At 38.3% G+C, this 72,089-nt stretch overlaps 2 protein-coding genes across 4 annotated transcripts; one reads left to right on the top strand and one right to left on the bottom strand.

Moving 5' to 3' along the window:
• Positions 1-16,406: 16,406 nt before the first annotated feature.
• Positions 16,407-54,714, bottom strand: LOC110605089. 3 transcript variants are annotated; one of them, XM_021743395.2, is made up of 6 exons: positions 54,508-54,714; positions 54,271-54,356; positions 52,949-53,565; positions 26,675-26,764; positions 21,613-21,721; positions 16,407-16,683 (listed from the first exon to the last, which is right to left on the bottom strand). In XM_021743395.2, exons 1-6 carry the CDS (start codon positions 54,577-54,579, stop codon positions 16,644-16,646), a joined length of 1,014 nt encoding a protein of 337 aa, XP_021599087.1. In that variant the 5' UTR covers positions 54,580-54,714; the 3' UTR covers positions 16,407-16,643. The 3 variants fall into 3 exon arrangements, with proteins under 3 accessions (XP_021599087.1, XP_021599086.1, XP_021599088.1); XM_021743394.2 differs by having other exon boundaries at positions 54,271-54,359; positions 54,508-54,712; XM_021743396.2 differs by lacking the exon at positions 26,675-26,764 and having other exon boundaries at positions 54,271-54,359; positions 54,508-54,708.
• On the top strand, positions 42,683-44,421 carry LOC110605086. The gene is made up of 4 exons (XM_021743392.2): positions 42,683-42,844; positions 42,938-43,071; positions 43,194-43,269; positions 43,367-44,421. The coding sequence occupies exons 1-4, from the start codon at positions 42,712-42,714 to the stop codon at positions 44,065-44,067; spliced, it is 1,044 nt and encodes a 347-aa protein (XP_021599084.2). The 5' UTR covers positions 42,683-42,711; the 3' UTR covers positions 44,068-44,421.
• Positions 54,715-72,089: the final 17,375 nt, after the last annotated feature.

The following is a 72,089-nucleotide window of genomic DNA, read 5'->3' as shown; positions in this document are numbered from 1 at the left end:
ATAGGATGTTGAGTCCTGTCTTGTATGATGACGTGAAATGCCATGATTTTGTACATGTGCATTGATGATATGCTATGCTATGTGATGTATGTGATGAGGGTTCATGTGTGCCCACATGAACCATATGATGCTAATGTTTGCTTGTTATGAGCTGTTTTTCAGAGAACAGGATGAGAGGAACTCGTCGATCTACGCGATTGACTGGAGTGCCACCTGAGGATGAGGGCACGAGCGCCCGTCCTCCTACATTGCCTAGGGCAATGTCTTGTAGAGCCAACAGAGAGAGAGTGTCAAGGGACCCTAGAAGGTCTTTTGATGCTAGCAGAAGGGGGACAGACAGAGGAGGAAGTTCTTCCGATGTGAGGGAAGTTACAGGAGAGGATCAGAGGAGGGATGGGAACTTGGATGTGAGCATGGAGGAAGAAGGGACAGGGAAATCTCAGGGAGGCGTTCAGGCCTCGGGGTATGGTTTCCCACCCCATTATCCACCCTTCCCACAGGGTTCAGGGTATCCGATGGGAGGTACATCGGATTACTCCAGCTTTAACCCCTACCCTACCTACATGCCTTATCCACCTTTCTATCCACCTTACCCACAGTACCCAGCTTATCCACCCTCACCCTTCTATCCAAACTCGGCAAACCCCACCTCGGGGAATGCTGCACCTCCACCTCCACCACCTACAGAACCAGCAGCCCCAGTTACTCAACCTCCTAGACCTAGCTCAGTCGATGGGAGCAAAGTGAAAATGACAGATTACCTCAAGCTAGATGCTCCCAAGTACAAGTCAGGGGATGACCCCTTTGAGTATCTGAGGGTAGTGAAGACAATAACTGATGAGCTAGGGGCAAGTGACAGCAGGGCCATTCAGATGGCAGGGTTCACTTTGAAGTGCAAGAAGGCACGGGAATGGTTCAAGTGTTATGTGGACCCGAGACTAGACGGTATGACATGGGAGGAATTTGCGAATGAGTTCGCTGGATGGGCTTTTCCAGACAGTTCTAGAGAACTGAAAATGATTGAGTTTGAGCAACTGAGGCAGTCAGAGCACATGAGTGTAGAGGAGTTCACGGATAAATTCTTGGAGCTATTGCCTTTTTCAGGGCAAGCTCTAGATTCAGATACTAAGAAAGCCAAGAAATATGTTATGAAGTTGCATTCCAGGTACTCCTCGTTGGTTCAGTCAGCTGAGAGAGAAAGTTTCCACACTGTGGTGGATATGGCTCGAAGAATGGAGGCAAGTGCTATAGTTGAGGGGTCAGTGAAGCAATCAGTGACCCAGTCTTCAGGGGTTAAGACCCCAGGCTCTTCTTCTTTTACTGCAGCAGCTTCAGGCAGCAAGAGGAGGAGCAGTACCACCAAGAAGCCAAAGAAGAATAAGTTTTGGAACAAGTTGAAATCCGGTCTGGGATTTGGCGGTGGCTCGAGCTCAGGCTCAGATGGTACAGAATGCCAGAGATGTGGAAGACCACACAGGGGAGTGTGTCGAGCTGGGACTAATGCATGTTTCAGATGTGGACAGGAGGGACACATGGCTCGGGATTGTCCTAGAGCACCTTTTATGGGCCAGCCCCAGCAGACAGCCTCCGGTAGTGTGGCACAGCCAGCAGTTCCAGCCACAACTCAGGGCAGTGGCAGAGGTAGAGGGAGAGGAGTAGCCTCTTCTTCTGGTTCTCGAGGTGAAGGTCCATCAGCTCCAGCCAGGATCTTCACCATGACTCAGCAGGAGGCTAACACATCCAACACCGTGGTGTCAGGTAATCTCGTCATTGGGTGTTCTGATGTGTATGCATTAATGGACCCGGGTGCATCTCATTCATTTATTGCTCCGAGAGCCGTTGAGAGGTTGGGTCTGATAGTCTCTGGGTTAGAGTGTCCCCTATGGGTCAGTGGACCCAAGTGTGACCCGTCAGTGGCAGTGTCATCTGCCAGTACAGTCCAATTTTTATTGAGGGAAGATGCCTCTCCGCCGACCTTGTGGTTCTAGATTTGACAGACTTTGACGTCATTCTAGGGATGGATTGGCTATCTACCCATGGTGCTACCTTGGACTGCAGGGACAAGGTAGTCAGGTTCAGAGATCAGAACGGGTCAGAGGTCGTCTTCAGAGGAGACAAGAGGGGCACGCCTAGAGGTCTGATATCAGCTCTTCAGGCTCGTAGGTTGCTTAGGAAGGGATGTCAGGGGTACTTAGCTCATGTGAGAGAGCTAGATAGTCAGGTCAGGGAGCCGGCCTCGGTGCCAGTTGTCCGAGAGTTTCAGGATGTCTTTCCAGATGAGCTTCCAGGTTTACCACCTGCTAGGGAGATAGAGTTCGAGATAGAGTTGGTGCCTGAAACTAGACTGATCTCTATCCCTCCCTACAGGATGGCCCCAGCCGAATTGAAGGAGTTGAAAGAACAGTTGCAAGAGTTGGTAGAAAAGGGCTTCATCCGACCGAGCACTTCACCGTGGGGTGCACCAGTTTTATTCGTAAGAAAGAAGGATGGATCCCTTAGACTTTGTATCGACTACAGGCATTTGAACAAAGTCACTACCAAGAATAGGTACCCTCTGCCGAGGATCGATGATCTATTCGACCAGCTAGCCGGAGCGGGTTGTTTCTCCAAAATAGATCTGAGATCGGGGTACCATCAGTTAAGGATAAGGGAGGAAGATGTGCCGAAGACAGCCTTCAGGACCAGATATGGGCATTTTGAGTTCCTTGTAATGCCGTTCGGGTTAACCAACGCCCCTGCAGCATTCATGGATCTCATGAACAGGGTGTTTAGTCAATACCTGGATCACTTTGTTATTGTCTTCATAGATGATATCTTGGTGTATTCTAGGAATGCAGAGGAGCATGCCCATCATCTGCGGTTGGTCTTGCAGACTTTGAGGGAACATGGCTTGTATGCCAAGTTCTCTAAATGTGAGTTCTGGCTGAGGAGCATTTCGTTCTTGGGGCATGTAGTGTCAGAGAATGGTATTGAGGTAGACCCCAAGAAGACAGAAACTGTAGCTAACTGGCCTAGACCCACTTCAGTGACAGAGATTAGAAGTTTCTTGGGTTTGGCAGGTTACTACAGGAGGTTCGTTCAGGACTTCTCAAAGATAGCAGCTCCTCTGACCAGACTGACTAGGAAGAATCAGAAGTTTCTGTGGACCGACCAGTGCGAGGAGAGTTTTGAAGAGCTTAAGAAGAGGTTGACTTCAGCACCAGTTCTAGCTCTGCCATCTAGTGATGAGGACTTTACAGTCTTTTGTGATGCGTCCCGTGTGGGACTGGGTTGTGTACTGATGCAGAATGAGAGGGTGATCGCTTATGCTTCTAGGCAGCTGAAGAAGCATGAGTTGAATTACCCCACGCATGACCTAGAGATGGCAGCAGTAATCTTTGCACTCAAGATGTGGAGGCACTACCTCTATGGGGTTAAATGTGAGATCTTCACAGATCATAAAAGCCTGCAGTACATCTTGAGTCAGAAGGATCTGAATCTGAGACAGAGGAGATGGGTAGAGCTGCTGAGTGACTATGATTGCAAGATTCAGTACCATCCGGGTAAGGCGAATGTCGTGGCAGACGCCTTAAGCCGGAAGTCACTAGGCAGTCTATCCCACATCACGGCAGAGAGGAGGCCAGTGGTGAAGGAGTTTTACAAGCTCATTGAGGAAGGTCTACAGATGGAGTTGTCTGGTACAGGTGCCTTAGTGGCCCAGATGAGAGTAGCACCCGTGTTTCTGGAGCAGGTGGCTCAGAAACAGCATGAGGACCCGGAGTTAGTGAAGATTGCCAGGACTGTCCAGTCAGGCAATGACAGTGAGTTCAGATTTGACAGCAAGGGAATCCTCCGCTATGGGAGCAGACTATGTGTACCAGATGACATAGGGCTAAAAGGAGACATTATGAGAGAGGCTCATAATGCAAGATACAACATTCACCCCGGAGCCACCAAGATGTATCAAGATCTAAAGAAGGTTTATTGGTGGCCAGCTATGAAGAAAGAAGTGGCACAGTTCGTGTCAGCCTGCGAAGTGTGTCAGAGGGTGAAGCTGGAACATCAGAAGCCGGCTGGAATGCTTAACCCGCTACCTATCCCATAATGAAAATGGGAGAATATAGCTATGGACTTCGTAGTGGGGTTACCGGCGGCGTCCAACAGAGTGGACTCCATATAGGTGATTGTGGACAGACTCACAAAATCTGCTCACTTCATTCCTGTCAGGAGTGGCTACTCTGTGGACAAGTTGGCGCAGGTGTATGTCGATGAGATCGTCAGGCTGCATGGGGTTCCTGTTTCGATAGTGTCAGATAGAGGGCCCCAGTTCACCTCCAGATTTTGGCGGAGTCTGCAGAATGCCATGGGTACTAGGTTGGATTTCAGTACTGCCTTCCACCCCCAGAGTGATGGACAGTCAGAAAGGACCATCCAGACTATCGAGGATATGCTCAAAATGTGTGTGCTAGACTTTGGCGGTTCTTGGAGGCAGCATCTACCTTTGGTGGAGTTTGCCTACAACAACAGCCATCATGCTAGCATCGGGATGGCTCCATATGAAGCTTTGTATGGAAGGAAGTGCAGATCACCTGTTTGCTGGGAGGAAGTTGGAGAAAAGGCCTTGGCAGGGCCTGAGTTAGTAGAGATCACCAGCAGGGTGATACCCATAATCAGAGAAAGAATCAAGACGGCTGTAAGCAGACAGAAGAGCTATGCAGACGTCCGTAGAAGACAGTTAGAGTTTCAGGAGGGGGACCTGGTATTGCTCAAGGTGTCTCCAATGAAGGGAGTGGTTCGCTTCGGGAAGAAAGGTAAACTAGCCCCACGATACATCGGCCCTTTGAAATCTTGCAAAATATTGGGAATGTGTCGTACAAGCTAGATTTACCTGCTTCAATGGAAAGAATCCATCCGGTTTTCCATGTTTCAATGTTGAGGAAGTTTGTGTCAGATCCGAGCAAGGTTCTTAGTGAGCCTGATGTGGAGGTCCAAGAGGATCTCACCTATGTTGAACAGCCAGTGCGGATCATAGACACCCAGATCAGAAAGTTAAGAAACAAGGAAATTCCGATGGTGAAAGTCCTGTGGAACCACCACAACTTGGAAGAATGCACTTGGGAGACACGGGAGTCTATGCTCCAGCAGTACCCTCATCTCTTTTAAGGTTGGATCTCTTTGTGTTTATGTGCTATATATGTATGTTATGTTTTATGCCATGCTATGTGTGCTAGTTGAGGTACATTCGGGGACGAATGTTCTTAAGGGGGGGAGAATGTAATACCCGGCTAGACTCTGGTATCGGAATTCCTACCGTCCGGTGGAATCTCGGATGTCGGAGATCTCTAGAAGGGTAGAATCATGTTTTATAAAAATGTTTTCATGTTTTAATAGTTTTAAGTATGAAATTAAATGAGTTTTTGCATGAAAAGTCTTTGGAGGAAAACCCAGGTTCGGCCGCCGAAAGTCAAGTTCGGCCGCCGAACATTTCATGGATGCGGAGGCACATTCGGCCCCCGAACGTGGCCTGGCCAGCCGCCTATAAAAGGGGCACTTAGCCGAAATGGGCGAGCTTTCTCCCATTTTCGGCCACAGCAAGCTTCCGACCTTCCCTTTGCAAATCTAGTGTTTTTCCTCCAAATCCCCACCATTTTTCTTGAGTTTTAAGCTTGCATTGAAGGTTTTGAACTGTTGAAACAAGTTTTGGAGCTTTGGGAACTCAGGAGCTCATTTTCGTGGATCTCCAAGTTTAGGTCGTCTTCCTCTCGATCTTCAAGAGGTAAGAGCCGATCTTAAGCTCCTCATGTGTTTTAAGTAAGTTTTAAGTGATTTTATGGGGTAGAATGACATGTATAGGGTTGTATGAGTTTTTAAGCAAATGTTAGGTTTTATGTGATTCTTGAACAATGTGGCATGTTTGAGTATGCTTGAAGTGTTATAGTTGGGGCATTTGTGTGTTTGAGGCCCCTAGGAACTTGTATGCATGATTTAACTGAGGTATATGCATGATTGGTGAGTTTGGAGGCGAAAATGCACAAAGGAGCCAAGTTTCTGCCCTTTGGCAGAAACCAGGTTCGGCAGCCGAAGGCACTTTCGGCCGCCGAACATGGCTGGTGAGGCAGACCTTTCGGCTGCCGAAGTTGCCCCCGAAAAGAGACTTTCGTCTCTGTCTGGGACTTTCGGCCGCCGAAGGTGCCGCCGAACATGCATGAGTTTCGCCTCTGTCTGGGAGTTTCGGCCGCCGAACCTGCCTAACTTTCGGCTCTGGAGGGACTTTCGGCCGCCGAAGCTGCCGCCGAAAGTGCCCTGTCCAGCCATTTCTTGCATGTTTTTATGAAGTTGTTTCTTGATGTTCTAGGGGGGTTTTTGGGGAGTTTATTAGAGTTATGTTTATGTATGATTGGTCCCTCATTGGAGTCCACCTGTGTAGGTTCGGACCCGAGGAACCGAGGACCCCAGCAGTGAGCCAGCTGCTTCAGAGTCTGTAGAGCTTCAGCCAGAGGTGAGTGGAATAACTATTATGCTTTTAAATAAATAAATCAGTTTAGCATGATTCACGCATCATAAATACCATGAGATAATAGGGTGTTGCATTAGACTCACGAATATGTGCATTGCATATTATGTTTGATGATGTGGATGGATGTGGAATGATCCATTAGTCCCCTTATGCTATGATGATGATGATACGATACGGAAGACCAGTGAGGCCCATTCTACGCCCCTGGCACTATGTGAGAGAAAGACCAGCGAGGCCCATTCTACGCCCCTGGCACAGTTGGACCATGTTATGTTATGTTATGTAAGAGAAAGACCAGTGAGGCCCATTCTACGCCCCTGGCACAGTTGGTCCATGTAGGGGACTATTGGTGACAAATCCATCCTTGATGTGATTAGCTGTGATGTGATGCATTTCATGTTATCATATGTTTTAAATGTTTTACTATTCTGCTCACTGGGCTTTGTAGCTCACCCCTCTCCCCTAACCCCAGATGTGCAGGTACAGGGTAGACCAGGAGGTTAGCCAGAGTTTTGAAGCATGTTTTTTGTAATAGTTAGATTGTGGACATGACAATTGTATTATGATGTAATGTAAAAGTGTTTTAAGTTATGTTATGTAAGTTTGAATATTGAGGATAGAGTTGTGCTTGACCAATACAGATTGTTAATCCCACTTGTATGTACATGGTCTTTATGATATGAGATATGAGGTTATGTTTCAGCCAAGCTTATGTATGATGAGATACCCCATTGGAGCATTTTGATGAGGGCTCCAGTGGAGGTTTATGTTATGTTTATGTTTATGTACAGGTTGAGCTTGGTTGTTATATGAGAATGTTTACAGGTTTATAAGTATTGTTGATCATGTATGGGATTAAACAGGATTACAAGTTATGTCAGGCTTGCTACGGTTCCCGGCGGCCTTATGCCGATCTGGATCCTAGCGCCGGTAGCGGTCCGATTTTCGGGTCGTTACAGCCATAATCCGGGTATTAGTCTCGCTAAACAAGGCATCTTACGCTAGGCCACAAGACAGAAACCTGCCAAGCACATATCCGGGTGTTAGGCCCGATCAAAGTTTTAAGGCCAGAAGATGAGAACCCGCCAGGCGAGCCACAAGGTGGGAACTCACCAAGCACATATTCGGGTGTTAGTCCCGATCAACTAAGGCATCTTATGCCAACAAGCCACAAGGCTTGACCAGGTGTTAGTCCCAATAAACAAAAGTTTCAATGCTACAAGGCAGTAATTCACCAGGTGAGCATCAAGGCAGGAACCTGCTAAGCACATATCCGGGTGTTATTCCCGATCAACTAAGGCCTTCCATGCCAACAAGCCACAAAACATGACCAGGTGTTAGTCCCGATGAAAGTTTCAAGGCTAGAAAGTGGGAACCAGCCAGGTGAGCCACGAGGCGAGAATCCACTAGGCACATATCTGGGTGTTAGTCCCAATCAAAGTTTCAAGGCCAAACGACAGGAACCCGTCAGGCGAGCCACAAGGTGGGAACTCGCCAAGCATATATTCAGGTGATAGTCTCGATCAACTAAGGCATCTTATGCCAACAAGCCACAAGGCATGACCGGGTGTTAGACCCAATAAACAAAAGTTTCAAGGCCGCAAGGTGGGAATTTTCTAAGCAAGCCACAAGGCAAAAACCCTCCAGGCATATATCCGGGTGTTTGTCCCGATCAACTAAGGCATTTTATACCAACAAACCATAAGGCATGACCTGGTATTAGTCCCGACAAACAAAAGTTTCAAGGCCATAAGGCGGGATTCTGCCAGGCGAGTCACAAGGCGGGAACCTGCAAGCGCATATCCGGGTGTTAATCCTGATCAACTAAGGCATTTTACGCCAATAACTCACAAGGTATGATCGAGTGTTATTCCCAATAAACAAAAGTTTCAAGGTTAGAAGGTGAGAACCAGCCAGGCAAGCCACAAGGTAGAAATCTGCTAGGCACATGTCCAAGTGTTAATCCCAATTAACTAAGGCATCTTATGCCAAGGCGGCGAGGCGAGTATGGATCTACCGCTAATTGATCACCTAATTGATCTAGGAGTCACATAGAGATGTGATTGATAAATTATGTTATTTATCTAATTTAATTTATAATAATTTGTTGAAAAAATTCAAGGTTATTTAAATTAAATGGGATCCTAGCCTTCTAGGAGATCTACCACTAGATTTTCTGAATTAATAGATAGGGCTATTAATTTAAATAAAATAGTGTGAGGCTAATTAAAATATTAAAGACCTTATCTTATAATTAGGAAAATACATGAGACTAATAATAATTATTTTTACATTTGTAGATCTTTTTCCACTATGAGTAATAATCTATCCATATGTAATAATCTATCCATGTGTAGCATACTTGATGCTAATAAATTAACTAGATCAAACTTCTTAGACTCGTATTGCAATTTGAGAATTTTTCTCAAGCAAGAAAAGAGGTTGTATATTCTCGATCAAGACATACCTGATGTTCCTGATGAGAATACTAGTGATGATATTAAGGAGAAGTACGATCATCATATTGATGATAATGTGCAAACTACATGTGTGATGTTAGTTAGCATGACACTTGAGTTTCAAAAGCAATCTGAGTGCATGGACACTCGCACTATGATCTTCCACCTTAAGGAGCTATTTAGCTCTCATTGGAGAAGAAATTGCAAGGAATGTCTTGATACCGTGAAGGCTAGAAAGCTTGGTGAAGCTTCTACTTCGGATATATTTATGATTGAGATTAATTTTTCTACATATAATTCTTATATTTGGGTATTAGATATCAGATGTGTTTTTCACATCTGCAATAATGCACAGGAACTAAAAGGTAGTAGAAAGTTGAGGAAATGAGAGATTGACCTATGCGTGGCAAGTGGAGCTAGAGTTGCTGCATTAGCTGTAGGAACTTAAAGTTTGCCTTTTCCTTCTGGCTTAGTATTAGAATTAAATAATTGTTATTATGTTCTAACACTTTGCAGAAACATCTTTTCAGTTTTAATTTTAGCCTTGAATGATGGATTCAAGTTTATTATTGAGAATAATACTTGTTTTTTTATAATAAAGAAGTTTATTATGAAACTATAATTTATATAGATGGTCCATATAATATTTATTCTGAAAAGCATATTCTCAATATACAAGAGACTTAATTTAGATAATTAACTTCCATCTCAATTTTGGCATTGTAGACTTGGTCACATATATGAAACAAGAATCACTACGTTACATAAAGATGGATATACCATTATTCATTTTGATTATGAATTATATGGAACTTGTGAAACTTGTTTAATGGATAAAATGTCCAAAACACATTTTAAAGAAAAGGTGAACGGCCAAAAGAATCATTGGGTCTTATACATATGGATGTATGTGGACCAATGACTACCCAAGCCATAGGTGGATACTCGTATTTCATTACACTGATGACTATAATACATATGATTATGAAATACAAATCTGAATAATTTGAAAAGTTCAAAAAATTCAAATTTGAAGTTAAAAAATAGACTAGCAAAAGTATTAAATTGCTTAAATCTAATCGAGGTGATGAATATTTGAGTCAAGAGTTTCGTGATTATCTAACAGAAAATGAGATTTTTTCACAATGGACTCCACCTAGAACACCACAATATAATAGAGTTTTAGAAAGGAAAAATCGTACTTTATTAGATATGGTATGTCCATGATGAGTCTTGCAGACTTATCTCTATCTCTTTGAGAATATGCCTCACAAACTGCAATATACCTTTTAATGGAGTTCCATTCAAATTTGTTGATAAGAACCCATATGAGATATGGACTAACAAAATTTAGTCTTATCACACATTAAGATTTGGAAATGTGATGCTTATGTGAAGCGTCTGGGATTTGATAAGCTGAAAGCTAAGTTAGATAAATGTAAGTTTATGGGATATTCAAAAGAAACTATTGGATATTACTTCTATCAACCCATTGATAAAAATGTGTTTATCTCAAAATCAAATGGAACCAAAATCAGAAACTGTAACATCTGCTGTGGAAACACAAGTTAAAATACTACTGCGAAGATCTGTTAGGACAAACTATGCTCCAATAAGGTTAGACCTTCTTGTGGAGACTCATAATGATAGTTCACTCATGCCTGATGAGCCTAACAACTATGAAGAAGCAATGTCTGACATTGATTCTTCAAATTGGCTTGAAGCAATAAAATTTAAAATAGATTCCATGTACACTAACCGAGTATGGACTTTGGTTGATACACCCGAAAGAACAAAACCCATTGGGTGTAAGTGAGGTTGTAAGAGAAAACTAACATGGAAATCAATATACAAAACGTACAAAGTAAGACTAGTTGTTAAAGGTTACAGACAAAGACAAGGTGTTAACTTTGATGAAACCTTTTCACTAGTAGCTATGCTTAAATCCATAAGGATTTTACTTATAATAACAGTATACCATGATTATGAAATTTAGCAAATAGATGTCAAAATAGCATTCCTGAATTAGAATCTTCTTGAGGATGTGTACATAACATAACCTGAAGGTTTTGAATCCAAGAAATTTCATAATAAGATATGCAAATAACAAAGGTCTATTTATGGACTTAAGTAAACTTTACGAAATTGGAACATTCATTTTAACAAATAGTCAAATAGTTTGATTTTGTTAAATGTATGGATGAACTTTGTGTATACAAGAAGGTTAGTAGGAGTGGAGTTGTATTTTTTATTTTATATGCAGTTAACATATTAATAATAGGAAATGATATTCCATTATAACAGTCTGTACATATTTGATTGTCCAAAAATTTCTTTATGAAGGATTTAGGATAAGTCACTAAGATCTATAAAGATAAATCTAAAAGGTTGCTTGCTTATCCAAAATCCACTCAAATTGACAAAATGCTAAAAATAGTTTAGCATGGAGGATTCCAATAAAGGATTCCTGATTATGTCACTTGAAGGGACTGATGAACTCAAAGTTCATGGATATTCGGATGTGAATTTTCAATCAGATTTTGATGATAACAAATCTCAATTTGATTATAATTTTATTCTAAATGGTAGAGTAGTGAGTTGGATAAATTCCAAACTAGATACCACCGCAGATTCTATAATAAAAGCTAAGTACACTTCTATGTCTTAGGTAGCAAAGGAGATAGTTTTAGATCAAGAAGTTCATTTCTGAACTTGGTGTGGTTCCTAGTAATTTTAATCCATTTACAATAAACTATGATAACAATGGAGCCATTGCATAAGTAAGCAAATCCAGGTCTCATTAGAGATCCAAGTATGTACTTAGGCAATTCCAAAATATTAGAAAGATCATTGAAAGGAAATATATGAAGATAAAACGAGTTTCACTAATAAGAATCTTAAATATTCTCTTACTAAGGCATTGTTCCAGTAGAAACATAATTACTGCATTTATACTTATGTGATAAGTCATATAGGTGATTGGCTTTAGTGTAAGTGGGAGACTATTAGTAATATGCCCTACAGCTAATTTGTTGATTGAATATTATTGTTTATATATTTTAAGTATTTAAATACAATTTTATAAAGACAATTATTTATTTTTAGTGTTAATTTAATTGAATCTCGAGTAAAAATAAAGTCCATGAAACTATATTACTGTGCAAAGAAAATTATAATATGGTTATAATTGTGAGATTCCTATTGCATTTAGAACTGCTGATATTAGTATATATTATGTCATTTCTTTTTAGAGGAAGCAATCGATCTCATAGGTTGAGATATGTGAGATATCTAGAACTAATATGTATGTGTTTATTTTATGAATAAGTGCACTGAACTAACCTGTCTGAGAAATCCATATGGAAATTAACCTGTGTCTATGAATTACTCAAGTGATGATTGTATAAGTGATCCATTAACTTGAAATCAATAAATAATCTTACACAGAGACTTTTGTGTTTTGATTCATCTTACACATTGTTTGGTTCATGAGTAACAAATGGGGATGAACTGGATATATTAGGAACTATATAAAGGTATTTATGTGATTAAGATATGATTTATCACTCTAAATTAAATTAGAGAATGTCCCATTTATTATTTGCTAGCATTGATCATGAACTCCTTGCACAAGGTGGAATGAAATTAGTAAATGAGATTTGAAATTTTATTCAATAGGTCAATGGCTAATAAATGAGAACTAATATGATTTAATATCGCAGATACGTCTCATGCATCAAATGTCAAATCGGGACATTTGTAATGAAGATATATTAATTACACTGACAAACTATGCACTGAAAGATTAAGTCAAACCACTTTTGACATTCTAAATTTTTGGATAGTCTTGACATGTTGCTAGACAATATTCTTAACATTTAAATTAATTAATTAGTTAATTATATTTGTTGCCTACATATTTGAAACCTAATGGGTCACACACATCAAAAGTTGCATGAAAAAATAAAACGAGAAGTTAAATCAAGTAAGACTTGATTGCATATAAATTGACATTAGGATAAAATTATAATTTGAAAAAAATTATGATTTTGATCTAATTAATTAAGTCGTCACTTAATTAAAATTGTCTAAGATTTATATGGCTTGCTTACTAAAGTTCTGGACCATATTTATAATTTATTTATTTAATTAGTTAAATAAATAAATAAATACTAGTATATTGAAATTTTAGGGTTTAAGTATAAAAAGGCATGTTATGAGAATTTGTACCGAGACTTGTGAGTCCCATTAGGTTTTAAATATATTGGTAACAAATATAATTCTTTATATGTGTGACCTATTAGGTTTCAAATATATTGGTAACAAATATAATTAACTAATTAACTAATTTGAATATCAAGAACATTGTTTAGCAACATGTCAAGACTATCCAAATATTTGAAATGCCAAAAGTGGTTTGATTTAACATTTAGTGTATGGTTTGTCAGTGTAATTAATATTCCTTTATCACAAATGTCCCGATTTAACATCTGATGCATGGAACTTGTCTGCAATGTTAAAATATATTTGTTTTAATTTATTAGCCATTAACCTATTGAATAAAATTCTAAATGTCATTTACTAATTTTATTACGCCTTACGCAAGGATTTCATGATCAATGTTAGAAGAGAATAAATATGACATTTTCTAATTTAACTTGGGGTGATGAATCTTATTTAATCACATAAATACCTTTATATAATTCATAATATATTCAATTCATCCCTATTTGTTACTCATGAACCAAGCAATGTGTAAGATAAATCAAAACACAAAAGTCCCTATATAAGATTATTTATTGATTTCAAGTTAAAGGATTACTTACATAAACATCACATAAGTAATCCATAAACACATGTTATTTCATATGGATTTCTCAGACGGGTCAATTCAGTACACTTATTCATAATATAAGCACTTATATATTGGTTCTAGATATTTCACATATCTCAATTTATGAGATCGGTTGCTTCCTCTAAAAGGAAAGGACATAATATATACTAATCTCAGCAACTCTAAATGCAATAGGAATCTCATAATTATAATTTATAATCACATTATAATTTCTTTTACACAATAATATAATTTCATGGATTTTATCTTTACTTCGAGATTCAATTAAATTAACACTAAAGATAAATAATTGTATGCCTTTATAATGTTGTATTTAAATACTTAAAATATATGAACAATAATATTCAATCATATCTCAACCTATGAGATCAGTTGCTTTCTCTAAAAGTAAAGGACATAATATGTACTAGTTTCAGCAGTACTAATTATTGTCCAATCATGATAAGAATATCGACTAGAAACATTTTGAGACGTTATTTAAACGCAATGAAAATCTCACAATTATAACCACATTATATTTCCTTTCCACAGTAGTATAGTCTCATAAACTTTATCTTTACTCAAGATTTAATTAACATTAAAGATAAATAACGGTTTTATGTAGTGTATTTAAACACTTAAAATAGATGAAAAATAATATCCAATTACAACAAACAAATTGACGATATAACATATTACTAATATATATATATATATATATATATATATATATATATATATATATATATATATATATATTAAAGGAAAAAAAGAGAGAAAGAGAAAAGATACTTTTATTATCGAAAATTTTGCAAGTACATATCATTAAGATGAAAAGATATCTTTTATAGAGATGAGCTTGTTCACGAGAAAAATACATGATTATGAATAAGTATAGATATATAGATCAACTCAAATATAAAGAACAGAGATCCAATGGAAGGACATTTGAAATGACTCAATACTGTTACTCGGGTCGATACGAGTTATTCAGTTAGTCACTGTTGCTACTTGTGACTCGAGCTAGATTACCTATAACCCAAATTTGTTATTTCCCAGATTTGATACTCGTAATCCAGACTTGGTATGTATCACTCAAACTCGATACTTTTTTACTCAGGCTCAATAATTGTTACCCAAACTTGATATCTATCACTCAGACTCAATACTTGTCACTCAATTAGTTACTTGGGTTACCTAAGTGAAACACCTTTGAATAACTCACCTAGTCGTATTTGAATAAATAAGAAACTAATCATTATTGACCAAGTCAGTTCTGCATTCATCATGAGACCGAATATTCTATTTATTTCTAAATTTGTAGTAATAGTTATATTTTTATACTATATAAACATAACTTGATATATGTATTTCTCTAGTACAAGCTTTAAATATCTTTATATTCTCTTTGTTTCTTGATCTCTTACTAATTTAAATATCAAGCGACTGCTCTTATGGGTCATCCACCTTATTCTTTCTTTACTGTGCAAATTGATTATTCAACACCACATCACGTAGACATCTTCTTCCTAGACTCCATTAATATCTAATCAAATTTGGATAGTAGGGATGTTACATGGGTTTGGATTTGAACAGTTCAACACTTACTATAACTCTAATAAGGGTAGCAAATTTGGTTTAAACCAAAATAATAGATCAAATTCAATTGATGATAAAATTTGGTTTAAATCAAAATAATAGATTGAATTCAATTGATGCTATTATTTATTAGAAAAATTGATTTAGTTTGCTTTATTAAAATTGGATTCAGTTTGATTTTATTTTTCTTTTTAAAAGCCAATCAGTTCAATTGATTTTAGAATGAAAACAATTAAAACAAACTACAATGAATCAATATAAATTAAATTAATAATAATATTATTCCTAAATTGGTGGTTAATGTCATTTCATACACATTATATGTTCGATTATATGCCTAGAGTGTATATATATATACATATATATATATATATTAGTTATTTCATAAATTAATCCCAACCATCCATTTAAAATAATATCGGCCATCTATTTCATAATATATATTCTTCTCAAATGATTAACCCCAAAAGACTCAAACCCTAGCCTCCTGCAGTCTGTTGTCCTCGTTTCTTTGTTCTTCACTTCCACGTTTCATAGATTCCATCTTTTCCTTTTTTTTCCCTCTTGTTTCATTTAGTTGCCAGATTATTATCCTCGTAGCCTTTTATTTTTCCTTTAATAAGATAGAACTTCATATTTTTTATTTTCCTCTTATTTATTCATGGCTAGGTTTTTGCTTCCCTTTTGTTATTAAATATACTTTTTGTGCCCATGCGCCAGGGAATTTTCAATTTCTGCCTTCGGTTTTTGAAGAATGGGAGATCTTAGCCATTGAGAATGGGAAAATGCTAATGACAACAATAACGGCTAAATGCCTATCATAACAATTTTACTTCAAGTTCTCAGGAAAGATATTAATAAAACAAATAATAAAAAAAAGGCTAAAATGGAGGCTCAGATCAAACTTTTAGAAGTTCAGCCCATTTAGTTTTCTAATAATAATAATAATATCATGGCGTTGGGAATCCTTGCCACACGTGGGAGTAAAATTTAAGCGTTTATAGATTGCAATGTCTTCTAAAGCAATGCAAGCACTTGTATGGTCTTTGTATTAAAATGAATAATCTCTAATATGTGAAGCTCCAAGCCAGTGAAATTAAGAAGAAAAAGAAAACTGGCAACTAATATCGAAGCATATAAAAACCAAAAAGAAAAAGAACCAGTTTGTGAACACTTGCTTTTCAACAAAGTGGATACATAAAAAAATTGCAAATAATTCACTGTACCGCTTCTCCACAGTTCAGTATTTAGCCCATTAGTGCTTTTTCTTCATAATAGATTGCTCTGTAAGGTACCTATGTCAGAATGCCAATCTCACAAGATTAAGAGAGCGTAAGAATGTGTCATATCCAATTTATAATTCTAACACATCCACTCACCAATACCAGAATTCTATGCAATAAGCAAATAAACAAACACATCAAATGAATCTCATCAATTTAACTGAAGCTCATCTCTAAGACTTCATTTGTTCTGTTGGAAATATTTTTTAGAAAAATATTCCTTGCATTTTATAGTGTTTGGAACTTTCAAAAAATAAATCAATAAAAAGTATTTTTCTGATTAAGGAAAATTAAGTCATTTTTAAGAATGAATTTATTTTTTGGACTTCTAGATTTTTATTAATACTGGATTTTTCTAAACATGAAATTTATTAACACTTCTTTTTTAATCTTGCAACAAAAAAATGGAACAAGTTGTTTACTTGTTAAACAATTTTCAAGTACAAGTTATTTTTTGTAAAGCAAATGAACCAGGATTTACAGTATGGTATTTTGCAAGGCCCTGGCTCTATAATGTAAACCCAGCACACGTCCAAAGGGAGAGAAGTTGAGGGTAACTAATGACACAATAATGTCGCAGGTACGATGGGCCATATGGGTGTAAATGAATTAAACTGTTCGTGAGCTTCTCGAGATTCAGCTCAATAAAAGTTTGACCGGACTCTACTCGATTTCTAAATGAGTCGGACTTGAACTTAATTTTTAAACTCGTTTAATAAACGAGCCAATTTTGAGGTCAATAAAAGCTCAATGTGGAAGAACATTTGGTTGCTTGTATGGACCTTTTTCTATCATTTTTTACTTGACTCAAATGGAAAAGCTCAATGTGTAGTCATTAATCACTCAATTTTTACAATTTTACAGACTTACTTATATATATACTTATTTAACAAAAATTATTTAGTTTTAAATTTATTAATTTTAAATTAAAATTTATTATACATATAAATAAATTGAACTGTTTGTGAACTATTCGAGAATAAGCTCAATAAAAGCTCGATTCGTCCAAACTCGTTTGCTTAACAAGCCAAATTTGAACTTATTAATACTCGACTCGAATTCGAAACGAGCAAAGTTCGAGTTCGGCTCAAGCTAGAAAAAACTTTAACAAACCAAACTTAAGTTCTTTAAAGATCGAATTGGCTCGATTTGTTTACACCCCTACCTATGAGGTCTATTTCAGAAAGAATTACAGGAAGAAGAATGTGCCTGAAAAAGGACAGCTGGAAGGGAATCTGCAGGAAGTTGAGCGGTTACAGGAATTCACGGAGAAGGGTCCAAATGGCACCTGATACAGCACATGGTTAATTTTACTAGCTACAAATAAGAACTTTCTGGATTGTAAAGTTCATGAAAATTCCCTCTTGTATTCAGCATTTGCTGGGCTAGCTTGAGCTAGATTTAATTGGTTTCTGTTTTCCTTTTCTTCTTGTAATTGTGAAAGAAACTTGTTGCTGTAATCCCTGATTTCTATCAGTAAAGAGTTCCTTTGATCTCTCCAAATATTTTGTTTCTATTCTCAAACTCCTAACTCTCATTTTTTGTCCGACCTGCCGAATCTCAAGTGATTAATGACTCAAATGGAAGAGCGTGTAGGACAGGTAGAGAGGAGTTTACTTAATGTGGAAGAACATTTGGTTGCTCTGCACCATGAGCAGGATAAAAAAAAAAATGGAAGCATTTCAGCAAGCTCAAGAGCAGTGACTCACCAAATTAGAAAACCTGCTGATGCCATTGTCACGGGAAAATAACCTTCAGGTGAAAGGGGAATCTTCTCAAACACCAACAGCAGGTAATCTTCTTCTCAAGTGGTTGATGATACAAATCCTGCACCAGTATCTACTTCGCCATCAGATCCACACCAAATGATTTTGACCTTCTCATTACTCTTTAGTAAAGATAAAAGCCAACGTAAATTTGCTTACTTTGTTTCCAATTTTATTTTTTATGATTACTTATCTCCCTCTTCTAACTCTCTAATTGCCGCTCTAAACTCTATTTCCATACCTAAAACTGTCAAAGAGGCCCTATCTAATCTTGGTTGGCATGATGCAATGCTTGAAGAGATTAAAGCTTTAGATGATAACCACACATAGGAGCCAATAGCTTTACCCTTAGGAAAGAAAATTGCAGGATGCAAAAGGGGTTTTGCAATCAAAGTCAGTCCAAATGGTTTTGTAGTCCGCCTCAAGGCCAGGCTTGTAGCTAAAAGATATGTACAGACTCATGGGGTATATTATTCAAACACTTTTTCTCCAATGGCAAAATTAGCCTCAGTTTGCCTCTTCATATCCTTAGTTGCTTCTCAACATTGGCCCTTACATCAACCGGATATTAAGAATGCTTTCCTTCAAGGTGATCTTCACGAAAAAGGATATGTAGAGAAACCGCCTGGTTTTCTTGCTCATAGAGAGTCTGGGAAGGTCTGTTGTTTGCAAAACCCCTATACAGTTTGAAGCAAAGTACACGTGCTTGGTTTCGCAAGTTCAATGAGATTATTCAAGAGTATGGGTTGAAAATGAGTAAGTGTGATCATTTAGTCTCCTTCAAATGATCAGAAGCTAGCATTATTCTTGTAGTATATGTTGATGACATTATCATTACATAGAAACCGGGAATACTTCTTGGAGTTTTTGCATAGTAAGTGTGACATTATCATTACACTTTCTCTCAAGATGTTTTTGCATAGTAGGTTTCGTACAAATGACTTGGACCAGCTAGAATACTTCTTGGGTAGAAGCTTTAAAAAGTAAGAATTCTTTCTATTTTAGAGAAAGTGTGTCCTTGACTTATAGAAACCGGGAAGTTGGAAACAAAGTCCTGTTCTACACTCATGGTTCCCAATGTACATCTTGCAAAAAATGATGGCAATCCCTTTGATAATCCAAAAAGATACAGAAAGTTAGTTGGAAAATTGAACTATTAGTTGGAAAATTAAACTATCTCACAATAATGACTCAAACAGACATTGACTTTGCAGTAAATGTTGTAAGTTAGTTCATATATGTACCAACAGCCAAACATTGGGCAGCTTAGAACAAATTTTATGTTATTTGAAGGGTACTCTTGGAGTAGGTATACTGCACAGCAATCATGGGTGCACTCTTATTGAGTGCTTCACGGAAGCAGATTGGCTAGATCCAAAAGTGATAGAAAGTCTACTGCAGGCTACTATGTATTTGTGGAAGGAAATCTAATATCTTGGAAGAGAAGAAACAAAGGGTTGTATCCAGGTCGTGGAATTAAATAACGGCTGTCAAGTAACGTAACGACCATTATGTAATGGAATTTTGGAGGGACGTTACTCGTTTCACCATTATTTACAAACCCTCGTAACTTGTAGGTGTAACGGTCCTTATAGCCATTATCGACCGTTACTTGACTGTAACAACCTTCATAGAATCATGTGAAATGCTGCAATCTCCCATTTCCTTCTTTCCAGCAAGCTTTAGATAGCAATATGCTGTTTTTTCCTTCACAATCTCTCTATTTCTCACTCAAATTTCTTCTCCCCCTTTAAGCTAAGAATTATCAAACAATATGTAGCTAGTTTTTTTAAAAGATGAGTTTTTTGCTTTTCTTTTCATCACTTACTGTTTCTATCATTTTTTTAACATTTATTTATTAAAGCGTTGATGTTAGTTTTATTGACAAAGTTATACTTAAACCCTCTATTTTTGCTACTTAGTATTTTGTTTTTAGCTTTTTTGCTAACTACATAATTTATTTTAGCTATAAATTAAGGAAAATTTAATGATGTTTAAAAATGATATATTAATAGCCTTTATTTGATGTATGTATGCCTGTTATATAGTTATATATCTTAATCTCAATATCTACTTAGTTTCATAAACTTTGCAAAATTTTTTAAAAGAATTTGCATAGCCAAGTTGTTACCGTTATGTTACAACCATTATAGGCTTGTTTCCATTACCCACGACCACAACCGCGAACGTGGATGCGACCGCAATTTTAAAACCATGATCTAGGTCCAGTGCAGAATCTGAATACAGAGCTATGGCTTAATCCATGTGAAATTTTGTAGATAAACCATTTATTAACATAAGTTGATTTGGATGTCTGCCTCGAGCAAATTTGTGGTGTGTTAATCAGCCTGCCCTTCATATTGCCTTCAATCCTTTGTATCATGAGCAAACCAAACATATCGAGATAGACTACCACTTTATTCGAGAAAAGCTTCAAGAAAATATAATTTTCTACCGGATAGATGCAGTAGGTTTGATTGGTTGTATTCCTCAACCTCTAAAGGTCTATTTCAGACAGATTTACAGGAAGAAGAATGTGCTTGAAAAAGGACAGACGGAAGGGAATCTGCAGGAAGTTGAGCGGTTAGAGGAATTCATGGAGAAGGGTCCAATTGGCACCTGATACAGCACAACTTAATTTTACTGGCTATAAGAACTTCCTGGATTGCAAAGGGCATGAAAATTCCTCCTTGTATTCGGCATTTGTTGGGCTAGCTTGAGCTATATTTAATTGGTTTCAATTTTCCTTTCTTCTTGTAATTGTGAGAGAAATTAGTTGCTGCAATCCCTGATTTCTATCATTAAAGATTTCCTTTATTCTCTCCAAATATTTTGTTTCTCTTCTCAAACTCCTAACTCTATCACAAGGGTCTAATGGCCATGGTACTGCCCATATGTCATATATGTATACAAGAAGGATTTCAGATCAGCCAATTCAATTATGCCCGTCATCACGTTTTTTTGGTGATTCTTCGTGAAACCCTTTAAGGCACATAAATGAATACTCTTACTCGTTCACACCTCACGGAAATTCAGCAATTATTGCATCACAAATCAACTGAATTTTAATTACATAGTTACCTAGACATGCCTCAGTTCTAAGAAGAATATAGTAATAATAGAATGATAATACAGAAAGAAATGAATCTAAAAGAGGAAGAAAGTGACTACATACTTGCCCGTGTAGAAGCCTGCAGAGTACCAAGCATTTAAAACGACACTTATATCTGTTTCAGAGCTGGTGCTTTGATACATTTCCTCACCGTCTTTTCCTTTCCCTTTCTCTGTATTGCATGGGAAGATATTAATTAACAGAACAAACTACTTAAGATAAAGCACATCTAAACAGCATTTCATCTCTTGAGCAAATGTCCCTGACTTCCCATGGAAAATTTTGCAAGCTTAAGCAAAATCAAGAGCAACAACCACCTAATTAACTAAAGATAAACAGCTGCATGATGATCATCTGTTCATGGTGACTCAAATAACTTGGCAAAAGGAGAAGAATATATGGTTTGTGGATCATAAATGCACAACTTATATGGCCAAGGATGTTTCTCATTTCATTTCTTTGCACAGTATTATAGGAAGTAAATATGTTGATATAGGAAATAAATATTGGTAAATGTGTTAGTTGCTTAATCTTGGAGATTGCATGATCATAGGCTTGATAAAATGATTTCCTTTCATTTCTAGATGAAATTTTTCATGTATAAATATGTTATAATTTCTATAGTAATATATACAACAAATATTATTCTTCTGCATGGTATCACAGCCTCTATACAAAAGATTTGAATTTTTTTTTCTTTCTTATGTTCTATTTGGAGACTTAGAGCTCCATTTGTGCTGTTCTTTTACATTAGCCATATAGGGTAACATTTTTCTCCCACCGTCCACCCAGGAAAGATGCTGGAGAGCCGGCGACACTGCCCTGAAGAGTTGACGGTTGTCCGACCGGCGAGTGGCATTCACGCGCTGCGCAAGTTTCTGACGCCATCCCACTTGCCGGCATGTGGAGGCATGTAGCTCTGGTCACCATCACTGGAGTCGCCTCTAAGTTCTCTCTTCAGTTCTGTAGTTAGTTTGTCATTTGGGTGTTTTGTGAATGTCTTTTTGGTTTGGATTACATTTTTTGGTACTGTTCATGCATTTTGGTAGTGTTCATGTCCCTCTTTTTTTCCTGTGCCTTCTGTTACCATTGCTTTGGGTGGATTATTCTCATGGCTGAAATTAAAAATACCTTAACTAATGTGATTCCTGTGATAACTAAAATCACAGAACACAAATTAAATTGATCTAATTTTCATTTTCTAAATTGGAGTAAAACTATCCGTATTTATTTACGAAGTATCAGAATCGATGATCATCTTACTAAGGATCCTCTAACTAATGACACTAGGAAAGATTGGATGAGGGATGATACTCAATTATTTTTGCAGATCCAAAATTCTATTCATAGTGAGATAATTAGTCTTATTAATTACTATGAATTTATCAAAAAATTAATGGATTATTTGAAATTTTTATATTCTGGCAAATGGAATATTTCTCGCATTTATGATGTGTGTAAGGCGTTTTATCAATTAAGAAACAGGATAGAATTTTGACCTCATATTTTATGCATTTTAAAATAGTGTATAAGGAACTTAATGTCTTGATGCCTTTTCGTACAAATGTGAAAACTCAACAAGCTCAATGAGAGCAAATGGCTGTTATGAGCTTCCTTGTAGGTCCCTCCAAAGTTTGAGACAGCTAAATCTCGTATTCTTTTTTACTCTGAAATATTATTGTTACATGATGTTTTCACTAGGGTGTTGCGTACAAAACCTTCCTCTCCAGTTCCTTCACACACCACTAATGCCCTTGTTAGCCGCAATGACAATGGCAGACAGAATAACAGAGATGGGGACAGGGGAGGTTTTAATGGTGGTAGAGGATCTCAGCATCCTAAGGAAGCAGTTCCTACTTCTGATTCAAGTGAAATCATTTGTTATTACTGCCGTAAACTGGAACACACTAAGAAGACATGCCTGAAACTTCAGAATAAGAATCAGCGCTCATAAATGGCGCACATGGCAATTGAGGCCTCTTCTGATCATGAAATTTTGATATTTGCAGATGAGTATGCACAATTCACTCAATACCAGGCATTTCTGAAATACTCGGGCATAATTTGACAGATTTAGTGAGATGGTTTAACAATTTGGAATGAAGATGAGCAAATGTGATCACTCAGTGTTTTATAGAGATTCTGACAGTGGAGTAATTTTACTAGTAGAATATGTGGATGATATTGTTATCATAGAAAGTGATGTTGCTGGCATTACATCTCTAAAAAAATTTCTCAAAACATAATTTCATACAAAAGATTTGGACTCCTTGAAATATTTTTTGGGTATTGAGGTTATACGGTGCAAGAAAGGCATTTTCTTATATCAAATAAAATATGTTCTTAATTTATGACAAAAATAGGAAAATTAGGTGCTAAGCCTTGTAGTGCACCAATGACCCCTAATCTTCAACTTACCACCGAAAACAGCGAGGCATTTGTAGATTCTGAAATGTATAAAAGATTAGTTGACAAGCTTAATTATTTGATGGAGACTTATCCTGATATTGCATATTCAGTGAGTGTGGTGAGTCAGTTTATGGCTTCTTCTAACGTTGCTCAATGGGGTGCTCTATAACAGATTCTTTGCTACTTGAAAAGGGCTCCAGAATATGGCCTCTTCTATAGTAACCATGGGCACTCAAACATTAAATGTTTTTCTGATGCTGATTGGCTGGTTCGAAGGTTGATAGGAGGTCAACCACCAGATATGAAGTAAGAAGCAAAATGTGGTCTCTCATTCTAGTGCTGAATCTGAATATCGAGCCATGGCACAAGCCGTATGTGAAGTCTTATGGGTGCATCAACTGTTGAAAGAGGTTAGGTTCACAAATTCGATGCGTGCTAAGTTGGGGTGTGATAATCAAGCAGCTATCCACATTGCCTCTAATTTAGTATTTCATGAGAGAACCAAATATATTGAGAATGACTGTCATTTTATTTGTGAAAAGGTCCAACAAAAGAAAATCTCAACAGGATATATCAAAATTGGAGAACAATTAGGAAATATCTTCACTAAAACTCTTAAATGGGATCCGATTTAATTATATATGTAACAAGTTGGGCATAATTAACATTTATGCTCCAATCTGAGGGGAGTATTATAGGAAGTAATTATATTGATATAGAAAGTAAATATTAATAGATGTGTTAGTTGCTTATTCTTACGGACTGCATGATCATAGGCTTGATAAAAGGCTTCTCTTTCCGTTCTAGATAAAGTTATTCATGTATAAATATGTTATAATCTCTAAAACTTTGATGAAAAGAAGAAAAAGAGAGCAGGAGATTTAAGAGAAAATACTTGATTATTCCCATCAAGCCAATTGGGATATATATACTACTTACAAGAGTACATACTAGGTAAGAAAATAAATTAATTAATTCCCTAATTATAGCTTAATCATATCCCAATCATATCACGCAATCATATCCCTAATTATCACTACAAATCTAGGCTATTTACAGAAATAATCTCAACACTCCCCCTCAAGCTGGAGCGTACAATCCTATGCTCCAAGCTTGTTACAAATATACTCTATTCGTGATCCTCGAAGTGATTTTGTAAACACATCAGCTAGCTGATCATTTGAGTTGACAAAACTAGTAGAAATGCATCCGGACTCAATCTTTTGCCTAATAAAATGGCAATCCACTTCTATATGCTTCGTCCTCTCATGAAAAACTGAATTTGATGCAATATCGAGGGCAGCTTGATTATCCCATATTAACTTCATTTGACCAGTATCACTATATTTCAATTCCTGTAGGAGTTGCTTCAACCAAATGAGTTCACATGTCGCTAAAGCCATAGCTCGATATTCTGCTTCTGCACTTGATCTTGCAACCACACTCTGTTTTTTACTTTTCCAGGATATAAGATTCCCTCCAATAATAATACAATATCCTAAAGTAGATCGTCTATCTAAAGGAGAACCTTCCCAGTCTGCATCAGAATAGTCAACAATTTGTGAGTGACCCTTGTCCTCATAGAGTAGTCCTTGTCCTGGAACTCCTTTAACATATCTAAGAATGCGAATGACTGGATCCCAGTGACTACTGTATGGATTTTGAAGAAATTGACTAACCACACTTACAGCAAATGAAATATCTGGTCGAGTGATAGTGAGATAATTGAGCTTGCCGACCAATTTTCTGTATCTAGCACGATCTTTAAGTGGTTCCCCTGTTCAAGAACTAGTTTGACATTTGGATCCATGGGAGTATCCACATATCTACAGTCTAACATGCATGTTTCTTCCAATATGTCCAAAGCATATTTTCGTTGAGAAATTGCAATACCTGTTTTAGACTGTGCCACTTCAATTCCTAAGAAATACTTCAATTTTCCAAGGTCTTTAGTTTGGAAATGACTGAACAAATGTTGCTTAAGCTGAGAGATTTCATCATGATCATTTCCTATAATCACAATATCATCAATATAGACCACCAAGTAGATGCATCTATTGCTATGTCAAAAAAATACAGAATGATCAAAATGACTTTGAGACATTCCAAACTGTTGAACTACAGTGTTGAATCATCCGAACCATGCTCTTGAAGACTGTTTTAAACCATACAATGAGCATCGAAGACGACATACTAAGTCTGACTTCCCCTGAGCAACAAATCTCGGAGGTTGCTCCATAGAGACTTCTTCAGCGAGTTCTCCATGAAGAAAGGCATTTTTAATGTCCAGTTGATGAAGGGCCCATTGATTAATTGCAGCCAGTGAGATAAGAAGGCGAACAGAAGCTATTTTGGCTACTGGAGAGAAAGTATCACCATAATCAAGCCCATAAATCTGTGTATAACTTTTAGCTACAAGGCGAGCTTTAAGGCGATCAATTTTGCCGTCAGGTCCCACCTTAACTCTGTAAATCCATCGACAACCAACAGTAGACTGCCAGGTGGTAAAGAGACCAGTTCCCAAGTTCCATTATTATGAAAAGCAGTCATCTCCTCAACCATTGCATTACACCAACCAGGATGATCCAATGTTTCTCTAACTGTCTTGTGTATAGAAATAGCAGACATGGTGGAAATAAAAGTATAATAGGAGGAGACAAACGATGGTAACTCACAAAATTATAAATGGGATGAGGATTGCGAGAAGAGCGCATACCTTTTCGGAGAGCAAGAGGAGTAGCTATTGCTACTGAAGGCATGACCGAAGTAGGTGATGATGGAACTGGAGGTAAGTCACTAGAAGTACCTGCATTAGGGAGAAAAGTATCATTGTTAGTAGCAGATGGGAGGGGCCGATGGGTGTAGACCTGAAGGGGTGGACTGACATGAGGCCAAGGAGAGAAAAGAGGTGCAAGTATAGGCAAAGCTCTAGGAACAAAGGTTTTATGCGTTGGACTAGAAGAAAAGTATGAGGAGGTTTCAAAAAAGGTGATATCTGCAGAGACAAAATATCTATTAGTAGTGGGATCATAGCATTTGTAACCTTTTTCGTTGACTTATTTGCTGATCCTAACTGATTCTAGGGATATGATTTAATTTAATTTGATTAGGATTCTTAATTATCTCTGTAATTATTATTTGATTATATACTTCCTGTTTAGATATAATTCTTTGTGTATAAATAGTCATATAAACCAATTATAAAAATTAAGAGTGAAATACAAGAATTCTCTAAATTTTCCAAAATTCTTCATGGTATCATAGCCTTTTCCTGATTTTAGGGTTCAAATTTAATTTTTTCCTCTTTAGGGTTTGAAAACCCTAGATCTACCTTTTTTGGTACTAACCCATCTAAGAGCCTTTCCTCCTCTCACCGCCGGCACCAGAACTGTCGCCGGCCGATCGCGCAGCTCCGACGTCGAAAAAGCCCGCACGTGAGGCTCACGCGGCTCCCTTTCCCGGCGCGTGACTAATCGCCTGACGCTGCTTCGGGGCTCTGATCACTTCGGCGATGATTCCGACCATCTTTACGGCCTTCCCGTGCCGCTACCCAGTCTTTTAGTGAATCGGTTGGGCTCTCGTGTGTACAACCTTGGGTACCTCCTGTTCTTTCACGGTTCACAAATCCTTACCATGGCAGAAGGTAAAAGGGTCTCGATTCCTAACTCTGATTCCTCGTCCTCCGATGCCACATCTAACTTTGTAAAGTAAGGTAATGCTTCCTCTCTTAATAATGTTCCATGGATTATCGATTCTAGTGCGAATAGACACATGACAGGCTCTTCTAAAGGCTTTCTCAATTATTTTCCTTCTCTAACTAAAGATAGTGTCAGAATTGCTGAACGCTCTTTTACTCCCATATCCGGAACAGGTTCTGTTATTTGCACATCCAACATTAAATTATCATATGTCCTTCATGTTCCCCACTTTCCTATCAACCTTTTATCTGTCAGTGCTATTACCAATGCCCTTAATTGTAAAATTGAATTCTTTCCTGATCATTGTGTTATTCAGGATCTTCGCACAGGAAAGAGGATTGGCTATGGTAGGCTGCATGATGGCTTATATATGTTGGAGGGTGATCCAGGTTCTTCGATATCTCAAGCCTGTTTTGGAGAAAATAAGGATGTCAACCAGGAAACAATACAGTGACACAAACGGTTAGGGCATCCATCATTTTTTGCCTTAGAAAAACTTTATCCTAATTTGTTTGCTAGAACTCAGTTTGATTCTCTATTTTGTGATGCTTGTAAGTATGCTAAACACACTAGAACATCCTATCCTTTGAGTCATAATAAAAGTCAAATTCCTTTTGCAATTATTCATTCTGATGTTTGGGGGCCTACTCAAACTGTCTCCTTGTCTGATAATCGATGGTTTGCCACCTTTATTGATTGTTGTACTCGTATGACTTGAGTCTATTTGATTAAAGCTAAAAGTGATGTCTTTTCTTATTTTCAATCCTTTCACAAGATGGTTTGTACTCAATTTGATATTAAGGTGAAAATTTTGAGAACTAACAATGGAAGAGAATACATGGATAGTAGCTTTTCTGCTTATTTGGAGAGTAATGGGATAATACACCAGACTAGTTGTCCTTATACTAGTACTCAAAATGGCGTTGCTGAGAGGAAAAATAGGCATCTATTGGATGTAGCTCGATCTCTTGTGTTCACCATGAACCTACCCAAAGCATATTGGGGAGATGCAATTCTTGCATCTGCTTATCTTACTAATAGAATGTCTCTCAAGACCCTTGACTTTATGAGTCCTTTGGCGGTTCTATAAGGGAAAAATTCATACATTGTTCCACCAAAAGTATTTGGGTGTGTTTGCTTTGTCCATACTAGGACGGCAGGAAAATTGGATCCCAAGGCCCTTAAATGTGTGTTTGTTGGGTATTCTCCAACAGAGAATGGATACAAGTGTTATCATCCTCCCTCTAGGAAATACTTAGTTAGTATGGATGTTACCTTCTGAGAAACTAAACCCTACTTCAGTACCACTCACTCACCTCTTCAGGGGGAGAATAATAAGCAAGAAGAGGTGATCCCGAATTCTGTGATTCTGAATGATATGGCTCAACTAGAAAGTTTGAGTTCTAGTAGACAGGGGGAGATGTCCAATCAAAGATAGAGAACTGATCGTTTGGACAAGCCAGATTTGAGAAGGTATTCGAGGAGAGACAAGGCAGAAGAAGCCATTATGCAGTCTACTCAGAGTCAAGAATCTTCTCCTGGTGACTTACCCAGTCATGAATCTTTTTCTGGTGAGTTACCCACAACTCTTTCTTCTGGTGAGTTACCCACAACTCTTGAATGTTTCAATGACTTAGATAAACCTATTGCACAAAGAAAAGGGGTCAGATCTTGTACTAAACAACCTATTTCTAACTTTGTTTCTTATGAATCCTTATCTCCTTCCTATAGAGCCTTTGCCTTGTCTATTTCCTCTGTTTCTATTCAACAGGATTGGAAGAAAGCTCTTGCAGATCCTAAATAAAAGAAAGCAATGATTGAAGAGATGAAAGCATTGGCTAAAAATGAGACTTGGGAGCATGTCACTCTCCCACCTGGGAAGAAACTCGTTGGCTGTAAATGGGTATTCACAGTGAAACACAAAGCTGATGGCACAATTGAACGGTTTAAGACCAGATTGGTTGCTAAAAGATTCACCCAAACCTATAGAGTGGATTACCAAGAGACATTTACCCCAGTTGCAAAAATGAACTAAATCAGAGTTTTGTTATCCTGCGCAGCCAACTTGGACTGGGATTTGCAACAGTTTGATGTGAAGAATGCTTTCCTCCATAGAGATTTAGAGGAAGAAGTGTTCATGGAAATTCCTCCTGAGTTCGCTGATGAGAAGACACAAGGAAGGGTGTGCAGATTAAAAAAGGCTTTGTATGGACTAAAACAATCTCCTAGAGCTTGGTTTGACAGGTTTAGCAGAGCCATGATGTCCTTTGGTTACCAACAAAGCAATGCTGATCACACTCTGTTTATCAAATATCACAAGGGTAAGATCAACCTTCTTATTGTTTATGTTGATGATATAGTGGTGACAGGCAATGACAAAAAGGAAATGACTCAACTAGCTCAAGAATTTGAAATCAAAAATTTAGGAAAACTGTAATATTTCCTAGGTATCGAGGTGGCTAGATCAGAAAAATGAATTTTCATCTCCCAAAGAAAGTACATTCTGGATCTGTTGGAAGAAACTGATATGATTGGGTATAAACCAGCAGAATCTCCCATTGAAAGTAATCACAAGTTGAAAGCAGGAACTGGTGAGTCCGTGGATATTGGAAGATACAAGAGATTGGTAGGAAGGTTGATTTATCTCTCACACACTCGACCGGATATAGTCTATACTGTTACCTTAGTCAGCCAATTCATGCATGACTCTCGCGAGACTCATATGCAAGCTGTACTTCACATTTTAAGATACCTAAAGTCTGCACCAGGGAAAGGGCTTCTTTACTCCAAACAGGGTCACCTCCGAATTGAAGCTTTTACAGATGCAGATTGGGCAGGATCTCTCGATGACAGGAGATCCATCTATGGCTACTGCACAGTTGTGGGAGGGAACCTTGTCACCTGGAGGAGCAAAAAACAAAGTGTTGTTGCTCAGTCAAACGCTGAAGCAGAATACAGAGCAATAGCCCAAGGTGTGTGTGAACTCTTATGGTTATAGAAGTTATTGGAGGAATTGAAGTTGCTCGAGAGAGACAAGATAACTTTATATTGTGACAATAAAGCTGCTATAAGTATAGCACAAAATCCAGTCCAATATGACCGGACGAAACACATTGAAATTGATCGGCACTTCATTAAAGAAAAATTAACAGACGGTATCTTGAGCCTAGTTCATGTGACTTCTACTGGGCAACTTGCGGATGTGTTTACTAAAGGGCTCAATAACAAAATCTACCATAATTTGATTTGCAAGTTGGGCATGTGCGACATCTTTACACCAACTTGAGGGGGAGTGTTGACTTATTTGCTGATCCTAACTGATTCTAGGGATATGATTTGATTTGATTTGATTTGATTTGATTAGGATCCTTAATTATCTCTGTAATTATTATTTGATTATTTACTTCCTGTTTAGATATAATTCTTTGTGTATAAATAGTCATATAAACCAATTGTAAAGATTAAGAGTGAAATACAAGAATTCTCTAAATTTTCCCAAAATTCTTCATTTTTGAAGCCGAGAATAACCAGGAAAGACACATTTAACTGATTTGGGCTGGAGTTTGTCTTTACTAGGGGTACGATCATGAACAAAACATATACATCCAAAAACTTGCAGTGACAACTAGTTGGAGGTCTGGTTAGGAAAGAGAACCGAATGAGGACTCTGATGTTGCAAAACAAAGGAAGGCATATGGTTGATCAAGTAGCAGGCAGTAAGGACCGCCTCCCCCCAAAAACGCAGCGGAACATTATGATATACGAGTAAACTGCAGGCGGTTTCAATCAAATGTCGATTTTTGCACTCGGCAACACCATTTTATTGAGAAGTATGGGCACAAGAAGTCTGGTGAGTAATACCCTGAGTAGATAAGAAATGAGAAAAAGAGGAAAGATATTCTCGTGCATTATCACTACACAAAACCTTAATGCGAACACCAAATTGATTATGTATTTCAGCATAAAATTTTTGAAAAATGGAGAATAACTCAGAGTGATTCTTCATTAAAAACAACCAAGTGCAACGAGAATAATCATCAATAAAAGTAACAAAATATTGAAATCCCAAAATTGTATCGACACGACTTGAACCCCAAATATCTGAATGAACAATATCAAATATCGAAGTAACCCTGTTATTGACTCAATTGGAAAATAAAGCCCGAGTTTGTTTCCCAAGTTGACATGACTCACATGATAAAGAAGACAAAAAAGAAAGACTGGGGATGATTTTCTGCAATTTAAGAAGACTAGGATATCCCAAACGGTTATGAATAAGCTCAGCGAACGTTGTAGAAACAAAAGCAACTGGAGAGGTGGAAAGGTGGTACAATTCTTGTGACTCAGATCTTGTTTTAATCATTCTCTCAGTACTCCGGTCTTGCACAACAACAGAATAAGCAGTAAAGGTTACTGAACAATTAAGATTTTTGGTCAATTTGCTAATGGAGATTAAATTATATGGACATTCAGGAGTGAACAATACAGTAGTTAAGGAAATAGAAGGAAGAAGTTGTACACCTCCTATTCCTTTAGCTTGAATTTATGAACCATTAGCTAAGGTAACTTTAGATGGTGTAGAATGTGAAACAAGAGTAGAGAAAAGATTATGATTACCAGAGATGTAATCAGAAGCACCAAAGTCTAGGATCCATAGACCAATAGGTGAAGACTTAATTAGATAAGCAAAGGAATTACCGGAGTGAGTAATGCTGGTAGATAGAGGATGTTGCTTAGCTGCTTGGAACTGCAAGTATTCTTTATAATCCTCTCCAATTAAAGTAATTGAATCTAGGTCCTGAGATTTATTAGTAGGTTGTAGAAGCAAACCTTCTTCATTAGCTTGGGCAAGATGAGCTTCTTATTTTTGTTTACCAAAAAATAAAAAAATCATCTGTACCCTCCTAACTCAAGTTGGATAACTTGTGGTCGGCCATGTAGTGCCCAACATGCATTCCGTGTGTGACCTTTCTTATCACAATAGGAGCAATGAAATTTTTTTCATTTACCTTTGTGATTGCCTTCTCGTCCTTGATTTCCTTATACATAAGAGCCTAGCAGACACATCTTCTAAAGTTGGAATAACTGAACCAGTCAAAATTTAATATTTCACAAAGCAAAGGTCAGATCGCAATCCAATTAATGCCAAAATCGTAAAAAATTTATCACGTTTTTCTTGCGCATCAACATCATTAGTAAAGGGCATAAGAGAATTAAATTCATCTTTCAGAATTTTTACTTGACCCAAGTAACTAGCCATATTCTGATGATTTTATTGTAAGTGAACCATATCCGACACAACCTTGTAGATGCGTTGCATATCATTAGTATACAATGTTCTGGCCTTAGTCCAAACCTTACAACAAGTTTTGCAAGATTGAAACAAAACAAGCAATTTTGGATCTAACGAATGCCATAAAAGACTACATAGTTGAGCATCAATCTTAACCCAATTGGGTCTATCAGTGGGCAGTGATATCAGTGGCCTTTTTTGTTAAATGATCATCATATCCCTGTCTTACAAACCATAATTCTACGGATGCAGCCCAAGACACATAATTATTACTCCCTTGCAACTTGACCGTAACAATTGAAAAGATAGGTTTAAGAGACTCAGAACCTGTATTGAAGGTGTTTTGCTTCTCAGACATGTCGAGAAAGATTCTGAAACAACAAGGGACCAAGTAGGGACCCGAATCTGCAAAAAGGAGCCGATTTTGCCAAAAAGAATGCCTTGAACAGTAAATTTGACGACCGGACCTACTAGGCTAGAGTCACCGGCGTTGGGCGATGCTGGAGGAAGAGTCACCGGCGTGAAACGGTCGCCGAAGGATGGTGCACATGTCCACGCGTGGATGAAGGACATGTGAAGGCGAGCTGATCTAACGACCGGACCTACTGGGCTAGGGTCGCTGACACCGAGCGAAGCTGGGAGAAGAATCGCCGGCGTGAAAAGGTCACCAGAAACTGGTGCATGCGCCAGCGCGTGGTCGAAAACAAGCTGTGCGGGGTGGCGCGTGGAAGTGCGTCTGAAGGCGGTGCTTCGCCGGAAAGTAGATCAGAGGCCGGCATGGAGAGTGGGCTGGGTGGTGAGACTAACTGATTTTCAGAAAGTTAGCAAAGCAAGGTGGCAGATCTGCCACTCAAAGGTGAACCAAATTTCTTGACTCTGATACCATGAAACTTTGATGAAAAGAAGAAAAAGAGAGCAGAAGGTTTGAGATAAAATACTTGATTATTCCCATCAAGTCAATTGGGGTATATATACTACTTACAAGAGTACATACTAGGTAAGAAAATAAATTAATTGATTCCCTAATTATAGCCTAATCATATCCCAATCATATCACACAATCATATCCCTAATATTACTATTTACGGAAATAATCTCAACAATCTTTATTCTAATATATACAACAAATATTACTCTTCTACACATAGGAATTTTAGAATTGGGGTCAAGCTGGGTAAATGCGATTAAGATCAAAGTTCCTTAAACCTATCTTTTCAATTGCTACGGTTAAGTTGCAAGGGAATAATAATTATGTGTCTTGGGCTGCATCCGTAGAATTATGGTTTGTGGGACAGGGATATAATGATCATTTAACAAAAAATGCCACTGATATCACTATCACTGATAGACCCAACTGGGTTAAGATTGATGCTCAATTATGTAGTCTTTTGTGGCATTCGTTGGATCCAAAATTGCTTGATTTGTTTCAATCTTGTAAAACTTGTTGTAAGGTTTGGACTAAGGCCAAAACATTGTATACTAATGATATACAATGCATCTATAAACTTGTGTCAGATATGGTTCACTTACAACAAAATCATCAGGATATGGCTAGTTACTTGGGTCAAGTAGACACTCTGAAAAATGAATTTAATTCTCTTATGCCCTTTACTAATGATGTTGATGCGCAAGAAAGACAACGTGATAAATTTTTTATGGTTTTGGCATTAATTGGATTGCGATCTGACCTTTGCTCTGTGAAAGATCAAATTTTGACTGGTTCAGTTATTCCAACTTTAGAAGATGTGTCAACTAGACTCTTACGTATTTCCCTTAGTAAGAGTGATGCTACAGATATGGAATCCTCAGTTTTGGCTGTACAAGGAAATCAAGGACAAGGAGGCAATCGCAAAGGTAAAGGAAAGAAATTTCATTGCACTTATTGTGATAAAAAAGGTCACACACGGGATGCATGTTGGGCACTACATGGCCGACCACCACGGTCCAATCAATCTGATAATACTGGCAAGCCGGCAGCCCATCTTGCCCAATCTAATGAAGAAGGTCTGCTTCCACAACCTACCAATAAATCTCAGGACCTAGATTCAATTACTTTAATTGGAGAGGACTATAAAGAATACTTGCAGTTCCAAGCAGCTAAGCAACATCCTCCATCTACCAGCATTGCTCACTCCGGTAATTCCTTTGCTTGTCTAACTAAGTCTTCACCTGTTGGTCCATGGATCCTAGACTCTGGTGCTTCTGATCACATCTCTGGTAATCACAATCTTTTCTCTACTCTTATTTCACCTTCTACACCATTTAAAGTCATCCTAGCTAATGGTTCACAAACTCAAGTTAAAGGAATAGGAGATGTACAACTTCTTCCTTCTATTTCCTTAACTACCGTCTTGTTCACTCCTGAATGTCCATATAATTTAATCTCCATTAGCAAATTGACCAAAAACTTTAATTGTTCAGTAACCTTTACTGCTGATTCTGTTGTTGTGCAGGACCGGAGTACTAGGAGAATGATTGGAACAGGATCTGAGTCACAAGGATTGTACCACCTCTCCACCTCTTCAGTTGCTTTTGTTTCTACTACGTCCGCTGAGCTTAATTATCATAACTGATTGGGACATCCTAGTCTTCTCAAATTGCAGAAAATCGTCCCCAGTCTTTCTTCTTTGTCTTCTTTATCATGTGAGTCATGTCAACTTGGGAAACAAACTCGGGCTTCATTTCCCAAGCGAGTCAATAACAGGGCCACTTCGATATTTGATATTGTTCATGCAGATATTTGGGGTCCAAGTCGTGTCAGTACAACTTTGGGATTTCAGTATTTTGTTACTTTTATTGATGATTATTCTCGTTGCACTTTGTTGTTTTTAATGAAGAATCGATCTGAGTTATTCTCCATTTTTCAAAAATTTTGTGCTGAGATACATAACCAATTTGGTGTTCGCATTAAGGTTTTGCATAGTGATAATGCACGAGAATATCTTTCCTCTTTTTCTCATTTCTTGTCTACTCAGGGTATTACTCACCAGACTTCTTGTGCCCATACTCCTCAACAAAATGGTGTTGTCGAACACAAAAATCGGCATTTGATTGAAACCGCCCGCACCTTACTTATACATCATAATGTTTCGCTGCGTTTTTGGGGGGAGGCGTCCTTACTGCCTGCTATTTGATCAACCGTATGCCTTCCTCTATTTTGCAGCATCAGAGTCCTCATTCGGTTCTCTTTCCTAACCAGACTTCCAACCAGTTGTCACTCCGAGTTTTTGGATGTATATGTTTTGTTCATGATCATACCCCGGGTAAAGACAAACTCCAGCCCAAATCAGTTAAATGCGTCTTTCTTGACTATTCTCGGCTTCAAAAAGGTTACAAATGCTATGATCTCACTACTAACAGATATTTTGTCTCTGTAGATGTCACCTTTTTTGAAACCTCCCCTTACATTTCTTCTAGTCCAACGCATAAAACCTTTGTTCCTAGCGCTTTGCCTGTACCTACACCTCTTATATCTCCTTGGCCTCATGTCAGTCCACCCCTTCAGGTCTACACCCATCGGCCCCACCCATCTGCTACTAACACTGATACTTCTCTCCCTAATGCAGGTACTTCTAGTGACTCACCTCCAGTTCCATCTTCACCTCCTTCGGTCATGCCTTCAGTAGCAACAGCTACTCCTCTTGCTCTCCGAAAAGGTATTCGCTCTTCTCACAATCCTCATCCCATTTATAATTTTGTGAGTTATCATCGTTTGTCTCCTTCCTATTATACTTTTGTTTCTACCATGTCTGCTGTTTCTATATCCAAGACAGTTAGAGAAGCATTGGACCATCCTGGTTGGTGTAATGCAATGGTTGAGGAGATGACTGCTCTTCATAATAATGAAAATTGGGAACTGATCTCTTTACCAGACCTGATGGCAAAATTGATCGCCTTAAAGCTCGCCTTGTAGCTAAAGGTTACACTCAGATTTATGGGCTTGATTACAGTGATACTTTCTCTCCAGTAGCCAAAATAGCTTTTGTTCGTCTCCTTATCTCACTGGCTGCAATTAATCACTGGGCCCTTCATCAACTGGACATTAAAAATGTCTTTCTTCATGGAGAACTCGCCGAAGAAGTCTATATGGAGCAACCTCCAGGGTTTGTTGCTCAGGGGGAGTCAGGCTTAGTATGTCGTCTTCGACGCTCATTGTATGGTCTAAAACAGTCTCCAAGAGCATGGTTCGGGCGATTCAGCAATGTAGCTCAACAGTTTGGAATGTCTCGAAGTGATTCTGATCATTCTGTGTTTTTTCGACATAATGGCAATAGATGCATCTACTTGGTGGTCTATGTTGATGATATTGTCATTACAGGAAATGATCATGATGGAATCTCTCAACTTAAGCAACATTTGTTCAGTCATTTCCAAACTAAAGACCTTAGAAAATTGAAGTATTTCTTAGGGATTGAAGTGGCACAGTCTAAAACAGGTATCGCAATTTCTCAACGAAAATATGCTTTGGACATATTGGAAGAAACAGGCATGTTAGACTGTAGACATGTGGATACTCCCATGGATCCAAATGTCAAACTGGTTCCTAAACAGGGGGAACCACTTAAAGACCCTGCTAGATACAAAAGATTGGTCGGCAAGCTCAATTATCTCACTATCACTCGACCAGATATTTCCTTTGCTGTAAGTGTAGTTAGTCAATTTCTTCAAAATTCATACAGTAGTCACTGGGATGCAGTCACTCGCATTCTCAGATATGTCAAAGGAGCTCCAGGACAAGGACTACTCTATGAGGACAAGGGTCACTCACAAATTGTTGGCTATTCTGATGCAAACTGCGCAGGTTTTCCTTCAGATAGACGATCTACTTCAGGATATTGTATTATGATTAGAGGGAATATTATATCCTGAAAAAGTAAAAAACAGAGTGTGATAGCAAGATCAAGTGCAGAAGCAGAATATCGAGCTATGGCTTTAGCGACATGTGAACTCATTTGGTTGAAGCAACTCCTTCAGGAATTGAAATATAGCGATACTGGTCAAATGAAGTTGATATGTGATAATCAAGCTGCCCTCCATATTGCATCAAATCCAGTTTTTCATGAGAGGACGAAGCATATAGAGGTGGATTGCCACTTTATTAGGCAAAAGATTGAGTCCGGATGCATTTCTACTAGATTTGTCAACTCAAATGATCAACTAGCTGATGTGTTCACAAAATCACTTCGAGGATCACAAATAGAGTATATTTGTAACAAGCTTGGAGCATATGGTGTAAACGAACCGAGCCGAGCCGAGCCGAGCTTTGAAGAGCTCAAGCTTGGTTCGTTAAAATTTTTTCGAGCTCGAGCCGAATTCGAGCTTTACTCATATTGAACTCGAGCCGAGTATTAAGAAGCTCAAGCTTGGCTCGTTTAGCAAACGAGCTTAGACGAGTCGAGCTTTTATCGAGCTGAGTCGAGCTTTAATCGAGCTGAGTCTCGAATAGTTCACGAGTAATTTAATTTATTTACATGTATAATGAGTTTTAGTTTAAAACTAATAAGTTTAAAACTAAAATAATTTTAGTTAAATAAGTATATCTACAAACAAGCATGTAAACTTATAAAGATGAGTTTTTAAATCTCAATGATCCAAATATATGCAAGTTTAAGAGTGTAACTAAACTATATAGAGCTGAATTTTAAAAAATTTAGATTTGACTCATTAAAGTATATGCAGGGTTTGAGTTTATTTCTCTTATGATCGTAATTTCAGTTTGCTTAACGAGACTGTTTACAAGCCTATTCGCGAGCCTGCTCATGAACTCAGAATCGAGCCGAGCTCACGAGCCTTAACGAGCCGAATACTATGGAGCTCAAGCTTGGCTCGTTTACCAAACGAGCCTAAAAATTAAGCTCGAGCTTGGCTCGTTTAGAAATCGAGTCGAGCTCGGTCGAGCTTTTATCGAATCGAACCTCGAATAGCTCACGAACGGTTTGGTTCATTTACACCCCTATGTACGCTCCAGCCTGAGGGGGGGAGTGTTGAGATTATTTCTGTATATTGAGATTATTTCTATAAATAGCCTAGATTTGTAGTGATAATTAGGGATATGATTGTATGATATGATTGGGATATGATTAGGCTATAATTAGGGAATTAATTTATTTTCTTACCTAGTATGTACTCTTGTAAGTAGTATATATACCCTAATTGGCTTGATGGGAATTATCAAGCATTTCCTATCAAATCTTCTACTCTCTTTTTCTTCTTTTCATCAAAGGGGGTGTGTTGAATCCCACATCGATTGTGGAAAGGGGTAATGTGCCCCTTATATGGGCCATAGGCACTTCTCCCCCTTGAGCTAGCTTTTGAGGTGAGTTAGGCCTGGCCCAAATTTAACATGGTATCAGAGCCTCCCCACCGATGTTGGGCCTCCCATAAATGTCACACACCAATAAAAAATTCTGCGCGAGGGGTGTGTTGAATCCCACATCGATTGTGGAAAGGGGTAATGTGCCCCTTATATGGGTCATAGGTAAACCTCCCCTTGAGCTAGCTTTTGGGGTGAGTTATGTCTGGCCCAAATTAACAATCTTTATTGTTTTGTTCATAACATGTTCAAATCAAAATTTGTCAAGGTGTAGCTTAAATGTGAGTTGGGATATTCTGTGGTTTCTAGAGCTACTTTACTATAATCAATCCTCATAAGGGAGATAGCACGCGTTGTCATGGTTCACAAGTGTTTCGCCCAGGGTATCAAATAACGGCCGTTACGTAACGTAACGGCCGTTATGTAACGGTATCAGGGGGGGCCGTTACCCGTTAGGCCGTTACCCAACGGCCCCCCCTGAATTGCGGCCGTAACGGCCGTTACGGCCGTTACGTAACGGTAACGGCCGTTACCGACAGTGAAGTAACGGTAACGGCCGTTACTTTATCCAACAAAAATTTCAGCCTGCAGAGAATATGTTCAGATTGTGGAATCCAGCTATGCATGACCACTTTTGCCCTCTTTCTCCAGCAAACACAGCAGACAACTTCATTTTTCAACTAAAATTTCCAACTTTCTCTTCCTTTTCTCTCAAATATCTCAATCTCAAGCTTCCCTAAACATTTCTCATTTACAATTACAAGCTTCAATCTACCATTAACTACTTCATTTCAAGGCAATTTCTTCTAAAAGGTGAGTTAATATTTCTGTGTATTTTTACTTAAAGTTGCTGTATTTTTTTTTTTTAAATTTTTGTAGATTAAATTTGTAGTTTTGAGTTAAAAATATACTTTTAGGCTATTAATTTGTTAGATCTATAAATTGTATGGTTTTTGTTAGTTTAATTTAGACTCTTTTTCAGAAATTATTATGAATTTAATTTATTTTTAGTTGCTGTAATTTTTTTTTTTTTAATTTTTGTTGATTAAATTAGTATTTTTGAGTTAAAAATATACTTTTAGGCTATTAATTTGTTAGATCTATAAATTGTATGGTTTTTGTTAGTTTAATTTAGACTATTTTTCAGAAATTATTATGAATTTAATTTATTTTTAGTTGCTGTAATTTTTTTTTAAAATTTTTGTTGATTAAATTAGTATTTTTTAGTTAAAAATATACTTTTAGGCTATTAATTTGTTAGATCTATAAATTTTAGACTATTTTTCAGAAATTATTATGAATTTAATTTATTTTTAGTTGCTGTAATTTTTTTTTTTTAATTTTTGTTGATTAAATTAGTATTTTTTAGTTAAAAATATACTTTTAGGCTATTAATTTGTTAGATCTATAAATTGTATGGTTTTTGTTAGTTTAATTTAGACTATTTTTCAGAAATTATTATGAATTTAATCTATTTTTAGTTGCTGTAATTTTTTTTTTTTAATTTTTGTTGATTAAATTAGTAATTTTGAGTTAAAAATATACTTTTAGGCTATTAATTTGTTAGATCTATAAATTGTAAGGTTTTTGTTAGTTTAGTTTAGACTATTTTTCAGAAATTATTATGAAATTAATTTATTTTTAGTTGCTGTAATTTTTTTTTTTTTTTTTTGTGGATTAAAGTGTTAGTTTTGAGTTAAATTAATAGTGGTAGACTAAGACTTGTAGTCTGACAATTAAAAATTTCATATTTATATAATTTATGTTAAATAGAAATTAATGTATGGAGTTAGGTTAAAATTAAAATATTAGTTATGAAAAAAAATATTTGCCTTTCATGTATTTGACATTTGATATCTTTTAATTTTTATGAACAGTTATTAAATATTTGTATTGAAAATGCCTCGTGGAAGTGGTTCTAGTTCTACTCAAGGAGGTGGTAAACCAAGTGAAGATATTGGGTGGAAGTTTGCAACACCTACAAGGAAAAAAGGAGAACTGATTTGTAATTTCTGTGGGAGAAAAGTCACAGGTGGAATAACGAGATTGAAATTGCACTTGGCTAATATACCTGGTCAAATTGCAGGTTGTCAGAAAGTTTCTTCCCAAGTTAAGAAGGATATGGCCGCTGTCCTGAAAGAATACCGATTAGCTAAAACGGATAAAGAAAAAAGAGAAAGAGAATTAGAAGAAGAAATTATGAATATAAATAGAATCGAAGATGATGAAGAGGAGGAGGAGGAGGAGGACATCGAAATGGAAATTGTGAGACGAGCGAGCATGAGACAGTTGGAAGAAGATGAATTTAGAAGGAGAACTGGATCTAGATTTGATGTTGGTGGTAGTAGCAGACAAGTGTTGGGTCGTTCTGCTACTACACGTGAGAGAGGTAGAGAAGCACAAAGATATGCAGAAGTATCTACACCGGCATCTCGGTTGGCTGCCACAGAAGTTGAGATAGAGAGAAGCAGAACTCAACAAAAGCAGCCAAAATTAAAAAGTAAATGGTTGAAGGCACAGAAGGAGAAAATGTTGAAAGCATTTGGAAATTTTGTTATACATAATAGACTTCCCTTCAGTATTGTTGAGTCACCGTGGACAAAACCACTTTTAAGAACAGCAGCAGAAATCGGGCCTAATGTATCTCCACCTAGTGCTTATGAAATTGCAGAAGTTTATTTGAAAAATGAGTACAATGAGATGAAAAAATATATAGCCTCATTTGATGGAATATGGAAGGAGAGGGGAGTTACCATAATGTGTGATGGTTGGAGTGGGCCAACACGTATGAGTATAGTAAATTTCCTTGTCTACTCAAACAGAGGCACAGTGTACCACAAGTCTATGCATCCAATGTGGAGCATAAAGATGGAGAATACTATTTTAAAATTATGAAAGAAGTAGTGGAAGAAATTGGCCCTCAAAAAGTTGTCCAAGTGGTAACGGACAACGAAGCTGCCATTAAATTAGGAGGGAAGAAACTAATGGAGAAATTCCCTAATCTATATTGGACTGCTTGTAGTGCTCATTGTACTGATTTGATTTTGGAAGATATTGGAAAGAAGAAGAGTGTGAAAAAAATAATTGACCAAGCCAAGGTAATTACTCAATTTATTTATAATCATAATTGGGTAGTCAATTATATGAAGAAATTCACGGACAATAGAGATATTATTCGACCTGGCATCACTAGATTTGCCACAAACTTCATTGCTTTAGAGTCTATTGTCCGTTATAGGGTGGGGCTAAGGAATATGTTTGAATCGGAGCAATGGATAATGAGTAAATATGGACAAGCAACAAGTGGTCCAGTGCATGAAGCCAAGAAAATTGTGCTTGGCTTAGGCAACGAAGGAAGAAACTTTTGGGAGAGGGCACAACAAATAATGAAAGTTCAAGAACCTCTCCTGAAGATTTTAAGATTAGTTGATGGAGATGACAAGCCAACAATGGGATTTATATATGAGGCAATGGAGCGAGCAAAATTGGCTATTCAAAAAAATTGTAGAAGCTATTTGGAATATTGGAGAATAATTGATCATAGATGGAATTTTCAATTGCATCATGACTTACATGCCGCTGGTAAGAACATTATATTATAATTTGATAGTTTAGAAAGTTAAATTGTTAAATTAAAAGATAACTTATTATCTATCTTCATATTTTATTTTGCAGGATATTTTCTAAATCCTCAATATCAATATGGCCCACATGATATTGGAAATGATAATGAGATCATGTTGGGTCTCAAAAATGTGATTCAACGTCTAGAGGGAGATTTAGTAAATCAAGGAAAAGCATTAAATCAAGTAAGAAACAACTAACAAGCTAATTCTCAAGTGTTACTACTATGTTAGTGTAGTTGAAGGCTTGAAGCTTGAACTGTTGCTTTTGAACTTGAAGTTAACTTACTGGAATTTGGAACATGTAGGCCCTACTTTTTCGGGACAAAATAGAGAGTTTTGGAACAGCTTTGGCGCAAAAGGCAATTAAGTTCACTAATCCAGGTACTAAGTTTATAAAATAAGTATAAATTATTTTTGTTCGTTCCTTTTTATATAGCTAAGTTCATCAAAATAATAAAAATTTTAAAATATTTTGCAGCTGAGTGGTGGATTAATTATGGAGAAAGTGCTCCTGAGTTGAGAAAAATTGCTATTAAAGTACTGAGCCAAACAACTTCAGCTTCAAACTGCGAGAGAAATTGGAGTACATTTTCTCTCATTCACACAAAGACAAGAAACAGATTGAAGTATCAAAAATTACATGCACTTGTCTTTGTGCACTACAACATGAGGCTGAAAATCAGAAATGTGACAAGAAAGAGCCAACAGGAGTTAGACAGGAGCTACGATCCAATTAATTTGGATTATATTTTTGAAGAAGATGATCCGTTAAACTCTTGGTTGGAGGAAAGGGAATCTTCATTGCTTGATGGGCAACCAAATCCATGGTTAGATGATGAAGAGGCGGGTAATGCTCCATCACAACTCAAACTCAAGGACAACAAGGTACTGCTGGTGATGATGATTCTTTTATTTTATCCAGCTCTAGTAGTGATGATGATGATGGTGGTGGTGATCAAGGTGGAGGAGGAACCACAGTTGAAGGAGGTGGTAGTCGTAGTTCACAAGATCCACCTAGTCAAAGACAAAGTGGAATTAGAATTGCTTCTGAACCATCTCCAATGCGTACATATCAAAGATCACGAGGCTCTCATAGTTCTAGTACTGGTGGTGCTGAAACATCCCAAACAAGAGGTAAGGATGTTGCATATGAGGAGGAGGGGTCAATTGATTCATTAAATTATGGATACAACGCTGGCACGCATAATCCAAATTTTATGTATGGTGGTGGACCTGGTGGTAGCTCATCATCTGAAGATACTTCATCAAATTATGGGTTCCATGGCCAATTTAGAGGGGTGTCATATCCAACAAATTATCCTCCTACATATTCATATTACCCCTTATCAGGAGCAGAGTCAGCTTTATCATACCCTCAGCCAACTTATGGTGATCCTAATGATATTATGGGTGGTGGTTCTTTATTCAGTTTTGATCCACAACAATACTATCAACATCAGCAGCATCACCTTAATGATCAAAGCTCAGAGAGCCAAAGTCAAGACCAACAAAAACCTGCACGACGTTCTTTTTGGTGGTAGTGAGGTTGGTAATTTCCTTTATGGCATTTAATTTAAGCTAAATAGTAATATATTTGATATATTTATGTTTATTATATATTTGTATACATTGTTCTGAATTAAATCTATTGATATCTTATCATTTTATGAACTTTGCAAATTGATTTGAAAAATTTGCGTAGCGCCAGGCCGTTACCGTTACGTTACGGCTGTTACAGACCTGTTTCCGTTATCTGCGAACGCGGCCGCGATCGCGATTTAAAACCATGGTTTCGCCATTAATTTTGATTTCGATATCGAAGTGTTTTTGACATTACAGTTCACAAAAACGATAGGTCGATGAGAAAAACAGGTCAGAGGAAATCAATATTAGTGTGAAAGGATTCAAGTTCAAGTTCTGTACTTCTGTTGTTCTTGCATATTCAAGAAATTGAGACCAAATCCCTGTATGAAAATATAATTTTTGTGGTGTTTGAATTCAACAAATTGTGAAGAAGCCTCTTCAAAAAATCATCAGTTGCTGACTTTAGTTCAATCAATGAGTCTCCGGATCACAAGTTGTTGAGACCAAGTTCTTGTTTAAAAAAATCTAATTATAAGGTGTTTAAATTTGTTAAATTTAAGAGCTAAATTAGGATGAGGAGGAGGGAAGGGAGAGAAGGGAAATAACCCAAAAGACTATACTTTCATCAATCTCCTATTCTTGTGCACAATTCATAATACATATTTATAATAAAAAGCTGCAAGAAATGGATCCATAAATTAAAAAATAAAGTAAAGATTAAACTATACCTTGAATAACGAAAATAACTACCCCCAAATTAAGGAGCAATATTCTCCTTTAATTAAGAAAATCTCATTAGTGGAGTTATGAAATCAAAACCCCCTTTATTTTATTTTATTTCCAAATAAACAGCTATTATATAGATAAGGGTCCTCTCTGGTGATGGCACTCTAGCAGTGATCTTGCCCTTCTAGTGGTCCAGACTCCTGCCTAGGTGGGCAGGGAGACAGCTTCACAAAAGGTCTGAAGAGCTTTGTAAGACTGTTTCCCTTGGAAACAGAGAGACTGAGAGAGGCAGAGAGAAGTCATCTTAGGTCTATGTTTTCAGACTATGATATAGTGTTTCTTTGATGAATAGAAGATAGAAGAAAAATGGTAAACAAAGAAAAGACTCACTACCCTGGCTTTTTCGAAGAATGTGAACTTGGAAGAAAATAACTTGGGACTCAAACCCATAACGAGGAAGTAAGCTTTGGGACTGAAAACTCTTAGCTGAAATGGAGAGAAGAGAAAGATTCATCAAGTCAGAATGTTTAAACACCAGAGACACCATGATTGAAACACAAAATACCTAGAAATTTCCCAATAAAAAATTAGCGGAAGAGAGACAGTGAGTTGGGACTTCAAACCCAACTCTGAAACTATGAAGAAGTAGAGTAGAATTTTTAATGGGAAGAAAGAAATTTAAAGCTCTAATACATTGTCAAATTTTAAGAATCAAAAATAGGATGAGGAGGAAAGGAAGAGATGGGGAATAACACAAAAGACTACATTTATTTTCATTAATATTTTCTTCTTTTACATAATAAATAATAAATATTTATAATAAAAAGCTGCAAGAAATATCTATAAATTAAGGCTTGATGTAGAGGCTGCAAGAAATATCCATAAAATAAGGCATAAAGTAAAGAGACTACCCCTTGAATTATGGAAATAACTATCCCTAAATTAAGCAGTAATATTCTCCTTAAATTAAGAAAATCTCATCAATTCTAACAAAATTCAACAAAAAGTATGAAGATGCTTCAAGGTTTAGAGTTCAGCAACAGGTTGTGGCGAAAAATAAATATTGATGGCAGAGAAGGATTCAAGAAGAAAATTTTCATTTGAACTCAAACGAAGAAGTCTTTTAATTATTTTGCGCTTTCAAAGCAAGGGTAAGCACCTGTTGTTTGCATTACATTTCATCAGCAAATAACTTGAGAAAAATAAAGAGGAATATGCATTTAATTTCATATTTGGGAAAGAAGGAAAATAAAAAGAGAAAGGAAAAGAAATGTATGTTCTGTTTATCTTACTATTTTTCTCCAATTTGGAGAGAATAAAAGAAAGGTTTGCAAAAAATAATGTTTTCACAAGAAAATTTCAAAATTATTATTTCCATCTTTTAATATACAAATGGACAAAAAAAAATCCCAAATTTCACTCTGTTTATAATTTCACCCTGAACGCTTTTTTGTAATTAACTGCATCCTAAACTATTGACAACAATGTAATTGTACTCTGTCGTTAACAGAGTAATAAAATAAAAGTTCAGGATTACTACAAAAACAGGATAAAATTTGGGATTTCCTTGACCATTTTCCTGAAAAGCATCGATGACTTTAAATTATGGAATTGTCTTCCGAAAAAGGAGAGATTGTCTGTTGACTTTGTACTTTAAAGGCTAGGAAAATCGCTACTTGTGAACAGCTTCTGTTAATGAAAAAAAAATCTAGGTGAAGTTCTTTCAAGAATGGTTTTTCACATTTTGACAATGTCTAGTCTTGTGGTCTGAACCTCCATAAAACATGCATGTTTGTATTCTTCCCTCGGCATGTTAGACTCCAAAGTCCAAACTAAAAGCAAACCCTCTTTTCTCTACTATTTTTTTATAGGAAAAAAAAAGGCTATTGAACAAAAACAAGAAAATACAGAAATCAGTATGGATAATTTACTGTTTTCTATAAAATAATCAGCAATTGGAACCTGATAATTGTAATTTTTTTTAATAAGGATAATGACAAATGGTCTAATATAGAGACAACGATTGCTTAAACTTAATTGTACTGATTGGGAGTTTGGGGTAAAATAAAAGTACCTGTTTCAAAATTGGTCATAGTTGGTTCCCTCTCTTTCAATCTTTACCTTTGTTGTAAATAGAAGATTCAATAACTCAAGTACATATTGGTCATCATAGTTGGGGAAGGGGGGGGGGGGTATTGGTCTCATACGGAGTGTTCAAATTCATTCAGAAAAAAATAATAATAAAACAAAATCTGTTGACATTTCATGTCAATGTTGGTCATTGGAATAACTACTCTATTTCCTAAGAGGTTAAGCAAAATTATAAAACCTTTGTTATAGAGCTTATGATCCACAAGCCCAGACTTCTTATCCAAGTACCAATAATGGCCAACCTCTTCTAGTCAATTATCTAGACCTATTGAGCATTCGAATCATTTACTGCCATTCTAAAAGTGTGCCAAAACATTTCAATTAACAACATAAAAAGTTGAAGAATTTTGGAAGGAATTTTTTATTTTATTTCAATTAAATTGATCTTTACAAAGTTTGAGTACTTATATAAAAAAAATCAACCTAAAATAAAAATATTTACAATAAAAATAAAATTCCTATAATCAAACTCTATAATCAAGCCTAATTAGGATCTCAAATATCTGAATCCTCCTAATTAGGAACCTTTTATATTAGTCAACACTCCCCGTCAAATTGGTACATAGATATCACACATGCCCAACTTGAAAACCAAGGTGTGATAAGTCTTGTTAATGAGCCCTATAGTAAACATATCAACTAGCTCTTCATCGGAAGTCATATGATCTAATCTCAAGACACCATTTATTGACTTCTCTTTAATGAAGTGTCGATCAATCTCTACGTGCTTCGTTCAGTCATGTTGAACCGAATTGTGAGCTATACTGATGGCAACTTTGTTGTCAGAGTATAGGAGGAGTTTGTCCCTCTCTAACAGTTTTAATTCCTCCAACAATCTCTGCAACCATAGTAGTTCACAAACACCTTTGTGTCATTACTCTTTATTCCGCCTCAAGTGTGCAGTAACCACTAGTCGACTCCTATCGTCAAGGGATCCAGCCCAATCTACATCTGTAAATGTGTGTATATGGAAATGACCGTGTTTAGAGAATATGAGCATGATTTTAAATAACGGCCGTTAAATAATGTAACGGCCATTATGTAATGGATTTTGGGGGAGCCGTTACACGTTACCCCGTTATACAATGGCCCACTTGATTTGTAGGCATAATGGCCATTATGTATCAGTAACGGACATTACTGACAGTTACGTAATGGCAACGGATGTTACTGACCGTTACATAACAGTAACGGTCGCTACCAGTAATTAAAATTCTTCTATATCCTTCTTCTTATGCCCCCTATTCTCATTTTAATTAGTTTCTACATTTTTCAGCAGCTTCAAAAGCCATATTTTTTCAGTTTTATCTTTCCTTTCTCTTTCAAATTTTGATCTTCCATGCATATTTCTTGTATAAGCTTACATCCATCATAAACTACTCTATTTCCAAGCTTATTTCTTCTAAAAAGTTAGTTAAATTTTATCTTTTTTAGTTTTTAGTTTTGTTTCCTTTTTTTTAAATTTTTTGTGGATTAAAGTGTTAATTTTGAGTTAAAATTATACTTTGAGCTATTAGTTTACTCGATCTATGAAGATTATATTGATTTTTCTTATTTTAACCTGTATGATGTTTAACTTTAAGTTAAATAATCTATATTTTCTGTATATAAATTTATTATGCATTTGTATATATTGTTCTGAATTAAATCTAATCAATATCATTTCATTTATGAACTTTGCAAATTTTTTAAAAAATTTGTGTAGCATTAAGCCATTACCGTTACGTAATAAGCCTGTTTCCATTACTCGCGACCGCAAACGCAATTTAAAACCATGAATATGAGACCTTTCCTAGCAGACTTTAAGTATTGCAAAATGCGAAAAACAACTTGCATGTAAGACTCATGAGATCATGTATAAACTGACTGACTAAGCTACCTGCATATGTTATATCTGATCGAGTATGCGAAAGATGAATCAGTCTGCCTACCAACCTCTAATATCTGCCAATATTCATTGATTCACCAATCCCTGCTTTTAGTTTGTGATTGTTCTCAATGAGAGTTTCTGTAGGTTTGCAACCTAACATACCAGTTTCTTCTAAAAGATCCAGAACGTATTTTCTCTGAAAAATAAAAATTCCCTTCTTTGATTTGACAACCTCAATTCCTAGGAAATATTAAAGTTTTCTTAAATCTTTAATTTCAAGCTCCTGAGCTAAAAGCTTTTCCGGCCGTCATCTCTTCAATGTTATCACCTGTCATTATCATGTCATCAACGTAGATTATGAGAAAAGTAATTTTACCCTTGTGATGTCTGATGATCAGCATAGCTCTGTTGATAGCCAAAAAAAATCATAGCTCTGCTGAATCGATCAAACCAAGCTCTGGATGACTTTATTAAACCAAGCTCTAGATGACTACTTCAACTTATACCAAGCCTTCTTTAGCCTATACACCTTTTCTTCTATTTTTTCATCAGCAAATCCAGAAGGGATTTCCATATACACTTCCTCCTCCAAGTCTCCGTGAAGAAATGCATTTTGCACATCAAATTGTTGTAGGTCCCAGGTTGGCAGTGCAAGATAGTAATATTCTGATTGAGTTCATTTTGACAACAAATCTACTCCATAGGTTTGGGTGTATCCCTTAGCAACTAGTCTGACCCTGAATTTTTCAATTAATCCATCTGCTTTGTGTTTCATAGTGAACACCCATTTGCAGCCAACTAGTTTTTTTCCGGGTGGAAGCGACATCAACTCTCACGTCTCATTTTTATCCAAGACTTTCATTTCTTCAATCACCGCTCCCTTCCAATTAGAATATTTGAGAGCTTCCTTCTAATCCTATGAGATAGACACTGAGGAAATACACAAGGCAAAGGCTCTATAGGATGGAAACAAAAAATTATAAGAGAAAAAATTAAAAATAGAGTGTTTTGTACAAGACCTAGCTCCTTTTCTTTGAGCAACTGGTTTATTTAAATCATCAATGGAGTCATGGTTTAGGGATGACTCACCGAATGAGAAGAGAAAGTTTCATGACACTAAGTGGACTGCACAATGGCTTTTTCTGCTTCTATATTGTCTCTTTTTTAATATCTCCTTAAATCTGGCTTATCCAAGTGCCCAATTTGATCACCAATAGTCTCCTCCTGTATGGTAGACTCCTAATCACCAATAGTCTCCCCCTGTATAGTAGTCTGCTCTAGAGTAAAACATTCTAGAGTTATAAAACTATGAATCATCTCTTCTCTCTCATTGTCCTCTCCTAAAGAGGTGACTGAAGTAAGGTTTAGTCTCTCTAAACGAAATTCCATACTGACAAAATATTTTCTAGATGGAGGATGGTAACATTTATAACACTTCTGTGTGGAAGAGTATCCAACAAACACATTTAAGAGGCTTTTAAAGGCAAGAGCTTTGAGAGGTATTCTATTAATGAAATAAGTTGCACTTCTCCAACAAACACATTTAAGAGGCTTTTAAAGGCAAGAGCTTTGAGAGGTATTCTATTAATGAAATAAGCTGCACTCCCCCAACAAACACATTTAAGAGACTTTTAAAGGCAAGAGCTTTAAGAGACATTCTATTAATGAGATAAGTGCAGCTAAGACTGTAGCTCTCCAATAGGTTTTTGGAAGATTCATAGTGAAAATGAGACATTTGGCTACTTCCAACAGATGCCTATTTTTCCTTTCAGCAACACCATTTTAAGCACTAGTCTAAGTAGAACTAGTTTGATGTAATATCCCATTAGTGTAAGGATAACTAGTTTGATGTAATATCCCATTAGACTCCAAATAAGCAGAAAAACGTCCATCCATGTACTCTATGTCATTATAAGTTCTCAAAACTTTTATCTCAGTATCAAATTGGATACAAACCATCTTGTGAAAAGATTGAAAGCAAGAAAACAGATCACTCTTTGCCTTTATCAAATAAACCCAATTCATACAAGTGCAGCAATCAATAAAAATAACAAACCAACAATTACCAGATAGTGAGACCGTTTGAGTAGGTCCCCAAATGTCAAAATGGATGGTCACAAAAGGGATCATACTCTTATTGTTACTTAAGAGATAAGAGTTTCTTGTATGTTTAGCATAATCACAAGCATCACAAACTAAAGAATCACACTGAGCCTTGGAAAATAAATTAGGATAAAGTTTCTCTAAAACAAATAAGGACGGATGTCCTAACCGTCGATGCCATTATATGATTTCCTAGTTGACATCTTGATTTCTTCTAAAAAGAGCTTGAAGCGAATTCAAATACAGATTCCCTTTCAATATATATGCGCTATCATGCAGTCTACCATTGTCAATCCTCTTTCCAGTTTGAAAGTTTTGAAGAATACAATAATCAGGAAAAAAATTCAATTTTACAGTTAAGTGCTTTGGTGAAAGCACTAACGGATAAAAGATTAACAAGGAAACGAGAAACATGAAGAACAAAGGATAGCTTGATATTTGGAATATAAATAATAGAACCGGTTCCAGAGATAGGAGTGGAAGAACCATATGTAATTCTGACACTGTTTTTTTGTAAACATGGAAAATAATTAAGGAAGCTTTCAGAGGAGCCCATCATGTGTCTATTTGCACCAGAATTAATAATCCATAAAGCAGAATTAAGAGACGAAACAAAAGCATTATCAAAAGTCCTTACATTACCCACACAAGTAACTGCCATTTTAAGAAAAAACCACCTTTTCTGTAAAAACAGTGGAAAATTATTGTTATTGAAGAAAGAATTATTATTTACTGGTAAAAAGGCAGGGGTCTAGGCAGATCAGAGGCGCAACTTGAAGACAAGTCTGTCGAAAAAAAACCACCGAAAAATGTCTACCACATCGGAAAAAGGTGAACCAAGTCATGAGTCCACACAGATCAGAAGCAAGAGTTGAAAACGAGTCTGTCGGAGAGGATTGCCGTCAAAAAAGACCACCGGAAAATGTCACTCAGCCGATGCATGGGAAAGACACAGAATCTTGCGACTGCGCGTGCTTCACACGTGTGACCAGACGGCGACGACGGGAATAGGCCAGAAATTGGATGGGCTTTCCTTTTGGAACGATTGGTGTCAAACAACTCTCTTGATATAATCGCCTAGAAGCTTAACCTATTAGTTACCCCTAACTTTTTTTGTGACAGGTTTGAAACTTATGCCAATTAAGGTGGCAAGGCTATGATACCATGAAGAATCTTGAGAAGAATTTTTTATTTTATTTCAATTGAATTGATCTTTATAAGGTTTGAGTATTTATACACAAAAAAATTAACCTAAAATAGGAACATTTACAATAAGAATAAAATCCCTATAGTCAATCCCTATAATCAAGCCTAATTAGGATCCCAAAGATCTGAATCTCCTAATTAAGAACCTTCTATGTTGATCAACAAAAGTATTCCACACATGAAGTTTGAAAAGGGGAGTAATGTATAACATAAGCACACTAAAATTGATGCCAAAGCTGAATTAGGTGGCATAATCAATCATATAAAAAAAAGGAAAAAAAAAACTCATCATTGATGTTTGGACCAAAGCTTTGAATATTGTAGATAACTAATCCTTCACATTCTCTTCCTTGGAAAGATAATAGGGCAGCTGCTAAAAGATCCTTGTACAAATAATTATTCTGGAGAAGTCATGCTTACCTTCTGCACCAGAATTAATGGATGATATCGCCTTCATAGAAGACATTGCTCTTTCTGCAGCTTCCATTGCTGTCTTAACAATGTCATCATTGTTGTGAGGGGAATGCTTTGCAGGACCTATTGCTGCAGAAGAATTAGCATGCATTTTCTCATCACATGTTCCACACAAAGAACAAGTGGGAAATGAAGTGCATGGTGCTGCTGAACCATGACAAACATATGGGCAACATGAACAGGCAACAGTTGAGAATGAAGGTTTGGTTGTAGGGACTGAATGATCTTCATAAGTACAGCAGGTATCCCATTGTTGGCTAGAATCATAACTTTCAGTAGGACATTGGTGACCATAACAACCAAATTGTTGAAGCTGATGCAGAATCCTTTGCCTCTTTTCCTCGAGATCATAGTACTGATGACAGAGTAGCTGATAGGCTTCCCAGTTTTGAGAATATGAAAACTCATGGACTGCTTGCTTGTGTTGACCATTTGATGAATCTAAACAGGGTTCAGGCTCAACTGAAGCCAAACACTGATTTTCCTCAACAGGTGCAAGATTTTTAGTCTCTCCCAATTCTTCTGCAGCATCTGGTATGACATTTTTGTTTTCATCTGCATCACTAGATTTAGGAAAGCGCAAGAATGTAAACAACAGTATCAGCAGAACAAGGTATTCCACCATTGAATACATTACATAATGAAATGAGGACCAAAAACTATTGTCTATCTACTAGTAAAGTAGTCTCGAATCAACTACCAAGTAAAAATTGTTGCTTACGCAATTCAAAGATTCAATGAACTTAACCAACACCTTTTCATATTTGCTTCTGCACATAAAAGAAGGTAAAATTCAAAAAGCATTGCCAATAAACAAAAGGGCCAAGAAAAATGAAGTGCACAACAAAGACTAACTGATCTTTTTTTTTTTTCATAATTAATAATATGTTCTCCCTTATGGCACAGTTTATGTTGCAAAGAAACTTGTCTGGAAAATCTTTTAGATTAACCAATCTTCCTGAGCACCCAAATAACAAAAAGTTCACCATGAAACAAAGAGAGCCTTAATTTGGATTATCTTTGGTTCAGTTTGACTTAATTATCCTATTGTATCATTACTTCAAATAAAAAATATAATAATAATAAAAATAATAACAACAACAATAAAAAGGAGTATTAGCTTTGGCTTAGTGGTCATAGAGTAGCCACCATGGCACGAAGCATCTGAGTTCAACCCAAGTCAGAGCTCAACCAATTGAAAACAAAATGGAAACAATTACTACAAGAAATAGAAGCATGGATGCGAAGGGCTTCGGCATGTATATTACCTTACAGCTCCATGTCTTTTATCTGCAGTAGCAGAGCCAAGAATTCCTCCATCAATCAAATTATCCTTGATTTTATTACCATGCATCTTCTGGAGAAAAAACAATTACACAAACAGGAAAAGAATATTATCTCCTTGCAACATTTAGTGCCGCAAAAATCATACTGCACAAAAAAAAATCATAATAATAATAATAATAACAATAATAAATTATTATTAGAACTTCCAAATAAAAGACCTTGTACTTGGACATCGCATCTTCGAATGCGTTGATAAGAGCAGAATCATCCCACAGTTCTTCTGTCCCCATACTCTTCTATATGCTCTGCGCTGAACGAGAGAAACCAAAACCCTTCTACAACCACCGGAAACTAAGAAGTTCTCAAAACAAAAAAAAAGAGAGAAAGAAACCAAGTGGCTTGCCTGCCGCAAAGGACGATTCTTAATCCAGTATTTCTTTTTCACCGTGCTTTGTTTTTAAACATTTAAGCCCATAATAATATTTTGGGCTTTCAATTTAGTTTATCTGATTTAATAAAATATTTATTTTAATTTTTATATTTTTAAAAACTTACAATTTAATTATTTACAATTAAAAAAATTACAATTTAATCTCTATCATTAAAATTAGAATTAATTTATCATTAATTTTTATAAAAAATATTAAAATATTCTTAAAAGGCTTAAGCATGCAAAGAGAAAATAATTCAATAAGTTTTCTTATGACTAATATTAAAATATTCTTAAAAGGCTTAAGCCCGTAAAGGAAAAATAATTCAATAAGTTTTCTTATGACCGACGGTTCCTTCATCCAGAGGAATGCGCAACACCTGTGCCCTTGTGGCTCATTCCAACACCATCACTCATGCAATCGTTGAAATCATAAAGAAGAAAATTAAAACCTATTTTGGTTGGTTTGGTTGACGAGAACAACCAATCCGACGTCCACCTTACACCAAAACCCGATCAGACCATACCGTCAATCGTCATGCAGTGACAGCACGTATCGACATGATCCACCGTCGGGCTTGGGGTTAATCAGATCACGATCACGATATTGTTCATTGTGTACCAAACTCTGTAATATTCAACAAACTTCCTTTTTTTATTTTAATCAAATATATTTGATCAAAATTAAAACTATTTCAATTATAAATTAAATGAGAATGGTTTGAATTCAGTTTTTGGTTTACCGATTTAATCAAAGCCCAATCGATTCGCACCGAGTTGATTCTATTCTACTAAACAGAGGATTAATAGCTTAAATCAAACCGAACCATCATCCGATTTCTAGTTAAATCAGTTCGACCGATCGGTTTGGTTTAATGATCATGGTTTAATTGGATTTTTTACTTAAATGGTGTTTTGATCATTTTTATAAAAATTAACAAGTTAACTCTAATTATAATGGTAGAGACTAAATTGTAGTTTTTTTAATTGTCAAAGTCTAAATTGTAAGTTTTTAAAATTACAGATATTAAAGTAGATATTTTATTAAAGTAGAGAAATTAAACTGCAGTTTACCCTAATATATTTGGGAAGGAGCTTTTGCATGTAAATATATATTTTTGTAAAATAATCTTTGTTTAAGAGGTTATTTAAGGTGGATATAGTATAAATCTCTTAAATTCTCAATTTTTTAATCCACTGAATTGGTGGATTTTAAAACCTTACAAGTAGGGGTGCACAAACTTTCCATGAGATATTGTCTTTCTAAAATTACTATGAAATGTGATATTTTTATTCGCTTAATGAATAACGAAAGAAAAGAGTTGTGATCCTATGAGTACAGGGGTAATTTGAAGAACATATTGGTACACTCATTCATAGTAGAGGTCCACTATTTTTTTTATTCAATGATTTAATGGTGATCTAAGGTGCACAAACTTTCCATGAGATATTGTCTTCCTAAAATTACTATGAAAGGTAGATATTTTATTCGCTTAGTGAATAATGAAAGAAAAGAGTTGTAATCCTATGAGTAAAGGAGCAATTTGAAGAACGTATTGGCGCACTCATTTCTAGCAAAGGTCCACTATTTTTCTTATTCCATAAACTAATGGTAATCTAGGATTGAAAAAGTGGATATGAGATAAGGAAGGTGTTAGGCACCCCTCTCTCCTACAATTTACTTGAAAACCAATACTAGCCTTTACATTAATTCTTATATTATGTTGAATAACTACCAAATTATCCTAGTTAACATGTTTCTAGTTTAATTGCGGCCATAGTCTAATTAGAACACAAGTTGAGTGCTAATATGAATAATTTCTATATTTAAGTTGGCTATAATAAGAACATGTTCATTAGGTTTCCATAATTAAGTCATCTTATGGTTACTTGTTCTTAGGTATTTATTACTTAGTCAATTTTCATACTAAGGTATAAACAATCTATAACATGCAAAGTTAAGTTTAAATGTTACCAATTAAATAACATATTAACTAAGTTCAATTTTATGCAAACAAGGTGATAAAAGCATTCAAATCTATAGAAAGAAAGAGGGAGTAGAATAGAAAACGATGAATAACCCAGAAGCCATGAAAAAAGAGGAGGAGAAATAAATTACATTCCAAAATAATTAATTAGAATAAAGTAAAGTCAATAATCTAAAACTAAAAGGCTACTAATTTAATACCCAGCTAGACTCCGGTATCGGAATTCCTACCGTCCGGTGGAATCTCGGATGTCGGAAGCCTCTAGTAGGGTAGAAGCATGTTTTCATAAAATGTTTTAAGGTATTTCATGGTTTTAAGTAAAATGGAAATGAGTTTTTGCATAAAAACAACCTTGAAGGAAAACTCAGGTTCGGCCGCCGAACATGGCATGCATGCGGAGGCACGTTCGGCCCCCGAACGTGGCCTGGCCAGCCACTATAAAAGGGTCCCTTAGCCGAGTACGGGCGAGCTTTTTCCCCATTTCCGGCCAAGGTGAGTTCTCCGCCACCCCTCACCGATCTTGAGTCTTTTCCTTCAGATCTTTCAAGTTTTTCACTAGTTTTCATCTTGTTTTGAAGATTTTCGAGTTTGAGCAAGTTTTGGAGCTTTGAGGTTCAAGAACTCGAATCTCTTCCAACTCCAAGTTAGATCGCCTCCACCCTCGATCTTCAAGAGGTAAGAGTCGATCTCTAGCTTACACTGTATTTTAAGCAAGTTTTATGCAAGTTCATGGGATAGAAAATGCATGTGTAGCTTATGTTGAGCTTATGGGTTTTTGATGTGATTTTGAACAATGTGAGTTGCTTGTGTGTTGTAGTTGGGGTTTTTGATGGTTTGATGCCCTTAGGAACTTGTATGTTTGCTTGTGTATGATTAGGAATGTTGTAGAATAGGTTTATGCATGTTTGGATGAGATAGGAGGCATAAATGCATAGGGGAGCTGAGTTTCTGCCATTCTGGGAGAAACCAGGTTCGGCAGCCAAAGGAACTTTCGGCCGCCGAACATGCTTGTGGAGGCAGCCTTCGGCTGCCGAAGCTTGCCCCCGAAAGGAGACTTTCGTCTCTGTCTGGGACTTTCGGCCGCCGAAAGTGCCGCCGAACATGCATGAGTTTCGCCTCTGTCTGGGAGTTTCGGCCGCCGAAGGTGCCGCCGAATCTGCCTGACTTTCGGCTCTGGAGGGACTTTCGGCCGCCGAACCTGCCGCCGAAAGTGCCCTGTCCAGCCCTTTCTTACATGTTTTTCTATGATTGTTCCATGATATTTTAGGGGGTTTTTGGGGAATAGTTTAGAGTTATGTTCATGTATGTTTGGTCCCTCATTTGAGTCCACCTGTGTAGGTTCGGACCCAAGGAACCGAGGACCCCCGCAGTGAGTCTGTTGCCCCAGTGTCTGGTCAGAGCTATCCAGAGGTGAGTGAAATAAACCTTTACGCTTAAAGTAAATAAATTTCAAAGTCTGAGCATGTTCATGCATCATGAATGCCATATGATGTTTTAGGTTGTTCGCATTAGAATCCACGAATATGTTGCATTGCACATTTTAATGTTGATGTGGATGAATGTTGAATGATCCATAGCCCTCGATCTATGATATGACGATGTGATATGTACGGTACGGAATGTAAGACCAGTGGGACCCATTCTACGTTTGCTGGCACTATGTAAGGGAAAGACCAGGACCCATTCTACGTTCGCTGGCACTATGTAAGGGAAAGACCAGGACCCATTCTACGTTCTAGCACAGTTGGACACTGTTATGTTATGATATGTAAAGGAAAGACCAGGACCCATTCTACATTCTGGCACAGTTGGACCATGTAGAGGGCTATTGGTGACAGGTTCATCCTTGATGTGATTAGCTGTGATGTGATGCATTCCATGTTATCATATGTTTTAAATGTTTTATTATTCTGCTCACTGGGCTCTAATAGCTCACCCCTCTCCCAATTTCCCCAGGATTGCAGGTACAGGGTAGACCAGGAGGTTTACAAGAGTAATGAAGTCACGTGTATGTAATAGTTAGTGTGGACATGATAAATGTATTAATGTTATGTAAAGGTACAGTTTCAGTCATGTGATGATATTGAGGATTAGATATTTTGCTTGACATTGTGTATGAGGTATCCCCTTTATTACATGATCAAAATGTTTTATTATGTTCATGAAAGCCAACTCATCTTATGATGTATTACCCATTGGGGCATTGATGAGATCCCACAGAGGGATCATGATTGATTATGGCTATGTGCAGTGCATGTTCAGGTTGAGTTGGATGTATGAAAGAAAAGTTTTAAATTTTTATGTATGTTGTTGATCATGTATGGGATTAAACAGGTTTTCAGGTTGCAAGTCAGGCTTGCTACGGGTCTTGACGGCCTTAAGCCGACCCGGATCCTAGCGCCGGTAGCGGTCCGATTTTCGGGTCGTTACAACTAAGGCCTTAAGCACTTCATCTTTTGTAAAAGGACCTTTAATAATTTCCACTGGGCCTCCACTATAGACTCCATGTATTCACAAAAGGAAAATTTATATGCTTGGGGGATTTCACCACCATGCATGCTTCAAAGATATTTTGAGCTTTTTTCCTTTTTATTTGCTCATTAATGAGGACATCAAGGCAAAATAAAATAAAAATAGTCCCACAAATAAATAATAACAACAAAAATTCAAAAGTAAATAAATTAGAAATCAGGTTTTGAATGTTAGGATTAAAAGATAAACCTAAGACGAACATAGTTCTATTATGATCACAATTCCTTTCAAGAGGAATTCAACTGTAGAAAGATAATATTTATTGTTGTATATCACAATAGATATTACAACCTATTTATACATGAAAGACGGTAACTAAACGAGAAGGAAAATCAAGCCTATAATTCTACAATCCCTAAGATTAAGTATGTAACGACCCGAAAATCGGACCGCTACCGGCGCTAGGATCCAGATCGGCTTAAGGCCGCCGGGACCCGTAGCAAGCCTGACATAACCTGTAATCCTGTTTAATCCCATACATGATCAACAATACTCATAAACCTGTAAACATTCTCATATAACAACCAAGCTCAACCTGTACATAAACATAAACATAACATAAACCTCCACTGGAGCCCTCATCAAAATGCTCCAATGGGGTATCTCATCATACATAAACTTGGCTGAAACATAACCTCATATCTCCTATCATAAAGACCATGTACATACAAGTGGGATTAACAATCTGTATTGGTCAAGCACAACTCTATCCTCAATATTCAAATTACATAACATAACTTAAAACACTTTTAAGTTTACATCATAATACAATTGTCATGTCCACAATCTAACTATTACAAAAAAAACATGCTTCAAAACTCTGGCTAACCTCCTGGTCTACCCTGTACCTGCACATCTGGGGTTAGGGGAGAGGGGTGAGCTACAAAGCCCAGTGAGCAGAATAGTAAAACATTTAAAACATATAATAACATGAAATGCATCACATCACAGCTAATCACATCAAGGATGGATTTGTCACCAATAGTCCCCTACATGGACCAACTGTGCCAGGGGCGTAGAATGAGCCTCACTGGTCTTTCTCTTACATAACATAACATAACATGGTCCAACTGTGCCAGGGGCGTAGAATGGGCCTCACTGGTCTTTCTCTCACATAGTGCCAGGGGCGTAGAATGGGCCTCACTGGTCTTCCGTATCGTATCATCATCATCATCATAGCATAGGAGGACTAATGGATCATTCAACATCCATCCACATCATCAAACATAATATGCAATGCACATATTCGTGAGTCTAATGCAACACCCTATTATCTCATGGCATTCATGATGCGTGAATCATGCTAAACTGATTTATTTATTTAAAAGCATAATAGTTATTCCACTCACCTCTGGCTGAAACTCTACAGACTCTGAAGCAGCTATCTCATTGCTGAGGTCCTCGGTTCCTCAGGTCCGAACCTACACAGGTGGACTCCAATGAGGGACCAATCATACATAAACATAACTCTAATATACTCCCCAAAAACCCCCCTAGAACATCAAGAAACAACTTCATAAAAACATGCAAGAAATGGCTGGACAGGGCACTTTCGGCGGCAGCTTCGGCGGCCGAAAGTCCCTCCAGAGCCGAAAGTCAGACAGGTTCGGCGGCACCTTCGGCGGCCGAAACTCCCAGACAGAGGCGAAACTCATGCATGTTCGGCGGCACCTTCGGCGGCCGAAAGTCCCAGACAGAGACGAAAGTCTCTTTTCGGGGGCAACTTCGGCAACCGAAAGGCCTGCCTCACTAGCCATGTTCGACGGCCGAAAGTGCCTTCGGCTGCCGAACCTGGTTTCTGCCAAAGGGCAGAAACTTGGCTCCTTTGTGCATTTTCGCCTCCAAACTCACCAATCATGCATATACCTCAGTTAAATCATGCATACAAGTTCCTAGGGGCCTCAAACAAACAAATGCCCCAACTACAACACTTCAAGCATACTCAAACATGCCACATTGTTCAAGAATCACATAAAACCTAACATTTGCTTAAAAACTCATACAACCCTATACATGCCATTCTACCCCATAAAATCACTTAAAACTTACTTAAAACACATGAGGAGCTTAAGATCGGCTCTTACCTCTTGAAGATCGAGAGGAAGACGACCTAAACTTGGAGATCCACGAAAATGAGCTCCTGAGTTCCCAAAGCTCCAAAACTTGTTTCAACAGTTCAAAACCTTCAATGCAAGCTTAAAACTCAAGAAAAATGGTGGGGATTTGGAGGAAAAACACTAGCTTTGCAAAGGGAAGGTCGGAAGCTTGCTGTGGCCGAAAATGGGAGAAAGCTCGCCCATTTCGGCTAAGTGCCCCTTTTATAGGCGGCTGGCCAGGCCACGTTCGGGGGCCGAATGTGCCTCCGCATCCATGAAATGTTCGGCGGCCGAACTTGACTTTCGGTGGCCGAACCTGGACTGCCCTCACTCATGCTTTCGGGGGCCTAACGTGCCTCCAAAACGCATGCACGTTCGGCGGCCGAACTTGACTTTCGGCGGCCGAACCTGGGTTTTCCTCCAAAGACTTTTCATGCAAAAACTCATTTAATTTCATACTTAAAACTATTAAAACATGAAAACATTTTTATAAAACATGATTCTACCCTTCTAGAGATCTCCGACATCCGAGATTCCACCGGACGGTAGGAATTCCGATACCGGAGTCTAGCCGGGTATTACATTCTCCCCCCCTTAAAAACATTCTTTCCCGAATGTACCTCAACTAGCACACATAGCATGGCATAAAACATAACATACATACATAGCACATAAACACAAAGAGATCCAACCTTAAAAGAGATGAGGGTACTGCTGGAGCATAGACTCCCGTGTCTCCCAAGTGTATTCTTCCAAGCTGTGGTGGTTCCACAGGACTTTCACCATCGGGATTTCCTTGTTTCTTAACTTTCTAATCTGGGTGTCTATGATCCGTACTGGCTGTTCAACATAGGTGAGATCCTCTTGGACCTCCACATCAGGCTCACTAAGAACCTTGCTCGGATCTGACACAAACTTCCTCAACATTGAAACATGGAAAACCGGATGGATTCTTTCCATCGAAGCAGGTAAATCCAGCTTGTACGACACATTCCCAATCTTTTGCAAGATTTCAAAGGGTCCGATGTATCGTGGGGCTAGTTTACCCTTCTTCCCGAAGCGAACCACTCCCTTCATTGGAGACACCTTGAGCAATACCAGATCCCCCTCCTGAAACTCTAACTGTCTTCTACGGATGTCTGCATAGCTCTTCTGTCTGCTTACAGCAGTCTTGATTCTTTCTCTGATTATGGGTACCACCCTGCTGGTGATCTCTACTAACTCAGGCCCTGCCAAGGCCTTTTCTCCAACTTCCTCCCAGCAAACAGGTGATCTGCACTTCCTTCCATACAAAGCTTCATATGGAGCCATCCCGATGCTAGCATGATGGCTGTTGTTGTAGGCAAACTCCACCAAAGGTAGATGCTGCCTCCAAGAACCGCCAAAGTCTAGCACACACATTCTGAGCATATCCTCGATAGTCTGGATGGTCCTTTCTGACTGTCCATCAGTCTGGGGGTGGAAGGCAGTACTGAAATCCAACCTAGTACCCATGGCATTCTGCAGACTCCGCCAAAATCTGGAGGTGAACTGGGGCCCTCTATCTGACACTATCGAAACAGGAACCCCATGCAGCCTGACGATCTCATCCACATATACCTGCGCCAACTTATCCACAGAGTAGCCACTCCTGACAGGAATGAAGTGAGCAGATTTGGTGAGTCTGTCCACAATCACCCATATGGAGTCCACTCTGTTGGACGCCGCCGGTAACCCCACTACGAAGTCCATAGCTATATTCTCCCATTTCCATTCTGGGATAGGTAGCGGGTTAAGCATTCCAGCCGGCTTCTGATGTTCCAACTTCACCCTCTGACACACTTCGCAGGCTGACACGAACTGTGCCACTTCTTTCTTCATAGCTGGCCACCAATAAACCTTCTTTAAATCTTGATACATCTTGGTGGATCCGGGGTGAATGCTGTATCTTGCATTATGAGCCTCCCTCATAATGTCTCCTTTTAGCCCAATGTCATCTGGTACACATATTCTGCTCCCATAGCGGAGGATCCCCTTGCTGTCGAATCTGAACTCACTATCATTGCCCGACTAAACAGTCCTGGCAATTTTCACTAACTCCGGGTCCTCATGCAGTTTCTGAGCCACCTGCTCCAGAAACACGGGTGCCACTCTCATCTGGGCTACCAAGGCACCTGTACCAGATAACTCCAACTGTAGACCTTCCTCAATGAGCTTGTAGAACTCCTTCACCACTGGCCTCCTCTCTGCCGATATGTGGGATAAACTGCCTAGTGACTTCCGGCTTAAGGCGTCTGCCACAACATTCGCCTTACCCGGATGGTACTGAATCTTGCAATCATAGTCACTCAGCAGCTCTACCCATCTCCTCTGCCTCAAATTCAGATCTTTCTGACTCAAGATGTATTGCAGGCTCTTATGATCTGTGAAGATCTCACATTTAACCCCATAGAGGTAGTGCCTCCACATCTTGAGTGCAAAGATTACTGCTGCCATCTCTAGGTCATGCGTGGGGTAATTCAACTCATGCTTCTTCAGCTGCCTAGAAGCATAAGCGATCACCCTCTCATTCTGCATCAGTACACAACCCAGTCCTACACGGGACGCATCACAAAAGACTGTAAAGTCCTCATCACTAGATGGCAGAGCTAGAACTGGTGCTGAAGTCAACCTCTTCTTAAGCTCTTCAAAACTCTCCTCGCACTGGTCGGTCCACAGAAACTTCTGATTCTTCCTAGTCAGCCTGGTCAGAGGAGCTGCTATCTTTGAGAAGTCCTGAACGAACCTCCTGTAGTAACCTGCCAAACCCAAGAAACTTCTAATCTCTGTCACTGAAGTGGGTCTAGGCCAGTTAGCTACAGTTTCTGTCTTCTTGGGGTCTACCTCAATACCATTCTCTGACACTATATGCCCCAAGAACGAAATGCTCCTCAGCCAGAACTCACATTTAGAGAACTTGGCATATAAGCCATGTTCCCTCAAAGTCTGCAAGACCAACCGCAAATGATGGGCATGCTCCTCTGCATTCCTGGAATACACCAAGATATCATCTATGAAGACAATAACGAAGTGATCCAGGTACTGGCTAAACACTCTGTTCATGAGATCCATGAATGCTGCAGGGGCGTTGGTTAACCCGAACGGCATTACAAGGAACTCAAAATGCCCATATCTGGTCCTGAAGGCTGTCTTCGGCACATCTTCCTCCCTTATCCTTAACTGATGGTACCCCGATCTCAGATCTATTTTGGAGAAACAACCTGCTCCGGCTAGCTGGTTGAATAGATCATCGATCCTTGGCAATGGGTACCTATTCTTGGTAGTGACTTTGTTCAACTGTCTGTAGTCGATACAAAGTCTAAGGGATCCATCCTTCTTTCTTACGAATAAAACTGGTGCACCCCACGGTGAAGTGCTCGGTCGGATGAAGCCCTTTTCTACCAACTCTTGCAACTGTTCTTTCAACTCCTTCAATTCGGCTGGGGCCATCCTGTAGGGAGGGATAGAGATCGGTCTAGTTCCAGGCACCAACTCTATCTCGAACTCTATCTCCCTAGCAGGTGGTAAACCTGGAAGCTCATCTGGAAAGACATCCTGAAACTCTCGGACAACTAGCACCGAGGCCGGCTCCCTGACCTGACTATCTAGCTCTCTCACATGAGCTAAGTACCCCTGACATCCCTTCCTAAGCAACCTACGAGCCTGAAGAGCTGATATCAGACCTCTAGGCGTGCCCCTCTTGTCTCCTCTGAAGACGACCTCTGACCCGTTCTGATCTCTGAACCTGACTACCTTGTCCCTGCAGTCCAAGGTAGCACCATGGGTAGATAGCCAATCCATCCCTAGAATGACGTCAAAGTCTGTCAAATCTAGAACCACAAGGTCAGCGGAGAGGCATCTTCCCTCAATAAAAATTGGACTGTACTGGCAGACTGACACTGCCACTGACGGGTCACACTTGGGTCCACTGACCCATAGGGGATACTCTAACCCAGAGACTATCAGACCCAACCTCTCAACGGCTCTCGGAGCAATAAATGAATGAGATGCACCCGGGTCCATTAATGCATACACATCAGAACACCCAATGACGAGATTACCTGACACCACGGTGTTGGATGTGTTAGCCTCCTGCTGAGTCATGGTGAAGATCCTGGCTGGAGCTGATGGACCTTCACCTCGGGAACCAGAAGAAGAGGCTGTCCCTCTCCCTCTACCTCTGCCACTGCCCTGAGTTGTGGCTGGAACTGCTGGCTGTGCCACACTACCAGAAGCTGTCTGCTGGGGCTGGCCCATAAAAGGCGCTCTAGGACAATCCCGAGCTATGTGTCCCTCCTGTCCACATCTGAAACATGCATTAGTCCCAGCTCGACACACTCCCCTGTGTGGTCTTCCACATCTCTGGCATTCTGTACCATCTGAGCCTGAGCTCGAGCCACCGCCAAATCCCAGACCGGATTTCAACTTGTTCCAAAACTTATTCTTCTTCGGCTTCTTGGTGGTACTGCTCCACCTCTTGCTGCCTGAAGCTGCTGCACTAAAAGAAGAAGAGCCTGGGGTCTTAACCCCTGAAGACTGGGTCACTGATTGCTTCACTGACCCCTCAACTATAGCACTTGCCTCCATTCTTCGAGCCATATCCACCACAGTGTGGAAACTTTCCCTCTCAGCTGACTGAACCAACGAGGAGTACCTGGAATGCAGCTTCATAACATATTTCTTGGCTTTCTTCGTATCTGAATCTAGAGCTTGCCCTGAAAAAGGCAATAGCTCCAAGAATTTATCCGTGAACTCCTCTACACTCATGTGCTCTGACTGCCTCAGTTGCTCAAACTCAATCATTTTCAGTTCTCTAGAACTGTCTGGAAAAGCCCATCCAGCGAACTCATTCGCAAATTCTTCCCATGTCATACGGTCTAGTCTCGGGTCCACATAACACTTGAACCATTCCCGTGCCTTCTTGCACTTTAAAGTGAACCCTGCCATCTGTAACGACCCGAAAATCGGACCGCTACCGGCGCTAGGATCCAGATCGGCTTAAGGCCGCCGGGACCCATAGCAAGCCTGACATAACCTGTAATCCTGTTTAATCCCATACATGATCAACAATACTCATAAACCTGTAAACATTCTCATATAACAACCAAGCTCAACCTGTACATAAACATAAACATAACATAAACCTCCACTGGAGCCCTCATCAAAATGCTCCAATGGGGTATCTCATCATACATAAGCTTGGCTGAAACATAACCTCATATCTCCTATCATAAAGACCATGTACATACAAGTGGGATTAACAATCTGTATTGGTCAAGCGCAACTCTATCCTCAATATTCAAATTACATAACATAACTTAAAACACTTTTAAGTTTACATCATAATACAATTGTCATGTCCACAATCTAACTATTACAAAAAAAACATGCTTCAAAACTCTGGCTAACCTCCTGGTCTACCCTGTACCTGCACATCTGGGGTTAGGGGAGAGGGGTGAGCTACAAAGCCCAGTGAGCAGAATAGTAAAACATTTAAAACATATGATAACATGAAATGCATCACATCACAGCTAATCACATCAAGGATGGATTTGTCACCAATAGTCCCCTACATGGACCAACTGTGCCAGGGGCGTAGAATGGGCCTCACTGGTCTTTCTCTTACATAACATAACATAACATGGTCCAACTGTGCCAGGGGCGTAGAATGGGCCTCACTGGTCTTTCTCTCACATAGTGCCAGGGGCGTAGAATGGGCCTCACTGGTCTTCCGTATCGTATCATCATCATCATCATAGCATAGGGGGACTAATGGATCATTCAACATCCATCCACATCATCAAACATAATATGCAATGCACATATTCATGAGTCTAATGCAACACCCTATTATCTCATGGCATTCATGATGCGTGAATCATGCTAAACTGATTTATTTATTTAAAAGCATAATAGTTATTCCACTCACCTCTGGCTGAAGCTCTACAGACTCTGAAGCAGCTATCTCACTGCTGAGGTCCTCGGTTCCTCGGGTCCGAACCTACACAGGTGGACTCCAATGAGGGACCAATCATACATAAACATAACTCTAATATACTCCCCCAAAACCCCCCTAGAACATCAAGAAACAACTTCATAAAAACATGCAAGAAATGGCTGGACAGGGCACTTTCGGCGGCAGCTTCGGCGGCCGAAAGTCCCTCCAGAGCCGAAAGTCAGGTAGGTTCGGCGGCACCTTCGGCGGCCGAAACTCCCAGACAGAGGCGAAACTCATGCATGTTCGGCGGCACCTTCGGCGGCCGAAAGTCCCAGACAGAGACGAAAGTCTCTTTTCGGGGGCAACTTCGGCAGCCGAAAGGCCTGCCTCACTAGCCATGTTCGGCGGCCGAAAGTGCCTTCGGCTGCCGAACCTGGTTTCTGCCAAAGGGCAGAAACTTGGCTCCTTTGTGCATTTTCGCCTCCAAACTCACCAATCATGCATATACCTTAGTTAAATCATGCATACAAGTTCCTAGGGGCCTCAAACAAACAAATGCCCCAACTACAACACTTCAAGCATACTCAAACATGCCACATTGTTCAAGAATCACATAAAACCTAACATTTGCTTAAAAACTCATACAACCCTATACATGCCATTCTACCCCATAAAATCACTTAAAACTTACTTAAAACACATGAGGAGCTTAAGATCGGCTCTTACCTCTTGAAGATCGAGAGGAAGACGACCTAAACTTGGAGATCCACGAAAATGAGCTCCTGAGTTCCCAAAGCTCCAAAACTTGTTTCAACAGTTCAAAACCTTCAATGCAAGCTTAAAACTTAAGAAAAATGGTGGGGATTTGGAGGAAAAACACTAGCTTTGCAAAGGGAAGGTCGGAAGCTTGCTGTGGCCGAAAATGGGAGAAAGCTCGCCCATTTCGGCTAAGTGCCCCTTTTATAGGCGGCTGGCCAGGCCACGTTCGGGGGCCGAATGTGCCTCCGCATCCATGAAATGTTCGGCGGCCGAACTTGACTTTCGGCGGCCGAACCTGGACTGCCCTCACTCATGCTTTCGGGGCCCTAACGTGCCTCCAAAACGCATGCACGTTCGGCGGCCGAACTTGACTTTCGGCGGCCGAACCTGGGTTTTCCTCCAAAGACTTTTCATGCAAAAACTCATTTAATTTCATACTTAAAACTATTAAAACATGAAAACATTTTTATAAAACATGATTCTACCCTTCTAGAGATCTCCGACATCCGAGATTCCACCGGACGGTAGGAATTCCGATACCGGAGTCTAGCCGGGTATTACAAAGTAACCGATCCATCTATCAATATTTACTTCCTATATTAACATATTTACTTTCTATAACTTATAACACTCCCCCTCAAGTTGGATCATAAATGTTAATCATGCCCAACTTGTTACATATATAATCAACTCGAGTCCCATTTAGAGCTTTAGTGAAAATATCTCCTAATTGCCCTCCAGTTCGGATATATCCTGTTGATATTATCTTTTGTTATACCTTTTCACGAACAAAATGACAATCAATCTCGATGTGTTTAGTCCTCTCGTGAAATACTGGATTGGAGGCAATGTAGATAGCTGCTTGATTATCACACCACAACTTAGCAGGTACCGAGTTTGTGAACCCAACTTCTTCCAACAGTTGACGTACCCATAAGATTTCACAAACGGCTTGTGCCATAGCTCGATATTCAGATTCAGCACTAGAACGGGAGACCACATTTTGCTTCTTACTTTTCCATGAGACCAAGTTACCTCCCACAAAAACACAATACCCAGTAATTGACCTCCTATCAACTTTCGAGCCTGCCCAATCAGCATCACAAAAGCATTCAATATTTGAGTGCCCATGGTTACCATAGAATAGGCCTCGCCCTGGGGCCCCTTTAAGGTAACAAAGAATCTGTCTCAGAGCATCCCACTGGGCAACAGTAGGAGAAGACATAAACTGACTTACCACACTCACTGAATATGCAATATCAGGACGAGTCACCGTCAAATAATTCAGCTTGCCAACTAATCTTCTATACCTTCCAGGATCTGCAAATGACTCACTGTCTTCTGTGGTAAGTTGAAGGTTAGGGGTCATTGGGGCACTACAAGGCTTAGCACCCAATTTTCCTGTTTCTGCCAACAAATCAAGAACATATTTTCTTTGAGACAAGAAGATGCCTTTCTTACACCGCATAACTTTGATTCCCAAGAAATATTTCAAGGAACCCAAATCCTTTGTATGAAACTGTGTTTTAAGAAATTCTTTTAGGGATGTGATGCCAGCAATGTCACTTTCTGTGATAACGATATCATCCACATATACTACAAGCAGAATTACTCCACTATCGGAATTTCTATAAAATACTGAGTGATCACACTTACTCATCTTCATTCCAAATTGTTGGACCACCTCACTAAACCTGCCAAACCATGCCCGAGGACTCTGTTTCAAGCCATAAAGCGATTTTCGAAGTCTACAAACCTTACCTGACTCCCCCTGAGCAACAAAACCAGGTGGTTGCTCAATATAAACCTCCTCCTGAAGATCACCATGAAGAAATGCATTTTTAATATCCAGTTGATGCAAAGGCCAATCATGAGTAGCCACCAAGGAAATAAACAATCGGACATATGCGAGCTTGGCAACTGGGGAGAATGTATCAGAATAGTCAACTCCATAAGTTTGTGCATAACCTTTGGCCACTAAACGGGCCTTGAGGCGAGCAATAGATCCATCAGGATTTACTTTCACTGCAAACACCCATTTGCACCCAATAGCCCGCTTTCCTGGGGGCAAGGACATCAACTCTCAAGTACCATTAGTGTCAAGGGCCATCATTTCCTCTTCCATTGCAGCACGCCAACCAGGATGGGACAAAGCCTCAATAACAGTTTTGGGAATTGAAATAGAATCTAAAGCAGTGACAAAACAACGAGAAGAGGAGGATAATTGATCATAAGAGACACAAGATGAAATAGGATAAGTGCAAGTACATTTACCTTTGCGAAGAGCAATGGGCAAATCCAAATCAGACAATGAAGGATCAGTAGGAGCAGGATCGGTCGACGAAGAAGCGGGTAGCGGAACGGAGTCAGAGTCTTCTAAGCGTATGGAATACACATGAAAGATGGGAGGGCGACCTGGCACATAAGCGAAAGGTGTAGGAGTAGTCTGAGGAGACGAAGAGCGAACAGTGTATAACAAGAGGTCATCTTCCTCCTCCTGGGTGTTATAAATAGATGATGGCGGAAAAAACGGAGTGGACTCAAAGAATGTTACATCCGCAGACACAAGATACCGATTCAGATCAGGAGAAAAACAACGATACCCTTTCTGACGTCGAGAGTAGCCAAGGAAGACACATTTGAGTGATTTGGGATCCAATTTAGTAACCTGTGGACGAACATCACGAACAAAACAAGTACAACCAAAGAGACGTGGCTCAATAGGAAACAAAGATTTAGTGGGAAATAAAATGTTATAAGGGATATCACCATGACGGACGGAGGAAGGCATGCGATTGATCAAAAAACAAGCAGTAGATACAGTATCAGCCCAAAAACATTTAGGTACCTTCATTTGGAATAAGAGGGCTTTGGCTACTTCAAGAAGATGTCGATTTTTTCTTTCAGCAACTCCATTTTATGAAGGAGTGGCAACACAAGAGGACTGATGAAGAATCCCTTTTTGTAACAAATAAGATTGAAATTCCCCAGAGAGATACTCTTTAGCATTATCACTTTGTAATATACGGATGGAAGTATTGAATTGGGTTTGGATTTCAGCATAAAATGCACAAAAAATAGAAAATAATTCTGAACGACTCTTCATTAAAAATAACCAAGTAGTACGAGAGAAATCATCAACAAAAGTAACAAAATACTTAAAGCCAGACTTAGACACAACAGGACAAGGACCCCAAACATCTGAATGGACTAACTCAAAAGGAGACGAAGCCCGTTTATTGACTCGAGACAGTGTAGGTAAACGATGATGTTTGGCAAATTGACAAGACTCACAATCTAGAATAGACAAAGAATGAAACTGTGGATATAACTTCTTCAAAACCGAGAGAGAAGGATGCCCTAAACGACAATGAACATCAAAAGGTGTTAAACGCGTGGAGCATACCAGAGATCGAGGTAGTTGCTGATCCAAGACGTAAAGACCCTCTGACTCACTTCCTCTACCAATAATCTGCTTCGTCGAAAGATTCTGAAAAACACAGTGATCAGGAAAGAATGAGACACAACAATTCAATGCACGAGTGAGTTTACTCACGGAAAGCAAATTAAATGCGAACTTAGGGAGACATAACACAGAGGATACAGAAAGAGAAGGGGTTAAGTTGACATGACCAGAACCCATGACAGACGATTTAGTGCCATCAACAAGAGTAACATAAGAAGGCGATGTATGAGACTCAAGATTAGACAAAATGGTAGAATTACCTGACATATGATCGGTAGCACCAGAATCAATAACCCATTTGGAGGATCAAGACACAAGACATGCAGTAGAGTTACCTGACTCGGCAATTGCAGTGATAGAGGAGGAATTAGAAGATTTTATAGATGCCTGGTATTGGATGAATTGTGCATACTCATCTGCAGATATCAAAATTCCCTGATCGGAAGATCCATTCAATTTGTGTTCCGTGATTTTAGTCATCATAGGAATCACATCAGTTACGGTGGTGGTTTTAACTCTAGCCATAAGGACAACCAACCCAAAAACGATAGCAACAAAAGAAACACAGAATCA

The sequence above is a fragment of the Manihot esculenta genome, chromosome 17 (genome assembly GCF_001659605.2).
Source record: "Manihot esculenta cultivar AM560-2 chromosome 17, M.esculenta_v8, whole genome shotgun sequence".
Lineage (NCBI taxonomy): Eukaryota > Viridiplantae > Streptophyta > Magnoliopsida > Malpighiales > Euphorbiaceae > Manihot > Manihot esculenta.
Note: the sequence above shows the minus strand (reverse complement) of the source record. Positions and strands in the feature narration are given on the sequence as shown.

Bases quoted from the DNA above. Each gene is read 5' to 3' on its own strand.
- LOC110605089 (XM_021743394.2), bottom strand. From the start codon at position 54,579: ATGGGGACAGAAGAACTGTGGGATGATTCTGCTCTTATCAACGCATTC. The intron at 26,765-52,948 runs GTAAGCATGACT...TCCCTAATGCAG, and splicing joins CATTAATTCTGGTGCAGAAG to GTACTTCTAGTGACTTACCT. The intron at 16,684-21,612 runs GTATGTAGTCAC...ATTCTGACATAG, and splicing joins GCAGGCTTCTACACGGGCAA to GTACCTTACAGAGCAATCTA.
- LOC110605086 (XM_021743392.2), top strand. From the start codon at position 42,712: ATGGGATTTATATATGAGGCAATGGAGCGAGCAAAATTGGCTATTCAA. The intron at 42,845-42,937 runs GTAAGAACATTA...TTTATTTTGCAG, and splicing joins TCATGACTTACATGCCGCTG to GATATTTTCTAAATCCTCAA. The intron at 43,270-43,366 runs GTACTAAGTTTA...AATATTTTGCAG, and splicing joins AATTAAGTTCACTAATCCAG to CTGAGTGGTGGATTAATTAT.